Source organism: Miscanthus floridulus, chromosome 3, assembly GCF_019320115.1.
Source record: "Miscanthus floridulus cultivar M001 chromosome 3, ASM1932011v1, whole genome shotgun sequence".
In the NCBI taxonomy this organism is placed as follows: Eukaryota; Viridiplantae; Streptophyta; class Magnoliopsida; order Poales; family Poaceae; genus Miscanthus; species Miscanthus floridulus.
The window spans coordinates 100,969,037-101,024,391 of record NC_089582.1 but is presented as its reverse complement, the minus strand read 5'-3'; the positions used below and the strand labels follow the sequence as shown (position 1 = coordinate 101,024,391).

Below are 55,355 nucleotides of genomic sequence, written 5' to 3'. Positions count from 1 at the left end.
TTCCTGTCACATTCCTAAGCAATCTTTATTCTTGATTACATCAGCCATAGTTTCACATTCATGTGCACACTATGCAACAGTACATTTGATTATTGTTGCCACTTGATTCTTCTTACTGGCATTGCCTCATGCCTGCCTGGTTACCTATTCCTGTATGCTAATTACCAAATTATTCTTCTACAGATTTTCAGATGCCGCGTGATTTCCTTCCAATGGAACATCAACAAGCAAGGCAAACTACAAATTGTCTCCATGTCTTAACAACATGGGAAATGGGGATACCACCCACTCGATAGCGGTCTGAGAGCACATATAGATCTTGTTTTGACCGATGCAAAGGTACATGCCAATTTTCTTCTGTACTTTCCCTTTGTCGATATATGTAAACTAACTATCAATGTATTCTTATATATGTATATTCAATAGTATTCAATGGTCTCAGCTGCTCAATTTTATGCCAAAATATTTCATAGATTCTACTATTGTTTAATATGCCTGCCTCTCAAGTTGACATAACCGGATTGAAGCTATATGAAACCTCAACAACTAGATAATAGATTATACTTCTAACATTTCCCTGCTAGAGAGACGCACTTTTAGATTTGCAGTGCATAGTTACTTACTTTTAGAGGTTTGCTTCACCGCTTTTATTTCTAGATATATGAGTTCACATATACAAAACTAGCAATGTCCATTTGGCAGCTTGCAGCTCCGGTTGCTATTCCTTAAAAAAGGTCGGGCATGACTGATTGCTGTAGGACTCATGGTTAATCGTAACTTTCTAGCTCCGCTCTTAATTTGTCTTCAATATATAATAATGAATGGAAATGGTGCATAGTTCCTTAATTGTTGCTCTATTTTTAGAGTTTTTTTTCTCTGCTTCCGTTTCTACATATAACTTTTTTCTTAGATAAATGCATACATAAAACTTACAGTATCATTTTATAGCTTGCAACTTCAATTGTCGTTGCTATAAAAAAAACCAGCAGCTTTGTGTTCCAACCTCTGAAGTGCAGGGTGCAGTTCCAACATAGCAAGCAAAGCAGCTTCCCCAATTCTCCAATGATGTACAGGAAAGCAGCCTGCCAATTACGTACAACACACTGCATTGGTTTACAGCTTTTATCGGACATGCTTTGTTGGCAGTTCCATCAGAATTTTTACTTTCCAAGACACGTACAAATATTAGCTAACATTTCTAAGGCCATGTTGTCCACAAAAAATGACCAAACCCTGTGGATTTATCGTTCCTGCTATATGGATATCACATATTTTATTCAATCTTATTATTTCATATATGCACAAACTGCAAAGATGTGCCAGCATCAAACCTTTGCTGTCGCGTCCACTAGTTTTTATATAAGAGCGAAGCATGCACCAAGGAAAAAGGACGGCCAGGTTATTTGGGCCTTAGTTTAGTTGCTCCCCTAAAGTTTAGTTCATATCCCATCGGATATTTAAAACACATGCATAGAGTATAAAATATAGAAAAAATAACTAATTGCACAGATTGTGATTAATTTACGAGACGAATTTTTTAAGCCTAATTAGTCCATGATTTGACAACGCGGTGCTACAGTAAAGCTACGGTAAATATGTGTTGATAGATTAATTAGGCTTAATAAATTCGTCTCGTGGAGTACGAAGGACTTCTGTAATTTATTTTATTATTACTATCCTAACACTCCCATATGACACCCCGATGTGACGTTCCTAAATTTTAGTCCCTGGATTTAAACATCACCTTGATTATTTTTCTTAACAAAGTTTTGGGACATCTGGTAGTACTGCGAGCGAGGGCCAATTAACCAAAAGGCATGTGAAAAAAGGGTAAACTTTTGTTTAAGAACAAGCGAGCGGAAGCTATGCCGTTCAGAGGAGAGGAGCACGCAGTCAGGCACTAATAGTCAAATCTTGCCGACAGAGACGGCCTTTATGCTTGACGAGAAATACGGCATGCCTCTTTTGATGCCATGCTATTTTGTTCCTCACCGCCCGTTGTGACTTGTGACGTCTTTTATATATAGACTTTGATCAAAGTGGCTGTGCATTTGTGCTAAATAATGAATGATGCCCCGATCGTTCAGTCAATAGCCAAATCCCTATTATGAAACTTGGCGAATCGCATAAAAGAAATCTGATGATTGATCTTGATTTCGAATTAAGCACCTGCGCGCTGAGCACATATACTACATGAGCTAGTTATTTTAAGATATGTGATATGGGGAATGTTCGGCTGGTCTTATCAACCAGCTTATTCGCTGGCTTATAAGCCATGATATAGTATTTTTCTCTCTAAAAAAATCAGTCATACAAATCAGCACTAGCGGCTTTACAATCCGCCGAACAAGATCAGTCATATCTCTTCGTGAGCCAGTTATTTTAAGATCAGTCATATCTCTATTCTCTTTACTATTTATTTATAGGGCATAAGCAAGAGGAGCCACGATTCTTTTATTTGACATATATAAAATGGAATCCATCAAAATAATAATCTTTTAGGACCCTCAGAAAATATATACCAAGAACCACTTAGACTCCATCGGACCACTGGCTGTTAATAATTAGTTAGCTAATACTCACGTCTAATAAATGTATTAATTGCCAAATTAGTATCTAACTAATTATTAGCTGAACGCTACTTGGATCTACCAGCTAATTGATGGTTGGGGTATTGAATTGGAATTGTTTAAAATGCTCCTTTTGTCTCGTGTGTGGGGTGAGGAGCAAAGGATAGTGGAAAGGCAAAAGGGTTTTTTTGTCAATCTATTAGTTGTTATTATTTATTAGCTAAGGTGGTGTTTGGATCCCGTGACTAAAATTTAGAAGGTGTGTTGGGAGGATGTTGTATGAGGGTGTTCGGATACTAATAAAAAAATAAATTACATAATCTGTCAGTACTCCATGAGATAAAATTTTTAAGCCTAATTAATCCGTCATCAGCACATGTTACTGTAGCACCACATTATCAAATCATGAACTAATTAGGCTTAAAAGATTCGTCTCGTAAATTAGTCGTAAACTATGCAATTAGTTTCGTAATTAGTCTATATTTAATACTCCATGTATGTGTCAAACATTCAATGGGACAACGACTAAAATTTTGGAGGGGCAACCAAACACCACCTAAGTTTTTCTTGTTAGCAAGATAACCATTGGTTTTCAGCTAAAGGTAATAAGCCTGTTTGGATTGCTAGCTAACGTATCAAACAAGCCATAAAAAAAAGGCACAACAATCTCGCCGCAAAAATTCCTCTACAGATTTGCACAATACAATAATCTGTCTCACGGACTAACGAAACTTGCTGGCGAGATACCAATCACGATTATGAAACTTGGATGAATCCAGAGGAAGAAAAAAAGAAAAAAAAATCAACGGGGGAGTCAACGGAACTGCTAATTTGGGTTTGGTAACCACGCTATACACACGCAGTTTCCAGCTCAATAACCCATATCGAATCTATCTTTTGTAGGGTGCCAAAATAAGATTTGCCTCCTTGTTAGTCCATCCAAATAACAACATATTAAGCCGGTGGAATTAACGCGTGGGAAACGAATATATGGAATAAGTACATAAAACAAATGTTATGGTTATCCTGTACGACCAATTCAAAGCAGGGAATATAGGTCTCATTCGGCTTGCTGAATTTTAGCCGAAACTGACTGAAAATACTGTTCTGGCTGAATTGTTGTGAAAAAAAAATACTATTTTGATCAAAAAAAATAAAGCCGAAAAAATCGAATATGTGATAAGCCGAACGAGACCATACTCATGCTGTACCCACAGTCCCACGCGTACTTGCAACACTGATCACACAACTCAGGTCATATCCAGTAGTATATTTAGCTAATTTCAAACAAAATCAAGTTAAAAACCACCACGATTAAAAAATTGGTAGTATAATCTAAGATTATGGGACGTTATGCTTGTGAGACGTGACTACAGAAAGCACACTCTCTAGTCGTTCAGCGAATCAGCGTGCACTAACAATGCAATGCAACCAGGAGGAAAACTCCGTTTGTTTCAGCTCTCTCCTCAATCGACTTCCTCAGCGCGCGTCTCGGACTCTAGTGGGCCCGACCAGGTTAGGGTCTGGGCCAGCCCAGCCAGCTCGTTGGCCCGGCGGGCCCTGCCCTCACGCCCACTAGCCGCTATAAATAGCGTCGCTGGTCGCCCACCCTGTCTCCACCCATCCCAATCCCAAGAACAACAGAGCCGCACCTCTCCCTCCGCGCCTTCGATCCCTGCCCAACCCAGAGGAGGAGCAAGCCGCCGCGCCTCGGCGTCTCCTTCCCATTGCAACCAACAACCTCTGTTCCGCGCGAGCAGCAGCGCCTCGTCACCTCCTTCCCCCCCTCTCGCCTCTCGGCCGGTCCTTCCAAGGAACCCGCTGGTCTCGGCGCCGCCGGCGGTCGCGTTCTGGACGAACGTGAGTTTTCCTTCCTCCCGTCTTTTTCCTTGCGCTCTGTTTGCTCATCCTGCTGCCGTGCCTTGCGTTGTGCGAGGAGTGGCCGGCGGTTTTGTCTGTGGTAGATTGTAGTACGTTGGATTGGATCTTGGTGGGTTTTTTAGGGCGCTTTTGCTTTTCGTCGGGAGAGACGCATCAGCTCTGTTTTAGGCCCTAAGTTTGAGGTCGCCTTCCTCGCCCCGTTTGTTGGAGGTGCCGGAAAATTTACATTTTTCCCCGCAGGGGTAACGGGGCGGTAGATTGGATCTTGCCAGGGCCTAGGGGGCTTCGTGCCTGCAAAACCGTTTTTTTTTTTTTTTTTTTTTGTGGTTGTTGTAAAAAAAAAGTCAATACTGCGCAGTGAATCCAAGTTATGTTTCTTCCCGTTGTCGTATGTATTGTCGTTGTTTATCATATTCAATTCAAACCCTCGGATTGCAATGCCCAAGAAGCTAATATTTCTTGTTTCTGGGGAACGTGCCGGCTTTCTTGTAATCTTCAAGAAGGTCCACCTGCACTCTGTTATGCTAATCTTCTATGCCCTTGTCTTCTTTTGTAAGACACAAGATCCGTACGACATTGGCAAGAGATAAGGTTCAGATTATACGAGCCATTAGACTTTTTTTTTTTTTGTGTAGCCTTCTTTGAGAGACTTTTGGAACGGGCACTTGCTTACAAATTAGCTTCTTTCAAATGGTCCGTTGTTCTTCTGGGCACATAATAAGGTTCAGATTATACGAGCCATTAGACTTTTTTTTTGTGTGGCCTTCTTTGAGAGACTTTTGGAACGGGCACTTCTTTTAAATTAACCGTTGATGTTCTTCTGGGCTATGTTGCCACAATGATGCTACGTGTACTTTATGTATATACGTAACCCACGGTTTTCCAGAAGAAAATTACATGATTATAACAGACTGGAACAAACAATTTTCTTAATGGGCTTTGATTATATCAGTTGGGAATCTGGGATGGAGTTAAGCTTGTCTTTGTTGATTGATTAATAATACCTGAAGAAATGTATGGAATTGCCACTGCAGTTTTGTATGCTATTCAACATTTTTTACTCATTAGCTCTTTCCTCTTTAATTAAAAAATTGCTTATCAAATAAACTATTGTGTACTCTCGATTCTCAAAAATTTGTCCACATCTATATCTGCTACCTTAGAATTTGGATCCTGATAATTGCTAATCGTCTATGCTGTTCTGCTGCCTAAGAAGGAAACTTACTCTGTTTTGATCGACAGTTTTAAGAAGAGGGGACATTTGTGGATGCTCTAATGGAGTCTAAAGGTGGCAAAAAGTCTAGTAGTAGTAATTTCATGTACGAAGCTCCCCTTGGTTACAAGATTGAGGACGTTCGCCCAGCCGGAGGAATCAAGAAGTTCCAGTCTGCTGCTTATTCCAACGTAAGAACTAAAAACAAACAGTACAGGCAATGCTGTTCTGAATTTATTGCTCATTGATGCATTTCATGCTTTGGTTTCTGATACTTATTATTTGATTGATCGTTTGTTTTGCAGTGCGCCCGCAAGCCATCCTGATATCTCCTCACATGCAATTCACAGTAGAGTAGGACTTTAATTCAGTTTTCCAGTTGTTTCCGTAGTTCTCCCTTGGCTGGCTGCATCCTCTGCTTGTGAGATTCCAAATTGTCTTCACCGTCCTCTCCCTTCCTCTCCCATCCTTTCTTCCTTGCAACACATCATCCAATGGCGATGTCTTCAGCAGATTCTTGGGGCTCTTCTCCTGCCTCCCCTATTGGGTTTGAGGGCTACGAGAAGCGCCTTGAGATAACGTTCTCTGATGCACCTGTCTTTGAGGACCCTTGTGGTCGTGGCCTGCGCGCCCTCTCTCGCGAGCAGATCGACTCGTTCCTGGATCTTGCACGGTGCACCATAGTGTCACAGCTCTCCAACAAGAACTTCGACTCGTACGTTCTGTCCGAGTCGAGCCTCTTTGTGTATCCCCACAAGGTTGTCCTCAAGACCTGTGGAACGACAAAGCTGCTGCTCTCTATTCCTCGCATCCTTGAGCTTGCTGCAGGGCTGTCACTGCCTGTTCTTTCAGTGAAGTATTCTCGTGGGACTTTCATCTTCCCTGGTGCGCAGCCAGCTCCGCACCGCAGCTTCTCGGAGGAGGTATCTGTGCTGAACGGTTTCTTTGGTAACCTCAAGTCTGGCGGCAATGCCTACATGATCGGTGACACGTTCAAACCCAACAAGAAGTGGCATGTCTACTATGCCACAGAGGAACCTGAGCATCCCATGGTGACACTTGAGATGTGCATGACAGGGCTGGATGCTAAGAAAGCTGCAGTGTTCTTCAAGAACTCTGCTGATGGCAGCTGCACATCAGCTAAAGAGATGACAAAGCTCTCAGGGATTTCTGAGATCATCCCTGAGATGGAGATCTGTGACTTTGAGTTTGACCCCTGTGGGTACTCGATGAATGGCGTCTTTGGACCTGCTGCCTCCACCATTCATGTGACACCTGAGGAAGGTTTCAGCTATGCAAGCTATGAAGCGATGAACTTCAACCCTAGCTCCCTGGTTTACAGTGATGTGATCGAGAGGGTCCTGGCAGGCTTCTCTCCTTCGGAGTTCTCAGTTGCCGTTACCATCTTTGGTGGCCGTGGCTTTGCCAAATCATGGGCAAAGGGTGCAGACGTCGATTCCTACATGTGTGATGATCTTGTGGAGCAAGAGCTTCCTGGTGGCGGTCTGCTGATGTACCAGAGCTTTACAGCTGTTGCCTCTGGCACTGTGTCACCGAGGTCGACCTTGGAGATGGATGGCTGGAGCAGCGATGAAATGGAGACAGCTGCGAAGAGCGATGAGATGTGTATTGGCTGCTGGGATGTAGCGAAGAAGGTGGTGAAGAAAGATGTGGACGCCTGAGTGAAGCTTGAGGTTTCTGAGAGCTCTGTTGGCCCTGTTCTTGTTTCAGTTAAGTGGATGGCTGGGCTACCGGCAATTTGTTTCCTTTATATTTTCCAGCTCAATAAGTGCTCTAGATGGTTTGCTGCGTCTGCCATAGTGAGCTGCATATTATTGTTTCGTCATTATGTTTCTGCTGCCGATGCCCTTGTTGGGAGAATGATCTTGTAATGCTGCATACTATTGTTTCATCATTTTGTTTCTGCCGCCGATGCCCTTGTGGGGAGAATGAATCTTGTAATAAAATTGCCTATTTCCACAATATGTTGGGGTTTTTTCGTTTAATCATCTGTTTGTTACTCCTGCTGTTGTGATTAGTACACGTAGCACATTTTATACTTTTTTTTTATTTCTTCCGTCCTCGATCCCTAGCTCCAGTAGTTAGGATGATCGAGGCCAACGAAGAGTAGCTAAGAAGAGAGAAGCACGAGGATGGAGATGATGATATAGCTGCAGTATGAACATCAGTAGTGTTATTTAATAAGTTCTATAGTCTTAGTATGAACAAGTTTTGTCAATGTTTTGATCCACTCTTGTTGGACAGATTTGTAACTGTGTCAATTTACTTTAGAAGTTGAAGAAGATTGTCATTGTTCAGAAATTCCTGCTGGATTGCTACTTCTAACATTGCTGTGTGTGTGTGTGTGTGTGTGTGTGTGTCTCTCTCTCTCTCTCTCTCTCTCTCTCTCTCTATATATATATATATATATATATATATATATATATATATATATATATATATATATACACCGATTATGCTGTAAGAGTTGGGAGGGTCGGCGTCAGCAATGCATTTCTGAGTCTTAACACTACAAAGCTATCAGAATTTGATTGCTTCCAAAATTATTTGTTCTACTACGCTGCAAAGCTCTTAACGCAGGAGAGCTACTCTTATTATTAAGATACAAGTTTTTTCGCGAATGCACCTGAGCGCGCGACCACATGTATTAAGACAGAAGTGAATTTTACATCTAAATTGCTCGGGATCTTCAAATAAACTCCGTAGCTTCAAAGCTTTGGTGTCAATCCACTGTCTGGTTCTTGACGAATGACCTGTGGCAGTAGCTCTACTGTCATGCAAGAATCCTGGGTCAAGGAGATGACAAAGAAATACTAGAATCCTGGATCAAGCTATCGGAGTTTGCTTCTGAACTCCCAAATCATTGGTCCCACACTGCATCTGCAAATAGAAATTGCTTTGCTTGCCTGCAAGAATCCTGGATCATGGAGACGACAAGACATACTAAATGGCTAGTGATTCACACGCAACTAAGGCCCGCCGCCACCCTTTTTCCAGGGACAAAACTGGACCATTGAGCCTCTCTTTTTTGGCTGGCTGGCTGCTAAAAATGGAACAAGGACCATTAGACTTGGATGTCATGTTATCTTAAGGCCTCAGAGTCATAGAGATGTCAGCTTTTCTTTGCAAATAGATGTTGTGTGCGCCCCACAAATCTTGAGCATCCTGCTATGGCTCGGTTCGGCTTACCCCATATTTGACTTGTTTGGCTTCTTTTTTTAGCTGAAACAATGTTTTTCTTTCACAACAATTCAGCCATAACAGTGTTTTTCAGCCAAAATTCTGCCAGCAAAAGAGGCCGCATCTCATTTTTTTAGATGGAGTACTGCTATATCTTTATGATCAACAAATATTGGGAATACAAGAAGGTAGTGACATGCATTGTTCTTTGCAGTGTTTTGAATCGTTTATTACAACAAAAAGAGAAAATATCTTGTTGAGAAAAAGAAATTCTGTTACAAGATATATTTTTTTGTTTATGTATGATCCGCAACAAAAGAAAAGTAATCTAGCACCAACTGTTCATGTCTGATCGATAACCTGCAACTATTCATACGCTGCTCTATCATTTCCCCCCCTTCGTGCACAGGGTATTTGTTTGAGCTCAATTTTTTCATGCTTCGGTTTTGTTGTACAGTGTGACACCAGATACATTCTCCAATAACACTGCTACACAAAACTTAACCGCCTCGGGCCTTAACAGAGACGGTTGGCTCGGTTAATCGATTAATCGAAGCGGTTGAGCTAAGTCGGTTAATAATTTCACGAAATAAAAAAAATCCACTGATCCTGGTAGCCCACCGAGTCCGGTACCACGAGCCGTCGTTGCCCGGGGTAGGATCCACGCCCCCGTAGCCGCCGGTGGCCGGATCCTCGGTAGTGTCCTCGGTAGTGGCTGGATCCGCGTCCCCACCGCTGCTGGAGACTGGATCTGTGCCTCCGGCGGTCGGATCCGTCGCCGGTGGACGGTTGGAGGGCGGATCTGGTGGCCGACGAATGGGAGAAAGGGAGGGGTTGCCGTCCTCAGAGGAGAGGGAGGGGTCGCCGTGCTCAGAGGAGAGGGAGGGGTCGCCGTGTCGTGCTCGGAGGAAAGGCGCGGCCGCCGAGATCCGCCGCCCCAGATCCGTCGGGGGGTGCGGTCGCCCTAGATCCACCGGGGGGCATGGCCGCCGCCAGGGGGTCGCCTCGCGCGCCCGCCGTCGTAGCCGCCAGCACCGGTCCACCGTCGCCGGTAGAACCTGCGCGTGAGCCCGCCGCCGTAGTCGCCGCACAAGCTCTGACATTGTGTTGAATATCATCCCCTTCCTAAGGGTTTCTGTCTTATGGTTATACAATGAATTCCTACACATCTGGAGACCGGTATCACAAACTGTCATATCCGTCATACTGACATCCCTATAGTTCGGAACGCCCCTGAAAGGTACGTTCTTGGACGTTAGTTGCTCAAGCTCAGTCGCTGTGTAAGGTGGTGGTGGAACATATTGCTGCGCTTCGCTAATTCTGGCCCATGAATCATAGGGGATATCATCTGCAGCCAAATCTATGACTAGTCTACCCTGAGCATGGACACCTTGCAAAACCTCAGTTGGTACTGGTAATGGCATAGTATGTACCGGTACTGGCATGGCATCAGCCATTGTTGCCATAGCATCTGTACCTCCTTGGTCATCATCAGAATCGTCTGAATTACTACTAACTACATCACCGATCCTGTCCTCCTCCTCCTGCTCCTCCTTTTCCCGTTCGAACTCATTCACATCGAAGTCATTGCTTATGCAGCCTACTGCAATTGAATGAAACTGCTCCTACGTCAACTGACCGTCCAAATCCATGTTATCCTGAGTTGCTTCCCCTTTGACCCCTAATTCTTTTTCATTGCCTCCAAAACCATCAATGGACGGGCCGTCCTGAACACCATGCATCATGTACCCATTCTCCACCACCACCTCAGCCATGGATACATTGGAACCTTGGAGAACCCTAGTGTAGCGGGACCAGTGAGCAGGGTCGCGCAAGGGCATGAGGACATAGTGTGCCCTAGTCTTCCCAGTATCAAACCTCCCCTTTAGTGTGAAATCACCGCCAAACTTTATATTCAAACGGACACAAAGGTCGTTGAAGCTAGGAGGTTCATCAAACCATTCCAATTCTTCTTTCATATCCTCAAACATACCATCCTCTCTCCTAACACTTCCTCCGTACAAAACTCTAACACAACAATCCATCTGCAGAAGCATTTCAAGAAACTTCATTAAGTCATCGAAATCATCGTATGTAATGTCCATACTAACATTAATATATTTTCTAACTATAACTATACTAACTAATCAAATATTAACATCTATACAAGGCATACTATAACTGTACTAACTAAACTACCTAACTTTACTACCTATACTAACTAATTATATTACGTATACTAACTAAACTAACTAACTTTACTAACTATACTTTAATAATTTTACTAACTTTATTAACTGTGCTAACTATATTAGTGGAGTACCTCGTTGCAGCGCGCAAGACGGGGCCAGGAGGCGCGGGCGCAGGGCAGCCGCCGTGCGTGACCGGAGGTTCTGGCCGGAGGGGGAGGCGCGCCGGCGTGCGGGCGCGGTGGCCGCACCCGGTGGCCGGCGGCCTGGCTGCCTGGCTGGCGTGGGCGGGCGGACGTGGCTGGCTTGCTGGCGCGGGCGGGCTAGCTGGCGTGGGCGGACGCAACCGCGGCAGACGGCGTGCACGGCGGCGGGCAGGCGCGGGCGAAGGCGGGCGTGGCGGCCAGGCTGCCTTGCTACGCTGCTCGGAGAACGGCGACTGCTCGGGCACGCGGGCCGCGACGGAGGTTATACCCGGCTCTGCCGCGCCAAGATCGGTTAGCACTTCTGGTCGCCGCCACGTCAGCCCTCTGCCGCGCCACCATGCATGGCGCGGTACATGCATTTGGCCGCGCCAGGGCAATAGGCGCGGTCAAAAGTGTTAGTTTAAAAAAGCCGAGAGTGTTAGATTTAAAATTAATTTCGAAAAAGTGTTAAAATTAAAAAAAAATCACCATTTACAGCCCCATACCGTCTCCTAAACTTCCTTTTTCTAGCAGTGATACTACCCTAGCTCATAAAGTCATATGTGATGGGACAGCTACTAATTCATAATTTTTTCGAGAATTATACCGTACAACATAGATGCTCATAATGCATGTACACTCACATCTATTATCGCAAATCATCTTAAGTTTTTAAGAAATTAATGATAGGTTTTACGGATCTTGGCCAATTTTCTAAAGATGATGAGCTAGGTTCCAGAAAAGTCCTGTCCGGATTCAACAAATGTTGAGCTCGGTTGAACATTCACCGGGTAGAGAGTCATATTAGCGTTTAGGCACTTTGTTTCAAAAAAATATTTGCGTTTAGGCAGATGCTACATTAGTTGTCCGCAAAATTCTTTACACAAGCTGCTAGTATGTGCGATCCTTCCTTGACGAATTGAAGAAACATGAGGACATTAGTGGCTGTTTCCGTCTAAGCAGGGAATGTCATGCAGAATATGACTTCGATAATGACGTAACCTGTTGCTGTTGATGCCAAGACTACTTATCGTCATGGCAAGAACACATGGCTACTACTGCTAGGCTACTAGCAATAGAGTATTAAGTGTCAACAAAGTTGTCTACAAAGGCTCCGTTTGGCGGTCTCTACTCCAGGAGCTCAGCTCAAACAGTTTTTCATAGAAAAATGATTCTCTGCTGATTCCATAAAGTGATTATATGAAATGAACTAAGAGGCTAAAAGCTGAAAAAATAGTTTTTTCTGATTCTGTGAAATGATTCTCCATCATGATTTCAAGAGTTTATGCTAAAAAATCAAAGAGAATCACTCTCAGTCACATAATTAATTCTCTCGTAGAATCAGCTTCCAGTTCATTGAATCTAGACGTACATGCCTGCTGCAGCTTGCTTTGCTCTCTGGAATCTGGATGCGCTGAGTGCTGACCAATGCAACTTACCTATGGATTCATTTCATTTAACAATAGAAGAAGCGATTTTTTGCAGAATAAGAACTGGTTCGAATTTTAGGATCTTCCAACATAGTATGCTCGAGAGGAATATATGCCTATTTCCCCTGTAGCTAGTTGGGAAACTCGTCTGTCGTCTCTATGCATGCGTGGCTACTTTGAATGGAACGTATGTAAGCAAGATTTAGTTGGGAAGATGATGGATTTGATGCGATGCAATGCAATTACTTTGAAGGTAAGCATGGCACGAGATGCTTGCTGACATCTGATCGGGCAGAATCAAGTTTGAGTAGTTCCTGGCTGCTGGGTACGGAGTACGTAGCAACGATAGGTCCTTTTGGCAATTGGCACTGCGATACTGCCAGTTGTACGCATGCAGAGGATGTGAAAGACGTGTCATATAGGAGTAGGTCTGAAAAGTTTGCCCTTGCTCTGCCTGCAGCGTATGTATGTGACGGCATGCTGAGACCTACAATGAAGTGTAGACATGGATATGCACGATGCATCCATATCACACGGTCCATGGTGGCGGTGGTGGCGGATCGGGCCACAGTGACCTCCACCGATGCCGCGAAGAGGGAAGAACAAACCAAGAACGATGTGCGAAGGTAAGTTGGTTCGCGCCATGATCTTACCGGTGATGCCTGCTTCTCGTTCTTGAGAGCAACGTGACTGATAACGTGATGAAGTGTGAATGTAAATAAACAAGATTGGAAGAACTGCCTTTTCATTGATCTGTTGAAAGGATTATATACATGTGACACAACGGTTTGGTAAAACTGACGTCCAAAGGACAGGTCCCTTTGGTGACATGGTTAACTGCTAATCCTATCACTAACAGCTCGTACGGACGCCAAACGGACGGACGGATGAGACCACGAGACGCCTGTTGGTGAATAGGTGCCTTTTCACAACACTATCAACGCATTCTAGCGCTATGGCGTGTGATCATTCTTTTAGGCCAACATGGCTCGTGTCCAAACACGTCTTCTCCGCCCGATCTGACGATGGTCCTCCTCCATTCGCCACTGATTCCTTGGGCAGGTATGGATTCTTGGAACGCTGCATGGGCACCTAGATTCACAAGGACCAGCGGACCGGACCACCACTTTTCTCCGATGAGGGGAAATTCACGAGGACCACCGGCACACGTGTGGATGACCTTTTTACCTGCAAGCTAGTAGTACTAGCTACGGCTGGTCTGGTCAGTTTGCTAGTGCTTGTGCGCTCGTCCACCGCAACCGGCACCAAGGGGCTGGGTCTCATTGCTTTCGCTCGACATAGGCAGCAGAGCACGCCGGGCCTGGCCTGGCCTGGACCGGACCAGCTGCTGTCTGCTGCAGACCTCGTTCGTGAGAAATTTGGAGGAATCTGGATGAATTTACGAGAGGAATCAGCTGTAAACAGTGTTTTCAGCTGTGAACAGTATTTTTTTTTAAAGTACCAGCCGAACGTACCCGGGTCTCGTTACACGGCCAGGACTTAGCGGCATGCACTGGCACTGCGTGCCTGCCCTGCTCCCAGTGAGCGCGTAGTCACGCTCGTGCTGGACAGTGTTGCCGGTAATAAATTTTCATTGACGCATACTTCAACGCACACATTACTTCCGTTACAACAATTTTTCAGAGTTGGGTACACCTTCCTTTGATCTGACCGTACCACTAAAAATCCTTTGACAGCAGCTGCGTCCAAAGGGATACAGTGACAGGTAAGTCCATCCAGTCATTAGGACGACGCATAACCTAAGACCCCAGAAGCATCAAAAGCGCATACCTCTGCTGTTTCTAAACACACACAACACGACCAAAACACTAACAAAACCTGTCGGTAAGCTTCAGCATACTATTGGAAAATCATATGCTGAATCGGTGAGTGAGACCCTACATGTGTATGACAGAGAGAGAGAAAAAACCTTCTTTGTGAAAGCCTGTCGCCGTCTTTTGTCTAGCCGAAGCGCCTTAATTCGGCACAACTCCATTTGCGTCAGCCGGCACAGTTAAAGGTGTTAGATTGATCTCTTGACCAGTAGGCCCAACGGCCTATTGGGCCTTGGTCTCGCGCCCTGATCGGGGGCGCCCAACCCTACATGGTTGGTGGGCCCCCGTCGCACTGCGCTATATAGAGAGGTGGGGGCCGACGGCTCAATGTACGAGGTTCACCGTGAGCCGCAAACCCACCGACAAAACCCTAGTCCGATCTCGAAGAGGACGCGCAGCCAGCGACGGGAAGCCGCCACCGTCATCATCGTTTCCACTGCGTCGCCTCTCTTCACCGACCGTCGCTGCCCGTGCGCAGCCTACATCGACGAACCTGATGGAAGCTACTGGATCCTCCACCCCTGCGGTCTCAGGTTCGGTACCCTTCCCTTTCTCTCCCTGTCTCTCTGTAGACCGTTCTACATGTCCTAGGATCTACTGTTTTACATGTTGTACCAAATAGAACAGTCAAAGTCTAGATCGATGATCCTACAGTCATAACATTGGTACCGGAGCCACGGTTTAGGTATAGATATGGCTAGGGTTTTGATCTAGAACGGATAAATCGGTTTGAAAAGCAAAAGATGAAGAGATCCAGTGCGGATCTAGAACGTAGAAGGGGCTTCGGCCGACAGTGGGTTCGGATGAACCCTAACCCTAACTGGGTTAAAGGAAAATTGAGGGCCCGTTTTCATGACAAAATCGAACCCTAAAAGCCGAAATCGTTTCGGGAAAAGCAAAACAGAGGCCATCCCAAACCCCAACCCTAACCCTAATCGTCAAATCGGGTCAAAACCGAACAAATCAAAAGAATCAAAAGAAAGGGGAGAAAGGTAAGAGGGTGGCCTACCTCGCCGTTGCGCGGCACTACAGTCACGCCGGCGCGCGGGGAAGAAAAGGGCCGGCCGGGGGTGATCTACTCGCCGGAACGGCCACTAGGGCGCCGCGGCCAGGCCGCTCGACGGCGGCGCGCTCACCCGCTGGGGAGCGCGCACGCCGGCGAGGGGGCCGGAGACGGCGCCGGGGCTTGCTGATCTCTCTCGCCGTCGGAGCTCCTCGCTCGGTGTCTGCTGCGGCGAGACTGAGTGGAGAGGAGAGAGCAGTGAGGGGCGGAGAGAGAGAGCGAAGCCGAATGGAGCTAGGGTTCACGGGCGCCGCGGCGGTCGCCGTTTTTGATCCTCCGATGCGCGCGCACAGCCGTCGGATGGAGAGGAACGGCTGAGATGGAGTGGGCCAAGTCGCAGCCCAGGCGGGCGCGCGGACGCGCGGGACATTGCCGGCCCAGGCCCAGGTTGCGGCCTGGGTGTGGCCTGTGCGCGCGAAAAGAAGATGGGCCGCGGCTGGCTGGGCCGATTTCGCTGGCGCGCGCGCGCGCATGGGCAGGCCGTGGGCCGCGCGTGTGCTGGCTGGGCCGAAATGGTAAAATGAATAGAAAAGTCACAGTTTTTTGTTTTTCTTATTTTCCAGAAAACAGTTTGATCAATTTGAATTGATTTTTTATGATAATTTTCTGTACAAAATTTATCCAACGATATTTTTTGTTCAGTAAATAGTAAATTTGCTTCTGAAAAATAGGAAAAAGATTATTAAATGTTAAAGTTTCCGCTGCGTATTTAAAAATGTGATTTTCATTATTAAATTCGAACCAACGAGAGAATTTAATTTTGAAAAATGGATATGTTTTAAATTGATTATAATATTGTTGTTATTCTGACCAACGTTGATTAATGGCAATATTATAATATTTTGTTATACATTAATTCTATTTCTGCCCAACGGTGATGTAGAATTAGTGTAGAAAATAATTGTATGTTTTAATTTTGACCAACGTTAAACTAAGGCATGCAATTATTGTCGTTATTTCTGTTCTCACCCTATTTGAATTATGTTTTCAGGAGGATACAACTTGATGAGTTGTATCAAAGAAATCCCCACTCTAAAAGGTGATAACTATATTGAGTGGAAGAAAAAGATAGACCTGGCCTTTATCCTCGCTGAGGTGGACTGGGTTGTCACCACACCGTGCCCTAAAGAACCTGTGGCACCGGTGAGGGAGACAGATGAGACTGATGCTGCATGGCAGAACAGAGAGCGGGATTTTGCTCCCGTAAAGATGTCCTATGACCTTGAGCATAGGAAATGGGTCACTGCCAACAAGAAGTGTCTGGCAGTGATAAAGAACACAATTGAGCCTGCTATTGTGGGCTCAATTCCAGACTGTGACACGGTCACAGAGTACCTAGACAGAATAAAGAGTCAGTTCACCGGCTCTTCAAAGACATATGCAACCCAGCTGATCAAGCAGCTGGTCACAGAAAGGTACTCTGGTGGCGGCAGTGGCATTAGAGAGCACATACTGAGAATGAGCAATCTGGCATCTAAGCTCAAACCAATGGATTTGGCACTCAAGGATGAGTTTCTTATTCATTTGATTTTTGCTTCTTTGCCCAAAGAATTTGACACATTTGTTGTTAACTACAACATACAGCCTGAAAAATGGGATTTGGAAAAGCTCATAGCCATGTGTGTGCAGGAGGAGGAAAGAATAAAAGTTTCACAAGGTGGTTCTGTGAACTACCTAAAAGATAAGAAAAAGAACTATAATAACAGTTCTTCCTCCAAATCATCTGGAAAAGGTCCCATGCAACAGTCTCAGAACCAGCAATTCCCAGTGGCTAAAGACCAGTGTCTCCACTGCAAGAAGACAGGACATTATAAAAAGAATTGTCCTGATTTCTTAAAGATGATTATGAAGAATAAAGGTGAGAACATTATTACGTTCGTAAATGAATCCTTGTATGTAAAGTTTTCAAAATCTACTTGGTGGATTGATTCAGGTGCAACTATTCATGTTGCTAATTCATTACAGGGATTCCGTTCGATGAGAACTTTGCAAAGAAGCGAAAGTTTCATTAAAGTCGCAAATGGAGAACAAGCAGATGTTGAGGCCGTTGGTGATCTTCCATTAGAGCTTGCTGATGGCTTCATAATTATTCTTAGAGATGTTCTTTATGTACCTTCTTTGCAAAGAAATTTGATTAGTGTTTCAAAGTTGGACCATGATGGTTATGATTGCCACTTTGGAAATGGCAAATGTCAGATATTGTTTAATAATAAATGTATTGGTCTTGCCTTCCGACAAGACGAGCTTTATTTGTTATCACTTCGTGAAAATGTTAATTCCGTATGTGATGTGAATGAAAATGTATCCTCATCGAACAATGGAAACAGAAAACGAAAGAGAGCTCAAGATGCGTTGTCGAAATTATGGCACTGTCGTTTAGGCCATATTTCGAGGGGGAGAATAGAAAGACTAGTTAAGAATGATATTCTTCCTCCATTAGAGCTCTCAGAGTTAGAACAATGTAGAGATTGCATAAAAGGAAAGTATGTAAAGAAAATTAAGAAAGATGCCAAACGAAGCACAGGAATTCTACAGATTATTCACACAGACATATGTGGTCCTTTTCCTGTGAAAAGTGTGGATGGTTATGATTCATTCATAACATTCACAGACGATTACTCTCGGTTTGGCTACATTTATCCAATTAAAGAAAGAACAGAAGCGTTGGATAAATTTAAAATATTTAAAGTAGAAGTTGAAAATCAGCATGATTTAAAGATTAAGATAGTCAGGTCTGACCGTGGAGGAGAGTACTACGGTCGACATACCCCATATGGACAAGTTCCTGGACCTTTTGCAAGGTTCTTACAGGAGAATGGTATAGTCGCCCAGTATTCAACACCGGGCGAACCTCAGCAGAATGGAGTAGCTGAAAGGCGTAACCGTACCCTGATGGATATGGTGCGTAGTATGATAAGTTACTCCACTTTACCCACGAGTCTGTGGATGGAGGCGTTAAAAACCGCCATTCATATTCTCAATAGAGTACCAAGTAAGTCGGTGCCCAAAACACCGTATGAGTTATGGACAGGAAGAGTACCCTCGCTTAACCACTTGCGTGTGTGGGGGAGCCCTGCTGAGGCTAAAGTTTTTAACCCAAACATTGGGAAGCTAGATCCCAAAACAGTGAGTTGTCATTTCATTGGCTACCCAGAAAAGTCAAAAGGTTTTCGTTTCTACTGTCCTAACAGACATACAAAGTTTGTGGAAACGAGACACGCTGTCTTCCTAGAGGATGAAATGATAAGGGGAAGCATGGTAGCTCGAGAAATTGACCTTGAAGAGAAGCGGGTGTTTGCACCCACTCCGATCATTCATGAGCCATTTTTCTCACTACCTGCTGTTGCTGCACCAACAGGACAAGACACTGTGGTGCCAGCACCTGTTGTTATCCCGCCTGTGGCAACAATGAATGATGATGAGGAACCTGTGGCTCAGGATCCTATAGAACCTATTGCCACACATGAGGGGGAGCAACAACAGCCTCAAACAGAAAATGTGCCAATTGAGGAGGCCCCTAGAAGGTCTCAAAGAGTTAGAAAATCAGCTATTCCTGCTGATTATGAAGTGTACAACACTGAAGAATTTCAAATGGAGGATGATCCCACCTCATTTGAAGAAGCCATGAAAAGTGACCATTCATCAAAGTGGCTTGAGGCCATGGAAGATGAGATGAGATCAATGAATGCAAATAAAGTTTGGGATTTGGAGATAATTCCTAAAGGAGCCAAAACAGTAGGCTGTAAATGGGTCTACAAAACAAAACTTGACTCTCAAGGGAATATAGAGAGATATAAAGCCCGACTTGTGGCAAAAGGCTTTACACAAAGAGAAGGGATTGATTACAATGAGACCTTTTCTCCAGTCTCATGTAAGGATTCCTTCAGAATCATAATGGCATTAGCGGCACATTACGATTTGGAATTACACCAGATGGATGTAAAGACGGCATTTCTCAACGGAGACTTAGAGGAAAATGTTTACATGGCACAACCGAAAGGTTTTGTCATAGAAGGAAAAGAACGTTTGGGATGCCGCCTAAAGAAATCTATTTATGGATTAAAACAAGCTTCAAGACAGTGGTACTTGAAGTTTGATCAGACAATAAAGAATTTTGGGTTTAAAGATAATGTTGAGGACAATTGTGTCTACGCAAAGTTTAAGAATGGGAAGTTTATCTTCCTTGTCCTGTATGTGGATGATATCTTACTTGCTAGTAGTGATGTCAGTCTACTACTGAAAACAAAGAAGTTTTTGTCCTCAAAGTTTGATATGAAAGATCTTGGTGAAGCTTCGTTCGTTCTAGGGATCGAGATTCACCGAGATAGAAGTAAAGGGGTATTAGGACTGTCACAAAAGGCATACATAGAAAAAGTCTTAAAGAAATTTAGTATGCACAAATGTAGTCCCTCACCTGCTCCTATAGTCAAGGGCGACAGATATGGGGATTTTCAATGCCCCAGGAACCAATATGAGATCGATCAAATGAAAGTGGTTCCATATGCTTCAGCTGTCGGAAGCTTGCAATATGCTCAAGTGTGTACGCGCCCTGACTTGGCATTTGTTACCGGGTTACTTGGCAGATTCCAGAGCAATCCTGGAATAGAACATTGGAAATTGGTAAAGAAAGTCTTGCGTTATTTGCAAGGAACGAAAGGCCTCATGATGACGTATAGAAGATCTGATTCACTCCATATAGTGGGATATTCAGATTCTGATTATGCGGGAGATAATAGAAAATCCACGTCTGGATATGTGTTTACTCTCGCAGGGGGAGCTATTTCATGGAAAAGCTCAAAGCAAACCGTCACTACATCGTCCACAATGTATGCCGAGTTTGTAGCATGTTATGAGGCAACGGGGCAGGTGAACTGGCTAAAGAAGTTCATACCCGGTTTAAAGGTGGTTGACGACATCAATAGACCACTGAAATTATACTGCGATAATAATCCAGCAGTACAGTATGCTCACAACAATAGGTCAAGTGGTGCTGCCAAACACATTGACATAAAGTATTATGTTGTGAAGGATAAAGTCCGGGATCAAATGATAAGTCTTGAGCATATAAGTACCGAAAAGATGCTCGCGGATCCGCTTACAAAAGGCTTACCACCCAACGTGTTCAGAGAACATGTAGCCGGCATGGGTTTAAGGGAAAGCCTATAATTCCTGGACTATAAAGGGCCCAAAAGTTAAAGTAACTATTTCAGATCAGAGACGTGCATTGTAGCTGTCAAATCTATCGGCGATTGACCGAGACGATGAAACATGCTCTATGCATCATCTGTGAAGAAATGAGTAAGGTTTAAAGGATTGAAGTTTAAAGTTTAAAGATAAAAGTAATAGTGAGATCAAGGGGGAGAATGTTAGATTGATCTCTTGACCAGTAGGCCCAACGGCCTATTGGGCCTTGGTCTCGCGCCCTGATCGGGGGCGCCCAACCCTACATGGTTGGTGGGCCCCCGTCGCACTGCGCTATATAGAGAGGTGGGGGCCGACGGCTCAATGTACGAGGTTCACCGTGAGCCGCAAACCCACCGACAAAACCCTAGTCCGATCTCGAAGAGGACGCGCAGCCAGCGACGGGAAGCCGCCACCGTCATCATCGTTTCCACTGCGTCGCCTCTCTTCACCGACCGTCGCTGCCCGTGCGCAGCCTACATCGACGAACCTGATGGAAGCTACTGGATCCTCCACCCCTGCGGTCTCAGGTTCGGTACCCTTCCCTTTCTCTCCCTGTCTCTCTGTAGACCGTTCTACATGTCCTAGGATCTACTGTTTTACATGTTGTACCAAATAGAACAGTCAAAGTCTAGATCGATGATCCTACAGTCATAACAAAAGGTGGCCCCTGGACGCTTGGTGTCAGACATTTGGTGGAAGCACAGCACTCGGATATGTCAATGCCAGCGACCTCCATCGCGTTACGAACCCACTGTGGAACGTCCCCCTTTGGGAACTGCATAGCATCGTTCGAGGTTCAAGCAGTAAGACATCACGTCACATGAAATATCATAATAAGACAGTCAAGTTTCTATAGTTTCAGCTAGTAATCTGGGCTATTTTTTCAATTCAAACATTAAACTGCACGCATAATTCATGTCTGTTTCTGAGAAAGAGACTGAAAGAATGTGTATGACACGATAAGAAAAGCAGCACAAACCTGCACCCTCAAGAATCCTCGCACGAATCTACAGGATGGCACAAAAATCACGTTATTTCCCCATGCAAATTTTCAGAAGTAGTTCAGACAAATTTGGGTTTGATAAGAACATACTCTGGAAATCGTCCTTCAAGAATAGACATGTGGAGGTCTCTACTTAACTGAAATTGATAGGTAAACAATCAGGGACACTGCTTGTAAGACAAAAAAAGTTAAAAAATGGAATAACATAGCAAAAACAAGAATTAGCATACCCGCATCATAAATGATAAATTATGATATGACAGCAGTTGAGAGCCCATAGCATCTTTTGTGACTAGGCAATGTAAGTAGGCACGCGTATATTTTTTGCAGACCTGGCAAGATGACCAATATCGTGGAACACCAGCAAAGAAGATTGTCAGATTAGTTGACCACTTTGTTCCCGGAGAAGTTGAAGCCTTACCATGCATGAACAGGTAGGATCAATTGGTCGTTCATCAGTTGCCATTGCATTATGTTTCAACTTCAGGACACCCTGACGATAAAAGATATATGAAAAGTTGACAATGTACTGAAGTTCAGGAGGAAAATGCAAATAGTAGATGCTCAGAATGAGACCATAGTTTAAAGCTGACACAGAACAGAAAAGGATATCAATGACAAAAAAAAAAATGTTCCTATGTGATATGACCGAACAGGCACACAATCAATGTCGAATCAAATATATTTGCCAAATGGGCTATACCTCAGGCACAAGTGCAGTCCCAAAACGAGCAGTCCGTGTTGGATAAACACAGTCATACATGTCTGCACCCAAAGCACTGCATACTACAATATCAAGTGGATAACCAACACCCTGCATATTACCATAACAGTGAAGTTAACCAAATAATTGAATTAACATGATTGTTTCCCCTACCAACTCGTTAAGTTGTGGGCCTTGGTATCTCTATTTGCAAAGAGAGATACCTACACCAAGGAATATGATCTTTTATGCAACCAGAAAATAAATTAAGCAATTCAAACTTGATTATACCATAACATATCGTGGTTTATTTTCAGGCAATCCAGCGGTACATTGGGCAACAACACGCCAAAATGAATCCTTGTCTTCGCCACCAGCAAGACCACCAATTGCATATCTAGCAACAAAAAGATAAAAAAAAGTGAGCCATTATAATAGATGCAAATAAAACAAATAATACATCTAAAACAAGGACGCTTCTGAAAGTATGTCATAGGTACTGCCAATAATAGGGATGCCAAAAATAAAAAATTAGTGAGTGCAGTATAATTCTAAGAAAAGATGTTACTAGGAGCAAATGTCATGGGAATGAATTGTGTTCGTTAAACTCAGCTGTGAAAATTTAGTTCATGACATACCCAGGAAGATTCCGCTCAACCAAGCCCCTCACGCAGATATCTCTGGAATTAGGGAAAAGGTATTGCTCGGTAAGTTCTAAATCTAATTGATGACCTGAAAAAAGAGAGGATAAATGTAATACATATAATAAGCTAGATGAACTCACCTAAGAACTGGATCCAATCCTCCTTGCACAATCCCAAATAAGTTCTGGACATCAGGTTTCTTGTGAGCTACATTTGAACATTGAACGGAACACACACGCACTTTAATAAACCATGCATAGCACTGGATAATACATTACTATCTGTTTTTCAAATGTTCTTTTGGTAACATAATTAAATTTATCTCATATTAAGGCAATAAGTGAAATGATTCAAGTTCTACTTGACCCTCACTTCATGCTGGATAACTCAATTGTTTGGTTAGCCAGATTAATGATCTTACCAGCTATGCACCTGTCAATCCAACGAAGGGTACGATACATAGCTTCTTCTATCCTTGGGCCAGTAATTGTGGTCTTTACAACATCATCAAGTGCCATGATTATATCAGCTCCAATATTGTTCTGCATTCATTTTCAATAATTATGAAGGTGTGGAAATGGCAAGATATACAAATAAAATTTTGTGATAAAAAAACCTAATTCTGAAGGGCGGGCCTGGTGCAAGCGGTAGAGTCTTACCGCCTGTGACCGGAAGGTCCCGGATTCGAGTCGCAGTCTCCTCGCATTGCACAGGCGAGGGTAAGGCTTGCCACTGACACCCATCCCCAGACCCCGCACAGAGCGGGGGCTCTCTGCCCTGGGTACGCCCTTTTTATAAAAAACCTAATTCTATAAGTTGAATGCTGCCTAGAAAAGGTCGCACCTGAATATGGATAGATTCCTCAGGTGTCAAGAGCATGGGCTTCCCGTCAACAGGTGACTACAGATTGGGCATGAAAGAGCAATAAAATTAGAGAGGTACAAAGAGAAAAAAAAAGAGTTAACTTCAGCATTAAAATTCAACTAGAGGAAGGATCAAATAAGTAAATGCATGAACAAATCCCTTCCATAAATAAGGCAAAACTGTTGGTCCTTGGGCTCCCTACACAGGTAAGCAACTAGCTTACCAGCACACCCACACACTCACTTTGGCTATAGTTAGAAGAAAGGGTGAGCACAGCACACACACACAGCCGAGCAGCAGCTTTGCTGCTCTGAATGTTGCTTCAGCTGAACTGAATGTTTCCATTGCCTTGTTGTAGTACATATACAAGCTACAAGTACCATACAAGGTACAAAGTACAACTACTACTATGTCTAGGACATGGCTGATTTCAGCCCACTACTTGGTATGGCTGAGGTATGCCAATACCAACTAATGTACTAACTAGTACTAGATATGGCCTATTGCCTTACTGCTACAGCAATTAGGACAGCAGAGACTTGACTGAATGCCAACTCTGCTGTGCAGCAAAAACAAAGAGAGATCAGCAGCAGATTATGTCTCACAAAAACCACAAAACATGGCATAGAAACCAAATTCTATATCTTGACATGCATCAACTAACTATGCATATTACCAATGATCCAACATGAAAAGATTATTTCTTAATATTCTAGAGTGAAGTTCATTTTGCAACAACCCCCCCCCCCCTGGAACTCCAAAACAAGACATCGCCCACCCCCAACTTCCAAAACCAGACAAATATTTTACCATAGAATATTTGGTTACAAATATGGAATTTTGTCAACACAGATCGTACTAGAGAACTAAGAAACACAATTTAATGTGACTTTAATAAAGAACAAAAGCATCACATCACAAGTGGCCACAAAAATGTACCTGGAATGTAACTCCTTCCTCAGTAATATCAGCCAAATGCAGCAACGAAACCTAAAAGAAAATCTCCAAACAAGTCAGAAATACAACAGCAGAACTACAGTTCAGAAGGACAAAATATCTTTAGAAAAAAGATAATCATATTATATATGCAAGATGAATGCTGATGCTCAATTGGTCTATCACAACAATAATTGTGTTAAGAAAACAAAGATTTGGAGCAACCATTTGGAAACCACCAGAGTCAGTCAGCGATGCCCTTTTCCAATTCATAAATTTGTGCAGGCCACCCAAGTCATCAATAAGTTGAGACCCTGGACGTAGTTCAAGATGGTAGGTGTTTCCAAGTATGATCTGGCAACCTATATCCTCTAACTGGTCAGTGGTCAGCCCTTTTATTGTACCTAAATGAAAAGAGGAAAAAAAACATTGAGATACCTGAAATGTTTACACAATTGTACAAAGTTGAAGAACAGGCTGCACAGCCAAAATCTCTTAAGCATAGTAAACTATCTGAATGAGAAGGAAAATACTTTGGCAGCTATGATCGTTCATAGACTAGAAAAGAAGAGCGAGAAAAGGCTGCAAACTGCTCCAGGAAAAAGAATGAAGTACAGAAAATCTTCATTAACTGGGAATACTAAATCACGGTCAAAGCCTTTTATTCTTTCAAGTAAAGGAATACATAAGAGTCAATAAAGACAGGGATACTACAATGTTGAACAGCATGGGACATGCATGCAAAATGTGATGACTAACTTCAAGTTGAAATTAGTAGTAAAAAGTACATAAACCAAAACTATTTATTTCAGATCTCTTATAGCACAAATATGCATAATGCATATAGTACAAGTAAAAATGGAAGACCAAACTTGCATATGAAAAAAAGGGAACAAACCTTGAGTTCCAACAGGCATAAAAAGTGGTGTTTGACAAGTAAAGTGGGGAAGAGTTAAGCGAGCTGCACGGGCGCGATTGAATCTTCCTAATATCTGCAAAGCAAACAGAAATACTTTAACATTGTATTATCAATTAGAAGGGCTTAGTTCAACCAGGTTCAATCAAACATCCCACAGAATTTTATCCACCGAAGATGGTGAGCTAGACAAGAGACAAGAGATGGTGGGTCCCATAAACAGCATTGTGCTCTGAGCCAAGCTATCTCTTCTTCCCTCGCTAGCTCCTTTGCTTTAGCTGTTTTCTCTCCCCTCCACATAGGCAAGAATCCAACGTCAGCTAGCTTAGAGCTAGATTGTTGGGGACGGGCAGTGACGCCAGCTCATCTGTACCATGCCACTCTGAAAGCATGAGCCATTGGCATTTACATGTGGCACACTTCTCTAACTTTTTACTGTTACCCTTTTCCTTTTACATGGACCACTATGACTTCACCTCAGTGAGATAATAAAGTACTGAAGTGTAAGAATACTGAAAGATTCTAACTATAAATTATTCCCATTGTGCAGTAGTATGTGCATCAATCAACTATATAAAGAGGAAAAAAAACAATTCTGGTTCTCTGAAAAGAAAAGCCAGAGAAGATGTCTGAATAACACGTGTCTAGCCTAGGATGGTATTGGTCAACTCCGTCATGCAACCTTCTATTACAGAGCATTATTAGCTTATAATTGCGAATCTGTAGTAGCAGAAGCTAGTACGAATAAGAAATAACTACCCATTCCTATTAGAATCAGATATTCCACCCAACGGCCTATCAACCCTGTTCGCTTCATATCAGCCATGTTTATCAGCTATGATGCAGTAGTATTTTTCTCTCTCGACAAAACAGCATCAGCCAGCTTATAAGCCACCGAAACGATAAAGCGAACAGGGGCCGCTTTATTAGCAACGTAAAGCTCCGACGAACTTCGACCAAGCAGCTTGGGGGGAAGCCGCAACAATGGAACGGCAAAGGTTATCTTCTCATCTATCTAAGCGAATCGAACACACACTCAGAACAAAACACACAGACAGAAGCATCGACTCACCTCGAAACGAAGCGCCATGGAGAAACAGAGCTTCAGCCACCAAATCGGAACCTGGACTGATACTCGGCAAATCTGAAAATAAACCAGACACGAAATGAAGCGTCAATCCGACAGAGAACAGATTGAATTTGAAGGCTCACAGAATCGCTGAACGAGAAGAGAAGGGGGGAAAACAAAAAAAAAAAACGGCTTGCTCACCAGCTAAAGAAGAGAGGAACTCCTGGTAGATGGGGAAGCGAGGTGGAGAGAGAGGCTTTGTCAGTTTTGGCGGGTACGGCGGGTGTTCGGCGCGGACGGTAGGGGAGGCGAAGGGGAGGGGGTTTAGGGTTTAGACTGGTTCGCGCCCACTTGGACGTTTGGACTCCGTTGGGCTGGACCGAGCTGTGTGAGAGGCTGAGGCAGGCCGAGGCCACTTTTGGGCCTCGGCAGAGGGAGAGCGAGAAGGATTGTGGAGAGTGAAGCGTGAGGAAGGGGCCGTTTGGTACCGCTCCTAGCTCCGGGAGCTATTTTACGACTCCTGCCGTCAAACGGTTGTGAGGACAGCAGTTTCACGAAAGAAGTCTCGTAAATTGCGCTGAGACAGAGCGAAGATGGGAGATGGAACTGAAAAAGCAAGCTTCCCTCGGCTCCCTGTCAGATGAGTGGGCCCTAGGCGAGTTTGCCCTCGGCGTGAGGGCGAGCACGCGGGCATGGCTGTCCGGAGGCGTGCGAAGGCAAGGGCAGGCCGAGAGATGTGGGGAGGCGGAGGTGGCGTGGGGAGGCCAGGGCCGCCGGGGCCACGCGGGGTCACCGAGGGAGGCCGCTCGAAAGCCGCTGGTCGTGGGGCCGCTAGGCGCAAGCCACCGAGGTTGTTGTGTCTGCCGGGCATGGGGGCGGAGGTGCGAGCGGCTGGGAGATGCTGTCGGGCGTGGGGGTAGAGGATGTCGAGGCCGTGGGGGCGTGGGGGTGGAGGATGTCGGCAGCCCGTGGCCCGGCGCAGCCTCAGGTGCCTCGTGCGAGGTCCCGGAGGTAGAAGAGGAGACGCGAGGTCGTATACTTATAAACGAACATTTTTCTCAGACTGTTTTCATGTTTATCCATACTTTTCTATCACTTCATCATAAGAACGTCTTTAATGCCCTGTATATGGCCAAAAAGTTAAACTGTATCCAAAATGGCAGGCACAATGATCCCTATATTCTTGAGCTTGACTTTGAGCCATTCAATGTCCCAGTCCCACGCCCAAATCAGTCATCATCTATTGGAATTTTTTTTTAATAGGGGGGGGGGGGGGGAGAGAGAGAATCCCCCACCTGATTCAAAATATAATGTGGCTCCAAAAGCCAAATGCCATCTATTGGAAATGGTGTGCAGTTTCTCAACCGGCACTTGTCTTCGATCATGTTCCGCAACAGGGATTGCCTGGAGCCCCTGTTGGATTTCCTCCGTGGCCACCGGCACAAGGGGCATTTGAGATTTTCTCTAGACATAAAACTTTTTGGACGAAAGTTGGTCTGATGTTATGTATGGTCTTGAACTGTTGATACTGAAGCTGTACATGTGTGGTTATAGCCTTATAGAGTTATAGGTTACGATGCTAAGGCTATGTTTGGTTTGTACAGACGCTCCTAAAATTTCCGTCACATCGAATGTTTAGACACATGCACGGAGTATTAAATATAGACTAATTACACAACTTGCGACTAATTTGCGAGACGAATCTTTTAAGCCTAATTAGTCCATGATTTGACAACGTGGTGCTACAGTAAACATGTGCTAATGTCAGATTAATTAGGCTTAAAAAACGTCTCGCAAATTAGCATCCATCTATGTAATTGATTTTATAATTAATCTATATTTAATGCTCTTTATTGGCCTCGTTCGATGGTCTGAAACTTGGCTGAAAAACGTTGTTCCGGCTGGTTGTTGTGAGAGAAAAACACTGTTCGGCTGAATGGATGAACAGTGCCGCATGAGGGGAACCAGCCGGCTGGTGGTTTCCTCCAGACCAGCGAACACCACCATTAGTATCTAAATATTCGATGTGACATAAATTTTAGGAGCGACTAAAGAACCAAACACCCCCTAAATGATAGAGTACAGAGCTTGGGGAGGCTTCAGTCTGCTGACCAAAGCTGAAGAGTGCTTGTCAAAGCTCGCAGCTGATACACCATACTCACAATCTGCTTATAAGTTCTGATACTCTGATCTACAACATTGGGCTTATTGCTACTTCCTGTGGTAGTGTAAGGTAATAGTTTGGCATTTCTTTTGTTGCGTTACTTTGGGGCTTGAGTTTCTGAATAAAGTATAAACCCTGCATTTCCTAGATGTGCACTGTTTTAGCTTTGCAGTTTGCAATTTAATTTCTCAAAGTTGATTAAAAAGGCTCTAGAATGAGTATGAAGAATACTTTGAAGAAGGTATTTAGTTGCCCTTTTTGTAAGCATTTTATGCTGGTCATATTGGCATGCCATTAATCTGGCTTTTCATAATCAATACACTAGAAAAATATATAGTTAGCTTTAACACATATATATTGTTTTTTCTTCTTTTAGTTACATTCATATTCCAAGAATGGGGCCTGGAGAAAGGTTGGGGTGATACAGCAGAACAGGTTTTGGAAATGATTCATCTCCTTCTAGACATTATTCAAGCGCCAGACCCATCTACCCTAGAGACATTCTTGGGGAGGATCCCCATGATTTTTTATCGTTGTTGTGGTATCCCCTCATGGATACTTCGGTCAATCTAATGTATTAGGCTTGCCAGACACAGAAGGACAGGTAATTAGGCCATGGGCTGAGATGTTCAGTCTTGAAACCAGCCATTTTCCTGATCATACACGTATCACAAGTCATGAGTTTACTTTGTTGCTGTCCAAATTGTCTATATACTGGACGAATTAGAAAATGATATGGTTCTTCGTTTAAAGAAACAAGGGCTTGATGTTTCCCCAAAGATTCTCATTGTGAGTGCATTTTTATTTTAATTCTTTAATTTTTAGCATCTGTTAGGATAGTATATTCTTTCGTGCTCTTGTATGCTGCTTCAGTTTTAACTCCTTACAGGAAACAGAAGAGCTTTTAATTACAGGTTTTGTTGTAGTACTTACTTTTTTTATTTTATGATACATGCTAAGTGATTTATTAGTGTTATTTTTGCATTATGGGTTCTACCTTCAGTCTCTGGACCAACAAGAGGAAGCATTATCCAAGAGGCCGAGGATACTTACTTTGTCAGCTGTATAAGAGAACCAAATAGCAGAGTGCTCTACTTGCTAGCATTCACATACATCGATTTCTATTTTTTTTTTCGCTGCCAAAATTATTTTGTCTAATTTGAAATAATATTTTTTTTGGTGTTTTCATCATAGCTGTTGATTTAAGGCCTAATATTGTTCTGAGTTACTTGTTAGTTAGTCTTAGAAATCATGTGCCGGTGCTAAATTGTTGAGTCAGGTTATTTATGCAAGAGTTGTGTTGTCTGCATATGTATATATATGTCATTTAAGCAAAAAGACAATATTATACTAATTTGTTTGTCTATTGATTTTGACTCGCTTTTTTCCTTATTTTTATTGAGCGGAAAATTTTTAGGCTCCTAGCCCACTATTATTATTTTTTATTTTTTTTTTACTTTATTCAAAATATGAGATTTCCGTAGGGCATCTGCTAGTGGAGCGGAGAAAGAGATTGCTAGTGTGGTGGGAGAGAGAGAGAGGATGAACACAATGGCACCTGGCACGTTGATTATTTAATAAAATTTGTTATTTAATAATCAACTAGCTTGTGGTGTGATTAGTTAATTCGATTCGATTTATATTTTTAGTCGATAAAAAATAAAGCCATTCTAAGAACACCATTTTAAAATAACACCATATATAAATAAAATGGTAAATTTGGTAGTAACGATATCAAATTTTTAACAAGAATTGGTTGGGGTGCACCAGGCCCTGCCAGCAGTGCAACGGCTGGGCGATGCGCGAGGGCCCCAGTGGCAAGCCACTGTGGTGGACCCTCCCCACAAAAAATAAATTTAATATCGAAGTGGGCACATGACCCACGTATCAGATATTAAACTGATAAGAACAGATACTACACTTGATCTTAGCCAAAAGGCCGAGAAAGGTATGCTTTGGTCTGCTGCCCTGGGTCTCCTTGTATAGCCGAGTCCCCGCCTCCGTGCTGCTTGGCTGGGCGAGGTGGGACTAAAGGGGATGAAGCTGCACACACTGCGTGGTGCTTGCGAGTTGCGGGCGTGAGACTGCTGCGTCGGTCTAGTGCTATATGTTAATGGGTTGCGGCCCAGCGGACGTTGCCGCCTTCTCTACTTATTAGCTAGGCCCACTAGTATGTATAAAATGTAGGTGCCTGGAATATTATATAAGGAGGCTGAAGTGAGAGCTCCGTTGGAGCGCATTGAAAGATGAATGTTGTAATTTGAATGATGAGCTTTCATAGTGTCATTTAAGGGGATAGGAGGCCAAAATTTATGAGTTCGTTTGGAGTTGCTCTAAAACAAATGGTGAGGCTAGGAATTTCTAACTGTCTAATCTAATTAAACGAACGGTTTTCGGTTATTTAGGAGTGGCGTAGCAAAGTTCACATTTCTTTGCATCCTCCGCCATGGCGACATTGGCAGAGACAAAATATGTTCTCTTCTTTGTTTTTTCTTTGTATAGGACGACAAATGAGGAATGTTCTTGGCACCCCGATATGGCCAAAGCAAGGAGTGTACTCAGAGACAAAGCCAAAGAATCCTTTTATTTTGGCCCTAATACTGAATCCTTAAAGCGTGTAAGTCCAACGGGCCCGTCTGCCGTAACAGCAGCTACTGACAAAAGGACGGTAGTCACAAAGATCTCCTCCCTGGACCCTGGGCACCGTTCGTCGTCGCCAAGGCAGGCCGAACTTCGCGAGCGGTGAGCGCACGGCGTCCCGTTGCATGATAGCACACACAGCACATCGGTTTCAACGAAGAAGAAGAAGAAGCAGCCAAAAACGAAATCACCGTGGGAACTGCACGGCTGCTGCCGGCCTGCGGCCTGCCTGATCCCGGCGGTGCCGCCGGCCGAACCGCGCTCGTCCGACGGCTAGCTAGCCAACACATCGTCGTCATCGTCAAGAACGAGTGGCTACTGCACCGAGCTGCTGCTGCCGCTGCCCCAGGGTGGCATACTGGCATGTGCCAGCAAGACGCCGGGCAAAAGTGCCCCGGACCGGGCCAGTGAAGCAGTGACGTTGCTGTGAGTGACTATTCCATTTCCAGCCACATGTCTCTCAGTGCCAGCCAGCAGGCAGTGTAAAGGACGTCCTCAAATTGCAGCCGCGTAGTACTTGTTGCTGCAAATATTCAGAGATCGAATGCTGCGGCAGGGTTTCAGAGACCAGCCTACTAACTGACAGGATTGCTCAGGAGTCGGGGGTCAGGACCAATGGACCATCCATGTGAACCAATGCTAGATTACAGATAAGTGATGAGAACATGCTGCACTGCACTTTGTTTCAGGAGAAAAAGAAATTCTCAGGTATGTTTATAAATATATTATGTATATGGTTGCTGTTTTTCTTTGTCAGGATTCAGGTACGAAACAAATGAAACAATCCCTTGCTCGCGCGCGCGCACACACACACGCTCTACCTCAGGTTACCAAGGTGAGAAAAAAAAATACAATCTTAACCGTTCAGTAAATCTAACCGTTCAGTAAATCTCACTAGTGACCACTGTAAATAAATAAATCTCTCAACAGACTAGGCGCCGTCTGTCTGTTCTACTGCCTGCCTCTCTTCTTGTTTGTGTGTCACAACCTCACCATTTCTTGGTTGCTTCTCATGTTGTGAGAGCCCCATTCTCCTATCGACAAAAAAAAACAGACGAAATAAATAAAAAGTGATTAACGTGTGATGGCGTGTGATGATGAGCTACAAGTCCAGCTCGAAGTGGAACGCCGGCGACGCGTACGCGGCGAGGTCGCCAAAGAAGAGGGCCTCCACGTCGACGCCCGCGGTGTCCTCGCAGCCGAAGAACGTCTGTATGTCCTCGGGGAACCCGCGCTGATGCGGCGAGGCGTCCCTGGCCGCCGCCTGCACTGGCGGCTTCGGCGGCGATGGCGATGGCGACCGCCGCGGCGTGTGCGGCGGCGACGAGGACGACGACGTGGTGGTGGTGGTGCCGCTCTCGGCCGCCGACGTCCTCTGGATCATCTCCTTGAACTTGGGCGACTGCAGCAGCAGGCTGAGCGCCGACGTCGTGGGCGTGTGGCCCAGCGACGTCCTGGGCGGCAGCGGGAACGGCTCGGCGCCCTGGCCGTGGTGGTCGTGCTGGAACGCGGCGGCGGCGCCGTCGGTGGCGGTGTCCGCCGGCGGCAGCAGCAGCTGCTGCGCCAGGCCGCCCAGCATCGGGTGCGGGTTGTGCGCCGCCGCCGCGGCCATCCCGCCGGCGGCGCCCGGGCGGAGCCACTTGATGTAGCGGCTGAGGTCGAAGTTGGTGACGGCGTTGAGGCCCCGGTACTCGATCGCCGCCATGTCGTACGCCATCGCCGCCTCCTCCTGCGTCGCTGCCGTCGCGCACAACGAAAGGTCCACGCAACAGGTGATCGATCAGCACCAAAAGACGCGATTTTTCGCAGGGATTTGAAATCTACATATATTTTTTCATACGAACTGAACAATCTTATATGAAATTCTGGTAAACTTGGTATAAAATTCCCTCGTTCCAACCAAAAAGTGAGTGCCCTGAACACGACGTGTCCGAGGGTTTGTGTAGAGGATTCGGCGCCGTGCAACTGCATTCGTGTGCTTGTGGCAGCGACAGACAGTTGAAGCACACACCCATCGTGTCCACCCTTCCTCTACCGGAGGCGGATGAGAGTGTACTGCGTCTCCTCTTTATTCTTTATGAGTATTTAATTGCGCTAATCCCCCGTTGTAATGGATGTAGGCTCCGACAGGTGCAGACCAGCAGCAGTGCAGGGGGGCCGTTGGAAGTTGGGCCTTGTTTGATCGTAAATTTTTGTAATCTGGACATTGTAGCACGTTTCGTTTGTATTTGACAAACTTTATCTGATTATGGACTAACTAGGCTCAAAAGATTCGTCTCATGATTTTACAACCAAACTATGTAATTAGTTATTTTTTTTACCTACATTTAATGTTCATGCATGCGTTCAAAAATTGATGTGATGGAGAGAGAGTGAAAAAACTTGGAATTTGGAGGTGATCTAAACAAAGCCTTGCTGCGGCTGCTGCTGGCCCTGGCCGGGTCGACCTGACCTCACTGTCACTGAGGTCACTGCATCTAAGGCCTGGTTTAGTTCCAAAAAATTTTCACCCCAAACTATCACATCGAATCTTATGGCATATACATGGAGTATTAAATATAGACGGAAATAAAAATTAATTGCACAGTTTGGTTGGAAATCGCGAGACAAATGTTTTAAGACTAATTAGTCCATGATTAGCCATAAGTGCTACAGTACTAACATGCGCTAATGATGGATTAATTAGGCTTAATAAATTCGTCTCGTAGTTTCCAGACGAGCTATGTAATTAGTTTTTTTTATTAGTATCCGAAAACCCCTTCCAACATTCCCGAAACATCCGATATGACATAAAAAATTTTTCATTTCGCGAGCTAAAGACAGCCTAACTCCCCCAACTAACCGGAATTCAAGTTGCTGCCTGCCAGTGACCCAATTGGCCAAATGGCAATCGCCTCCTGCATCAGCCACTGCCGCTCGCCCTAACTGCTTCCATCTCCATCTACTAGTAGACCATTCCCAAGCTTCGTGATCATGGACTAAGTAGTTATTAGTGGAGTACTACACCGTACTAGTATTTCATATTTAAATCGCCGGGACAAGGTCACAGTTTCTTCTGAAGAGGGTATCTCTATGCTTTTTTTAATAGAGCAAAACCAGCCTGCCAGCCAGTGACCCAATTGGCCAAATGGCAATCGCCTGTTCGCTTACTCGTAAACGATCGTAAATTTTCAGCCGGGAACAGTGTTTTTCTCTCACACCAAACCAGCCAGTAGTAAATAATCCACGATACGATACGGCCTCCCAAACAGGCTGTAAGAGCTAGTAAATGGCTAACTGAGCCATTACAGTCAGTCAGTGGATGCAAGAATTAGTTGGGAATGAAATCATGTGGTCAGTCAATCCGTACCCAGTCGATATGTCATATGTGAGGGCGCATTCGTCACAAGGGGGAAGGGGCCACTCATACTGTACGAGTGTAGCCCTGCACGCGAACGACTTGCACTTTATCACTACTTAGGCCTCGTTTAGATTGTAAATTTTTGCAATCTGGACACTGTAGCACGTTTTGTTTGTATTTGACAAACTTTGTCCGATCATAGACTAACTAGGCTCAAAAGATTCGTATCGTGATTTACAACCAAACTGTGCAATTAGTTTTTTTTACCTACATTTAATGCTCCATGCATGCGTCCAAAATTTGATGTGATGGAGAGAGAGTGAAAAAACTTAGAATTTAGAGGTGATCTAAACAAGGCCTTACTCAGATTTGGCTTTCAGAGTTCAGACATACTCCACGTACGGAAGCACAATTTGTAGCACAAACTAATGTAGTTCTCCTACTGTTTTTATAATAATAATAAGGCTATCATGGATTCGCGGTTAACTTTTGCTGTATTTTCAGGAAGAGAAATTACTATTAGTATTTTTACAAGGCACAGAACTTACCGTAAGTCCCGAGGTAGAGATACTTGTTTCCGAACACGCGACCGATCCTCGCCTCCCATCTCCCGTTGTGGTGATGTCTGCAAAGATTGACATGTACATACAGTAAATAAACAAGAGTTCATGCTATCTAAACTAATCTTTCTCCAGTCCAGCCACATAATAGTTTAGGTCTCCTCTTCACAAAAGTCAAAAGATGTTGAAAGGCATAAATAAGATGCTGCATACCTCGCGACACCTCGGTATTTGGAGACGCCTCTGGAGAACCCACTGCTTTTCCTGTGGATAAATTTCATGGACCTGATTATTTGGTTAAGAATGGGTGTGACTCTGTCTTGTTCAAAAATTTCCATGGAATTATAATATTTCATTTAATAAAAAAATGTCGCCACTGAGTTTTTTGGGGGTGAAATTAAAGAGTTACCTCCTCAAGGATCCAATATACTCTTCCCTGGACTGCCCCTCCATTCCTTTCATTTCTCCTTCATATGCAGACGCCTACAAAATAATAAGTATTCAGAAATTAAGTAAGCCCGTAAGGGGGGAAAAATCAACTCCCTCCTCATGCAGGTGCAACATGTGCGTGGAGTGCAAAAGGGGAAAAAAGGATACACATGTTTTGAGTCTGGAGCTGCAAAAAGAATCTGTGCTGCAAACTCTGAAACTCTCTGCACTCTGCAGAGCTACCAAATTCTAAAAGTCTGCAGAAACAAACACAACGTAGGTTTTTGCAGGAATTGACTGATATTCTAGACGCACTGCACGCCCATGGCCGAATTGGAAATTTTCAGCAGGAAATGTCAGAATCGGTGAGCGAGGAAGTTTACCGCGTGTGTGTGGTGGGGTGGATGAATGACAGAATGAATGGATGAGTGAATTTTGGCGGTACCGGGAAGTTGAGGATGGTGTCGGGGCCCCAGTACTTCAATGCCGCCAAGTCATACGCCCGCGCCGCTGCCTCCTCGTCGTCGTACGCGCCTGCATGGGTGCCAGGGAGGGAGACCATGATGAGCAACACGCCACGCCATTGATACATACAGTAAGTACCAGCGAATTTTTCTTTTTCTTTTTCTGATATATATATATAGAGAGAGAGAGGGAGAGGAGAGTGGAGTGGGAGCTCCTCCTCCTCTCTCATGCATGTCATGCCAAGGCCGTGACTCGAGAGCCTCACTCACCGAGGTAAACTGCATGCACCAACAACAAAAGAGAGCAGCAAGAACAAGATGGTCAGCGTCATATCGATCCTCTTCTGAATCAATCACTTACTAGTATAATCAAATAGTCATGCGGGGCAATTAACTAAGGTTCTTACTGGCAAGGGTCAGTTAAAACCATGTTAAAAATATTACTAGTACATGCTGCTGCTACTACTATGCTCTACACATCAGCTTTTTAATATGCCTTCTTGCGAGTAGGATCGGACAGAGCATCGTGATCCTCTGCCCGGGGACTCCCAGCAGAGAGAAAGAGAGAGGATTAGCTATACTGACCTTGCTTGCCCTTCTTGTTCTGGGACTCGTTCCAGCTGTTCTTGTCCCACAGGTGAGCCTCGAACCTCCCCGTCCACCGGTGCCTGCAGCACGCACGCACGCCAGCGATTCAATTCGCCGGAGAATTGAATTAACGAGAAGCAGCAGGCCGACCGAGTGAGCTCGCTCTGATCAGTGACCGACGCGCGCGTTTCGGCAGCTAGCTGCTGCTGGCTGGCCATGGCTATACAATACAAACCGTGTGACGCCGCGGTAGACGGAGCTGCGCTGCGTGGGGGACTCCCGGGGCACGCTCTTCCGCGTGCGCTTCGGCTTCGCGCGCGGCGTGACGACGTCTCCGGCGCCGTTGCTGCCGGTGTTGTTGTTGTTGGCGGCGGCGCTGTTCTTGCGAGGCTTCGCCATTATATTGCGCGTGCGTAGAGAGAGAGAGAGAGAAAGAGATGGAGGGGAAGGGAGAGGTGGGTGGCCAACTATGGTGGCCTCCGGAGGTGGCCGTTTTAAAAGATGCGCAGGGGGAGAGACTGCGCTGGGAGCGGATTGGTGATGGGGCGGCAAAATTAGTTGATGTTTGGAGAGCAGGGCAGATGCCAAATGAACAGAGGAGGAAGCAAGAGAGACGGGAGAGACAGGCCGGCCTTTCTCTCTCTCTTTTCTCTCTCTCAAAATTCTTTGCTCTGCTCCATCTCATTGGCCGGCGAAGAACGGCCTCTTATTGTCCCCTAGCGAGCTGCCGAGAATTTTTTTTATTTTAACATTTTTTTAAACTAATTTTAAATCTAATATTTTTTTAAACTAACACTTTTGGCCGCGCCTATTGCCATGGCGCGTCACATTTAACACTTTTTTGTAAACTAATTTTAAATCTAATATTTTTTTTTCAAAACTAACACTTTTGGCCGCGCCTATTGCCATGGCGTGGCGAAACGCCTGTGTCGCGCCATGCATGGTGGCGCGGCGGGAGGCTGACGTGGCGACGACCGGGGCTACTGACCGGTGACGTGGCAGGGTCTGTCGCGCCACCTACCACGGCGCGGCAGTGACGCGCCATATCCCACGGCGCGGTAGGACCTGGACGCAGACAGAAGATTGGCTGCTGTCGGTGAGGATCGGTAGCGACGCGACCATGGACCCTGGCTTCACGTCGCAGCTGAACGACACCTGCAGCTCCGACCCCAACGCATTCGCCTTCCTCGACCCCTCGCCGGTGGGCTCCGAGCAGGTGCTCTGGGCTAGTCCAACATGAGGTCGCGCAGCACGGTCGACTACTGCGCATCCAACCAGGGTGCCTTCTTCGGCGATTTCGTGGCGGCGATGACCAAGTTCGGGAGGATCGGGGTCAAGACTCCGGCCACCGATGGCGAGATACGCCGGGACTGTTGGTTCCCGAACTAGTTGCTAGTTAATCTCGTCGACAGTGCTGCCGCGACGCATTGAAACGAATATGAAGCAAATAAATGAAGTCCGTGCGCAAGTTGACAAGTTGCCACATAACATTTTTATTGGTTCGACATAACATAACCAACTAAGCCTGCAAGTTTCGGACGACAATATTCATTCGACCTAACAAACTAAGACCCAGGAGTGTAAGGATCCATCGGACGTCTCTGTCTCTTCGGATTTGTTGCCAACACATTGGGAGTGTAGCCAACGTCGGTGTGGTCGCATTGCCGGTGCGTACAGCTCGTACCCTATAAGTATATGATATGCACGATTACTTATAATCTTTATGATAGTTAGTTCATGGAGCCTACGTATTTAAAGAAATTATATTTGTTACTACCTGTGAGGCTCCTTGGGTACCAAGCGGGGCACCACCTAGCTGAGACATGCCGATCTCGTCCTGCGTCCAATCGTCCCACTGGTGGTGCTGTCTGCGGAAGCCCGGGGGTCGTCGTCGTCCTCGGTTGCAGGGTCCTTCTAGTAGGGTCATTCTTATTAAATTATTAAAATAGCTTGTCTGTATCTGCTAGAGCAGCTCATTGTAATTTTAACCTAGGGATGAGTAGCCCAGTGTCGGTGCAGAAAGTGACCAACTAGTGAATATTTGTAGTTTTGCTGTACGTTGTGATCGGAGGTGGCCTAGCACTTAATGACACAGGATTTATACTGGTTCGGACAACATGCCCTACGTCTAGTCGGGGTCGGTCGGTGACTTTATTCCTAAGCCTAGGTGCTCGAAGTTTGTAGTGGGGTTACAAACGAGAGGGAGAAATATGGGGTGTACAAGAGGTCCGATCGGCTCCGACCGGAAGGGCCGAGAGTGACAGGAACTTCGCTATGAGCTAGGTGTTCGAGCGTGCGCTTGAGGAGTTGTGAGCTATTGATCTAGTGAGTCTAAACTTGAAGAAGTCGACCTCCTTTCTTGGAGGGAGCGCATCCCCTTTTATAGATAAAGGGGATGGCTTTACAGGTGAGAGGGAGAGAGTTCGGATGTTTCTAAGCCTTGTTGCCCACGCTGATGAAGACTGGATAATGGTAGGCGCCCCCAACACTGTTGATGTCGCTATAGAATGTCGGATGCGCACGAAAGGTCGTGCTATCTTCTTTAGGAAGGATGGACGCCGGTACCTACAAATACTATTTGATGCCTAGTGGCATGTGAGGAGTCATGCTATGTTTACCTAGTACGGCAAATCCTATTGCCCATACCGCGATCGATGTCTAGAGGCACGTGGGGGGCTTACCATATGGGAGTTTTAGCGGCCCCTACAAAACTGTAGGGGGAGATGGTGGCTACAGAGTACTATTTCATACAGGGTATGGCCTCTAGTATAGTAGTTTTGACTTGTGAGCCTTGCCTTGCCTTTATCCGCACGTCTTTTGGTTCCTACCGAACGGGGCGCCCCGGTCGGATGGCTCTAGTCGGCTCTGAGTGCGCCGGTCGAAGAAGAGCGGTGAGTAGGGTTCCCACGAGCCCCGGTCGCGGGGTCAAAGTAGGAAGCAGCGTTTTGGGCCAGACCTTCTGATTGGAGAGACCGCTCGAAGACAGCTGGCGCCCGAGTGCTCTGGTCGGAGAGGTGAGCCGAAGAAGTTGATGAGCGGGCGCTTGTTCTTTTGGGTAGACCTTCCGGTCGGCGACTGGACTGCCCTTCCGGTCGGTGACCGGACTGCCCTTCCGGCCCGTTGTGTTTTAGACTCTTGGGCCGGCCTATAAACTATATGTTGTTTTCCTGGGCCAAGCCCGAGCGTGGAAGCCAGTCCTCGAGGGACCCCGTGTTTATAAACCCGACAGGAGCCCCCAAGCCCCCGAGCGATTTGAGCCGAATTGTCCGGGGGATTTTTTGTCTTGCTGGCGGGTGCATGCGAGCGCACCCGCGGGTGTAGCCCCTGAGCCCCCGGGTGGTTCGGGCGGAACCGGCTAGGGTTTTTTGTGTTTTGTCAGTGGGTGCGCGCGAGCGTACCTGTGGGTGTGCATGTTTTTAGTTTTGAGACGAAATTTTGTTTAACCATGGCATCGTTGTGCAGCCAAGGTGTTTTTAAGCGCGGGGATTGGATCGAGACAGAACTTACTGATCCCGGCGTCAGTGCGCGCCGAGGATCGGGCAAGGAAGTTTGGTTTGAGACAAACCCTGGCGTCGGTGCACGTCGTGAATGGAGATAGCTTAGTTTGGATGCGATAGAGCTTACTGATCTTTAGCGTCGATGCGCGCTGTGGGATCGGGTGAGGCAGAGTCGTGAGTAGACCCAGGCGTTGGTGCGCACCGTGGATCGCGAGAGTTAGCTTTAGTTAGTTTCAGTTAGTGAAGCCATTACGTGAATTTGGAGTCACGGTCCCAAGAGCCGTAGCCAGATGTCGCCGATCCTATCGACGTGAGTTTGGAGTCATGGTCCCAAGAGCCGTAGCCGGATGTCGCCGATCCTGTCGACGCGAGTTCGGAGTCACGGTCCCAAGAGCCATAGCCGGATGTCGCCGATCCTATCGATGCGAGTTCATAGTCGCGGTCCCAAGAGCCGTAGCCGGATGTCGCCGATCCTGTCGACGTGAGTTTGGAGTCACGGTCCCTTGGCATTTGAGCCCCCGAGCCTTGTCGAGCCTTCGTGGGGGTTGGTGTGAGTTGTTTTGCGCTACCCCATCTGGTTCCTCACAACTAGAGGGGCTGAGTTTCGTCGCCTGTCCTGATCGCTTGAGCTCAAAGACTAGCTCGGTGAGCTCGCTAACGGGTGTGATCGAGGTGAATCCGGGTCCGTCGTTCGTGATGGGGTCGGTATAGCCCTCTTATGGCATTCCACTACTCCTTTACCTACAACCCGGTAGATGCCTAGGTCGTTCCGGAGACCGACCCAGGTGGCCTAATGGCCTCCCTTCGATGGAGATTCTATGGGCTTGGCGAGAGGTTCAGGATCGAACGAGAAGGTTGAGATGACCCGGTTTGCCAGATCGGGCGAAGGCCACACGGTGCTCATCTATAGTTTTCTCCCCTAGCTCTATTGTTTGCTCATGTCAAATGAGGCAAACGTCGCTTCGTGGCGCAACACGAAGCGTTCTGGTGCATTTCGCTGCACGTGCGATGCTTAGTTCCTGAGCCCCCGGGCGGTTCATTCCCTAACCGTCCGAGGGGTTCAGGCGTATGAGATGAATGCATGTATGGATGTATGAATGATTTGTAAAGAAATAGAGGGGGTTTTGGTAATGTTTACCTTGACAACTGGAGTGACGGGGCTCGGAGAGCTTCAGTCGGAAATGTTCGACCAGGACCCGTGCTCGTTGTTTGAGACAGAGTTGGCATGGCCTGCATGAGGCATCCCTTTGCTCCTTACCTGTCACCTGGTGTCCCTCCTAGGTGATTCGATCGACTCAGGGAGGTCCGGTGGTCTCTTCTGGTAGAGATTCCTCGCTCTCTCTTCCTTCTTCTTTCTCACCGAGAGTGCCTGTATGCTGCGGCGGTTCCTAAGTGAGGAAGAGTGAGCGAGGGGGAGGACTTATGGATCCTTTTATGAACCCAGAGCATGATGTCAGACTGGAGGTGACGCTGGATCTGGTCCTTCGAGATGGAGCCATGTATAGACTCTCTGGTGGATCTTTACCAGGTGAGCCTCGTCGAAGGGGAGGTTACTCACGACTGTGCTGGTGGAGGGTTCCATGCCTACAGCTGCTCAAGTTAGCCAGTTCATAAAGTTTGATGATATTTCTCCCAGCCATGGCGACCTTACCTCGGTAGCGGTGCCCCCACTCAGGAGCCGCCTTGACTACATAAGAAGGTCAGGAGCTCCATGTTCTTCTACTGAGCATCTATAGGTGTGACGCCCTTGAGGTACCTGTTGCGTTTTGCCAAAGTTTTGAAAGAGCGAAACCGAGTGATTTCGGGCGTTCAGGCGAAGTTGTCTAGTGGCCGCAGTAGTTTTTGTAATAGTAGAAAATGTAATAGTTAAGTTCGTGGGGGGGAACTCCTGTGTAAAACGTTTGTGTGTGTTTTAATGACTGCAATCGGTTTTTGTTTTTGTGATGGAGTTGCTCCATTCGAGGAAGCTTGTTCCCTTTCGTTCCTTAGTTCTCCCTTAGCATAATTTTGTTTTAAATTTCTTTCTCTCTCATTCCTGCTCGTTTGTTCCGTAGGCTACAATTTTGCGAGCCCGGGGCATGGCCCACGAGGCTCGACCGGTCGTAGCCATAGGAAAAGGTAGGGTGCGATCAGTTAGAATATTCTAAAGCAAAGTTACGTAAGGTAAATCAAAGGAACGAACTGCCCTTTTGTTCGGGTAGGAAGGAGTTTCTCCATATGAAAGTAAAGAGAAAGAGAGGTAATACTCAATATTTATACATTTATGGAGCCCCCGAGCGACCCGTGTTGAAAGTGTTCGGGCGAGGGCGCTCTTACAGGAGCATGTACTTTAACCGAAAGTGTTTAGACCCATTTTAAGGAAAAACAACGTAGCTGTTCAATGTTCCAAGTGTTGTTGAAAACATTGCCGTTGTTGTCATCCAGTCGGTAGGTGCCCGGTCAGATTACTTCAGTTACCGTATAGGGTCCTTCCTAGGGTGGAGAGAGCTTGTGTTTTTCCTTCATCGATTGGGTCCTTCGGAGCACGAGATGACTGTCTTCGAGAATCCTTCCTCTGATCTTCCTTTCATGGTACCTATGGAGGGTTTGTTGATAGCGAGCAGAGCAGATGATGGTTGTCTCATGGGCCTCTTCGAGCAGGTTGACTGTGTCTTATTGAGCCATAGAGGCTCGATCGTGGTCGAAAGCTTTTACTCTTGGTGCGCCGTGGTCGAGGTCGGAGGGCAACACGGCTTCTGCTCCGTAGGCCAGGAAGAAAGGTGTGAATCCCATGGATTGGTTTGGGGTCGTTCTTAGGCTCTAGAGGATCACTGGGACCTCTGCAACCCATCGCCTGACATGTTTGTTGAGTCGGTCAAAGATGCATGACTTGAGTCCTTGGAGGACCATGCCATTGGCGCGTTTGACCTGACCGTTAGTTCATGGATGTCCGACCGAAGCCCAATTGATTCTGATGCCATTTCCATTGCTGAAGTCTAGGAACTTCTTCCCGATGAAGTTAGTCCTGTGGTTAGTGATAATACAGTTAGGAACGCCGAATCGATAGATGATGTCGAGGAAGAATTTGACCACCTCTTCCGAGCGGAGATTGGTGATGGGCTTGGCCTCTATCCATTTGCTAAACTTGTCGACTGCTATGAGTAGGTGAGTAAAACCACCTGGGCCTTTCTTGAGGGGTCCTACCATGTTGAGGCCCCAGACTACGAATGGCCAAGTGATTGGGATGGTTTGGAGCTCTTGCGTCGGTAAATAGGTTTGCCGAGCGTAGAACTGGCATCCTTCACACCTGCGGATGACCTCCTCTACATCTCGTAGCATGGTGGGCTAGTAAAAACCTTGGTGAAAGGTTTTTTTGACCAGGGACCTTAGGGCCACATGATGCCCATAGATCCTGGCATGGACCTCGAGGAGGATCTGTTTTCCCCGGCTGGCGGGAACGCACTTCATGAGCACTCCTGACGGACTTCGTTTGTAGAGTTCATTACCAAGCATGATGAAGGTCTTGACACATCGAGCAATTTGTCGGGCTTCAATTCTTTTAGGTGGGAGAACCTCCTCAAGGAGGTAGGCCAGTAGTGGTACTCGCCAATCGGTTTGATCGAGTGCCAATACGGCGACGTCCACGGGTGACGTCGTTATAGAGGTACTGGGATCAGAGCCCCCAAGCATCGGCTAGCCATCGGGGTGTGTCTAGGTCAGACCTTCTAGGATGCGGGCGGATAGCTCGTGGATGTCATTGATGAAGACTCCGCTCGGGGACGGATCCCGCCTGGCGGCCAGTTTTGCGAGGAAATCGGCGGCGTCGTTGTCCCTTCGAGGGACGTGATGCAGTTCAAATCCCTAGAATTTGTCCTTGAGTTTACGCACCTCTTGGTAGTATGCTATCATGAGGGGACTTTTGCAGGAAGACTCCTTCATGACCTGATCAACGATTAGTTTCGAGTCGCCACGGACATAGGGTCGCGTAGCACCGAGCTCGATGGTGATGCGTAGTCCATTGATAAGGGCCTCATATTCCGCGGCGTTGTTCGAAGCTAAAAAGTGGAGGCAGATGGTGTAGCGGAGCCTACTCCCATCTGGGGAGATTAGAACCACTCCAGCTCTTGAGCTGGGCGCCATTATAGACCAGTCGAAGTACATTGTCCAGTACTCGTGGGAGACGTCCGGGGCCGGTAGCTAGACCTCCGTCCATTCGGTGACAAAATCCGCGAGAGCCTAAGACTTTATCGTGGTGCGGGGGGTATACCTAATGTCATGGCCCATGAGTTCAAGGGCCCACTTAGAGATTCATCCCACGGCGTTGCGGTTGCGGATGATGTCTCCGAGTGGGTATGAAGTGACGACTGTGACTTCGTGGTCGGTGAAGTAGTGTAGGAGCTTCCTAGTGGCCATTAGCACGGTGTATAGGAGTTTCTGCACCTGGGGGTACTAGACCTTGGGGTCAGTAAGTACTTCTCTAATGAAGTATATGGGTCACTGTACCTTGAGCTGGTGTCTCGGTTCCTCCCTTTCGACAACCAGGGCGGCACTCACCACATGGTTACTTGCCGCGACGTAAAGGAGGAGGGGTTCTCCCCATTCAGGAGCGACGAGGATTGGGGTTGACGTCAAGGATGTTTTGAGGCTTTTGAGAGCCTGCTGGGCTTCCTCAGTCTAGACGAAGGTGTCCATCTTTTTGAGGAGCTTATAAAGTGGCAGCCCCTGTTCACCGAGCTGGGAGATGAAGCGACTAAGGGCCGCCAGGTAGCCGGTGAGCCTTTGTATGCCTTTTACGTTGCGTATGGGGCCCATGTTGGAGATGGCTATGATCTTTTTGGGGTTGGCCTCGATGCCGTGCTCGGATACGATGTATCTAAGCAGCTTTCCCCTTGGTACCCCGAAAACACATTTTTTGGGATTTAGCTTGATGTTGAACCTTCAGAGGTTCATGAACGTTGCGGCCAAATTTGTGATCATGTCGCAAGCTCAAGCCATTTTGACCACTATGTCATCAACATAGACGGCGATTATTGGTTTCGACCATTTAGCCTGATTAGGCAGGTCGATTTGGTCGGCAAAGCATTGCTGTATGCACCTTTGGTAGGTGGCGCCAGCGTTCTTCAGATCGAAAGGCATGGTCACGTAGCAATACAAACCATACAGGGTGATAAATGAGGTCGCGAGCTAATCAGAATCTTTCATCGCAATCTGGTGATAGCCTGAGTAGACATCTAGAAAGGAGAGGATCTCGCAACCTGAGGTGGAGTCAATTATCTAGTCTATGCATGGTAAAGGAAAGTGATCCTTTGGACATGCTTTATTAAGTCCAGTGTAATCGACGCATATTCTCCACTTCTCGGTCTTCTTTTTGACAAGGACGAGATTGGCAAGCCAGTTGAAGTGGAAAACCTCCCTGATGAATCCGGCTGCTAGGAGCTTGGCGATCTTCTTGTCTATGGCCCTGCGCCTCTCGTTGTTGAAACGACGCAGGTGTTGCTTGGTAGGCCTTGAGCCCAGGATAAGGCGTAGCGCATGCTCAGTGACTTCCCGTGGTATCCCCGGCATGTTAGAAGGCTACCATGCAAAGACATCATGATTATTGCGTAGGAAGTCGATGAGCTCGTATTCTTATTGGGCCAGGAGCTGGGTCCCGATTCGCACCATCTTGGCTAGGTCGGTGGGGTCGACACCCACCGCCTTGGTTTCCTCGAGCGAGCGGAAGGCCATCAAGGAGGTTGGTTTGTTGTAGTCTAGGACTGTTGGGGCTAATGACTCCCTAAGCTATAGGAGCTCGAATGAGTTGACGACCGTGGTGGCGAGCTCGTAGTGCTTGTGGTCGCACTCGAAGGCGTGTGAGAAGGCACTACTCACTGTGATGATGCCGTTTGGTCCCGACATCTTCAGCTTGAGGTAGGTGTAGTTGGGGATCACCATGAATCTTGCATAGCATTGCCGCCCCAAGATGGCATGGTAGGACCCCAGAAAGTCTACCACTTCGAAGGGGAGGACCTCTGAGCGGAAGTTGGCCTGGCTGCCGAACGTGACGGGCAGATCGATCTATTCAAGTAGGTATGCATGTGCTCCTAGGATTACCACGTGGAAGGGGGAGCCTGCCAGGTGGAGCTCTGATCGAGGGATGCACATGGCATCGAGGGTGTCAACGTATAGGATGTTGAGGCCGCTGCCCCCGTCCATCAGCACCTTGGTGAGGTGCTTCTTACAGACAATGGGGTCAACGACAAGCGGGTAGCATCCTAGTCTTGCGATGTAGGAGGGATGGTCCCTCTGATCAAAGGTGATCGAGGATTCCAACCAACTAAGAAAGGAGGGGATGGCTGTTTTGGTGGCGCACGCCTCCCTGTAGCATACCTTATGCTGGTGTTTGAACCAGATGGCATCGGACCCACCGAAGATCATGATGCACTCCTTAGGTTTAGGGAAACCATCCCCGTCCTTGCCTGCCACGCCACCCCTCTTGGCTATCGGCTCCTTGCCGTCTCCCTCCTTTGGCACATCGGCCTATAGAAGGAAATGTTTGAGGAGCTCGCACTCCTTGTAGAGGTGTTTGATGGGGTAGGCATGATTGGGGCATGGACCATCCATGAGTTTGTTGAAGTGGTTAGGCAGTCCCTGTTGGGGCTGCCTAGGTATGCAATCAGCCGTGGCAACCAACGTGGTGTCATCCGACCGACGCTGATCCTTCCTGTTCTTCTTTCCCCTCTGATTGGAGGGGCCTTTGTCTGGATCCACGTGCTTGGGTTTGTCTTTGTCCCAGCCTCCACTGAAGACCGCTCTGACCACCTCCTCGCTAGAGGCATGGTTGGTGGCGACGTCGATCAGATCATGGGTGGTACGGGGTTTTAGGCAGCCAAGCTTGTGGATCATGGACTCACAGTTTGTCTCGAAGAGGAAAACGCTAATGACGTCTGCGTTGACAACATTAGGGAGGGAGTTGCATCGTTGGGAAAACCTACGGATGTAATCCTGCAGGGACTTGCTGGGCTCCTACTCGCAGCTCTTGAGGTCCCAGGAGTTTCTTGGATGGACGTACGTCCCCTAGAAATTCCCAATGAAGACCCTCTTGAGGTCTGCCTAGTCACGGATGTTGTCACGTGGAAGGAATTTGAGCCATGCCCGAACATGTTCCCCCACGCAAATGGGAAGATATTGGATGATGAAATAGTCATCATCCACTCCTCCGGCTTGATAGGCGAGCCAGAAGTCTTTGAGCCAAATGCTTGGGTTTGTCTCCCTGGTGTATTTGGTGATGTTGGTGGGAGGCCAGAAACATTGTGGGAACGATGCTCTCCGAATGCGTCGGCTGAAGGCCCGTGTGAAAGCTCTAGTTTGGTTTTGGTGAATTGATGAAACCCTAAGTGCTAACCTAGTTTATCAAGTGATCATGAGATAGGTAGCACACTCCAAGTTGTGAAGCAAACAAAGATCATAGCATGATGAAGATGATGCCATGGTGATGATGAAGTGCTTGGACTTGGAAAGATGAAAGAGAAAAACAAAAATCTCAAGGCAAAGGTATAAACCATATGAGCTATTTTGTTTTGGTGATCAAGACACTTAAGGAGTGTGATCACATTTAGTATTGATAGCCGTTCTAATAAGAGGGGTGAAACTCGTATCAAAATGCGGTTATCAAAGTGCCACTAGATGCTCTAACTCATTGCATATGCATTTAGGATCTAGTGGAGAATAAATACCCTTGAAAATGATTGTGAAAATATGCTAACACATGTGCACAAGGTGATACACTTGGTGGTTGGCACATTTGAGCAAGGGTGAAGAAGTTAGAGGTAAAATGGAGTTGGTCGCAAAGATGCTGGCATCAGTCAACTGACCGAACGCTGGGTCACTTAGCGACCGGACGCTGAAGGGTTGCGTCCGGTCGTGTTGTCGGTCAGCACAGTAAGAAGTCACAGTGTGATCGGACGCTGGCAGGGTCTGGTTGAGCATGACTGGACGTGTCCGGTCGGCAAACGTTGGTTTTGGAACCTTAATGTAAATGACCGGACGCTGGGCGTTCAGCGTCCGATCAACTCAGGCGCAATGTCCGGTCAAGACTGATGACTGTTGAAGTCGGGACACGTGGCTGACTATGAGCGACCGGATGCTGGGAGCTCAGCATCTGGTCAACTGACTGGAGCGTCCGGTCATCCCACGTTATGCCCAGTGAAGGGGTATAACGGCTCTATTTTATGGGGACTTCTATTTAAGCCCCACGGCCGGCTGTAGCTCTTAATTTTGGCCATTTTCATTGACATAGCAACCTTGTGAGCTTAGCCAAAGCCCTCCCACTCATCTCCATCATTGATTCATCATCTTTATGAGATTGGGAGAGAATCCAAGTGCATTGCTTGAGTGTTAGCATCTAGAGGCACTTGGTGTTCGTGTTTTGCTATGGATTTTGCTTGTTACTCTTGATGGTTGCTGCCACCTAGACAGCTTGGAGCAGCGAGGATTGTTGAGCGGAGGGTGGTGATTGTCTCCAGCTCTGATCTTTCCCCGGTGGAGAGCCAAAAGGTACTCTAGTGGATTGCTCGTGGCTTGTGTGATCCTCATCTTGTGTTGGTTGTGCGGCACCCTATTGAGGGTTTAGCGTGTGAAGCCAATTAGCGCGTGAACCTCCAAGTGAGTGAATTGCCACAACGAGGACTAGCTTGCCAGCAAGCAAGTGAACCTTGGTAAAAAATCATTGTGTTCATCATTGATTCCAAGGTGATTGGTCTTTATTATTATTCATCCTTGTGATTGATTGGTTTCTTCATCTACACGGCGGTATAACCTTCTTGATCACTCTCTTTACATTACCGCAAACTAGTTGTCAAGCTCTTTAATGTAGCTAGTTGTGAGAGCTTGCTTGCTTGGTTGGTGTGGCTCTTTAGTTAGTCTTTGAGAGCACACTAACATAGGGTAGTATCATAGCTATTGTGTGAATAGATACTATCTAAACTAGAATTGTGGTAGGTGGCTTGCATTTTGAGTAGGCTAGCGCAACACTTGCTTCGCCTCATAATTGTCTAACCATTCTGTTAAGTGTTGTTGTAGAAATTTTTATTAGGCTATTCACCCCCCTCTTGCCATTAGGACCTTTCAACTGGTATTAGAGCCGAGGTCGCCGTGATTTGAGGCTTAACAACCTTTGGTGTAAAAATGGCTCAAATCAACAACACCAAGAAGCCACCCTAATTTGATGGCTCAAATTATCCTTATTGGAAGGCTAAGATGACAACATATATCAAGTCAATCAATAGAAAGATTTGAAAGGTGGTAGAAACAAAAATTGAGATTGAAGATGAAGATGCTCCCCCCACCGCCGAAGAAATACTTCTCCAAAACAATGACATTGCTCTTAGTGCCATCCATGATGCTTTGGATGAGAGAACCTTTAAGCAAATCAAGAACATTGAGAGAGCTCATGAGGCTTGGAAGAAATTGGAGGAATCATTTGAGGGCACTCAAGCCATGAAGGGTGCAAAGGCATATATTCTCAAAGAGAAGTTTGCAAGCTTCAAGATAAAGGAGGATGAAAGTGTGCCAGACATGTTCCATCGGATGGAGGTGATTGTCAATGATCTTGAAGCACTTGGTGAGAAGATAGAGGACAAGGATTTCTCTAATAAGTTCTTGAGATGTTTACCCGCAAGATTTGGCATGTTGGTCACCTTGCTAGTAAGGACCGGGTTGGATACAATGACATCAAACCAAATCTTGGGAGATATTATGACCGATGATGCTTATAGAGATGATGATGAGAAGGAAGAAAAGAGGGAGAAGAAAGATGAGAAGAAGGATGACAAGAAGAAGAGCGTGGCATTCAAGGCCACATCATCCAAGGGCAAAGCCAAGCAAGAAACATCAAGTGAAGAAGATGATTCATGGGATGATGATGATGATGAGAAGATGGCTCTCTTTGTCAAGAGATTTGGCAAGTTCATGGTGAAGAAGGGCTATCGTGCTAGGAGAAAGAAGTCTTCATCCAAGAACAAAGAAGAGTCAAGAAGGTGCTTGAAGTGTGGAAGCAAAGATCATCTTGTTGCTCAATGTCCATACAATAGCAACAATGATGATGACAACAAGAAGAACAAGAAGAAGGACAAGAAGGAAAAGAAAGAGAAGAAGGACAAGATGGCCTTCAAAAAAAAGAAGGGTGGTTCATATGTAGTCACTTGGGATAGTGATGCTTCCTCAAGTGTTGATGATGATGATGATAGTGATTATGTCAAGACCACTAAGAAGAAAGTTCTTGCAAGCATTGCTATCAATGAGAAGCCTTCTCTCTTCGAATCTTCATCATGCTTCATGGCTAAGGCCACTAAGGTACAATCTTGTGATGATGAAAGTGATGAAGAACATGATGATAAAAATGAACATGAAAATGATAGTGATAGTGATGATGATGAGCCTACTAAAGATGAATTGTTTGACATGTTAGAAGATGCTAAAGAACATTTTGACATTAAGAGAAGAGAATGCAAGAGCTTGAATAAGGAGGTAAAAGCCCTTAAGCAAGCCCTTAGAGGCTAGAGGAAGCCCATGAGAAACTAGGCAAGGCTCACAAGAAGCTTGAAAAAGCTCATTCTTCTTTGCTTAATGAACAAAATAAGAAGAAGCATGTTGAACCTTGCAATGTAGGTTTAACTTGTGATATAATTGATGAATCACTATCTATGCCTATCATTGTTGCTCCCACTAACCCTTCTTGTAGCACTTCCACTTCTACCTCATCTAGTAGTGATGGTCTCACTTGTGATGCCTCACTAGTAGTTGAGAATGAGAATCTCAAGAAGGAGGTCAATAAGCTCACTCACACCTTAGCTAAGGCTTATGGTAGTGAGGACCGCTTGCTTATGTGCTTGAGTAGCCAAAGAGCTTCTCTCTACAAAGAGAGATTGGGCTATACCCCCAAGAAAGGCAAAGCGGCCTTTGTTCCTCACAAGACTAGTTTTGTGAAGAACAATGGTCGGTTTTGCATTAGTTGCAAGCAAGTGGGTCATAAAGAGCATGAATGCACCAACAAGAGTAAAAATGCTAATGTATCCTCCCTTAAGCTTGATTCATGTTATATGCTTACTAAGGGTACAAATGGTGTGAAGGCTAAGTTCATTGGTAAACCATGGATGGGCTCAAAGAAGAAAGCCATTTGGGTACCAAAGAGCTTGTGACTAACCTTCAAGGACCCAAGCAAGTTTGGGTACCTAAAAAGAATTGATCTTCTTTTGTAGGTCAATTACAAAGCCGGAGGAAGGCATTAGGTTCTTGATAGTGGATGCACTCAACACATGACCGGTGATGCAAGAATGTTCAACTCAATCAACATCAATGGCAATGATGGTTATGATAGTATCACATTTGGTGACAATGGCAAAGGCAAGGTCAAAGGGCTTGGTAAGATTGCTATATCCAATGACATGAGCATATCCAATGTGTTGCTAGTAGAGAGCTTGAATTTCAACTTGCTATCAGTGTCTCAATTGTATGATCTTGGATTCAAATTCATATTTGGGGTAGATGATGTAGAGATCATAAGTGTAGATGGCTCTAACTTGATCTTCAAAGGCTTTAGATATGAGAATCTATACTTGGTTGATTTCAATGCTAGTGAAGCTAGATTATCTACATGCTTGTTCACTAAGTCTGGCATAGGTTGGTTATGGCATAGAAGGCTTGGTCATGTTGGAATGAAATAATTGAATAGATTGGTTAAGCATGACTTAGTTAAAGGCTTGAAAAATGTTGTGTTTCAAAATGATAAGCTTTATAGCTCTTGTCAAGCCGGCAAACAAGTTGGAAACACCCATCCTAAGAAAAGCATGATGAGCACTAGTAAAGCATTTGAGTTATTGCACATGGACTTGTTTGGACCAACACAATACACTAACATTGGTGGTAATAAATATAGCTTTGTGATAGTGGATGACTACACTAGATACACATGGGTATTCTTTTTAGTGGACAAAAGTGATGTATTTGCAACATTCAAATCATTTGTCAAGGGTATTCACAATGAGTTTGAAATAACCATCAAGAGAGTTAGAAGTGACAATGGTAGTGAGTTCAAGAACACTAGAATTGATGAGTTGTGTGATGAATTTGGAATTAGACATCAATTCTCGGCCAAGTACACACCTTAATCAAATGGCCTTGTTTAGAGAAAGAATAGAACACTCATTGATATGGCAAGGTCTATGCTTAGTGAGTACAATGTGAGTCAATCTTTTTGGGCCGAAGCTATCAACATGGCTTGCTATTGTAGCAACCGCCTCTATTGTCACCCATTGAAAGAGAAGACACCATATGAGCTCTTGAATGGTAGAAAGACCAACATTGCATATTTTCGGGTCTTTGATTGCAAATGCTATATCTTGAAGAAAGGCACTAGATTGGGCAAGTTTGACAAGAAATGTGATGAATGATTCCTACTTGGTTACTCTACTACAAGCAAAGCATATAGAGTTTGGAATTTGGATAGTGGTACTCTTGAGGAAGTTCATGATGTTGAATTTGATGAAACCAAGGGTTCACAAGTAGAGAATGAGAACTTGGAAGATGTTAGAGGCATTCAACTTTCAAATGCCATGAAGAACATGGATATTGGTGAATTGAGGCCAAGGCAAGTGAATGATGATGAAGATGATCAAGTGCAAGTGTTCTCTAACTCAAATGTGCAAGATGATACAAATCAAGTTAGTGCAAATGGCTCACATGACAATGAACAAGATCAAGTGGCTAGTACATCATCTCAACCCAATGATCAAGCAAGTGCAAGCAATCAAGTTCTAATCCTCTAACCAACCAATATTGCAAGAGATCATCCTTTGGACACTATTATTGATGATATTTCAAAAGGTGTACAAACAAGATCAAGATTGGCATTATTTTGTGAACACTTCTTATTTGTGTCATCCATTGAACCAAAGAAAATAGATGAAGCATTGAAGGATGTTGATTGGGTGAATGCTATGCATGAAGAATTGAATAACTTCACAAGAAATCAAGTATGGGAATTAGTAGAAAGACCAAAGGGACACAATGTGATTGAAACCAAATGGGTCTTTAGAAACAAGCAGGATCAAGATGGGATAGTAATAAGGAACAAAGCAAGATTGGTAGCACAAGGCTATACACAAGTTAAAGGTCTTGACTTTGGAGAAACATATGCCCCGGTTGCTAGATTGGAAGCAATAAGAATCTTGCTAGCCTATGCTTGTGCCCACAACATCAAGCTCTATCAAATGGATGTTAAGAGTGCATTTCTCAATGGCTACATCAATGAAGAAATATATATTGAGCAACCTCCTAGTTTTGAAGATGACAAGAAGCCCAACCATGTGTACAAGTTAAAGAAAGCATTGTATGGCTTGAAGCAAGCACCTAGAGCATGGTATGAGAGATTGAGGGATTTCCTACTCTCTAAAAGGTTCACAATGGGCAAGGTTGACACCACTCTTTTTATCAAGAAGATTGGAAAAGATCATTTGTATTGCAAATCTATGTAGATGACATCATATTTGGATCAACCAATCAAGACTTTTGTGATGAGTTTGGAAAGATGATGGCTAATGAGTTTGAGATGTCCATGATTAGAGAGTTAAGTTACTTCCTTGGTCTTCAAATCAAGCAATTGAAGAATGGTACATTTGTAAGTCAAGGCAAGTATATCAAGGACATGATCAAGAAGTTTGGCATGAGTGATAGCAAAGTCATTAGCACACCAATGGGAACCAATGGCAATTTGGATAGTGATGCAAGTGGAAATATGGTGGATCAAAAGTTGTATCGGTCTATGATTGGAAGCTTACTCTATGTGACCGCATCAAGTCTGGATATCATGTTTAGTGTATGCATGTGTGCAAGATTTCAAGCCTCACCAAGAGAAAGTCATTTAAAGGCTACAAAGAGAATATTAAGGTACTTGAAGCATACACCAAATGTTGGTTTGTGGTATCCCAAAGGAGCAAAGTTTGAGCTAGTTGGTTACTCTGACTCGGATTATGCGGGATGCAAGGTTGAAAGGAAGAGCACCTCGGGCATATGTCAATTGTTGGGAAGATCACTTGTTTCATGGTCATCAAAGAAGCAAAATAGTGTTGCATTATCAACCGCCGAAGCCGAATACATATCCGCCGGTAGTTGTTGTGCACAAATACTTTGGATGAAGGCCGCTTTGAGTGATTTTGGAATCAAGTTCAAGAAGGTGCCATTGCTATGTGACAATGAGAGTGCAATCAAGTTGACCAACAATCCTGTTCAACATGCAAGAACAAAGCACATTGATGTCCACCACCATTTCATAAGAGACCACCAACAAAAAGGAGACATTTGCATTGAGAGTGTAGGCACTGAAGATCAACTTACTGATATATTCACCAAGCCATTGGATGAGAAAAGGTTTTGCAAGCTAAGGAATGAGTTGAGCATATTGGATTTCTCAAATATGTGTTGATGCACCCCCACTCATATGATATGCCTCTCCTTCGAGCAATCTAAGGTAAAAGTTGATTGGCATGACATACATCTTTGCTAAGGACATGATTAGTTCATCTAGTCACATTTTCAATTTTATTAGGACCTTTCAAGTGGTTCTATTTTATTAGGCTCATTCATGAAAATCAAATGAATTTGATGATTATATGGTACCACTATTGCTTCTATGTTTGACTTGATCTAGTGGTAACATATGACATGTTTGTGAGCTTGTAAACCTAGTGTTTAATCTAGAACATGAGCTATAAGTGTTTAACTCAACATGGTACAAGATAACCCTTATTTGGAGGTGTGAAGAAGTTTGTCTTT

The 55,355-nt window shown here is 45.4% G+C and overlaps 2 protein-coding genes, 1 non-coding gene and 1 pseudogene across 9 annotated transcripts; 2 read left to right on the top strand and 2 right to left on the bottom strand.

Annotated features, from left to right (window-relative positions):
- The first annotated feature begins 5,990 nt into the window (after nt 1-5,990).
- Nucleotides 5,991-7,647, top strand: LOC136541964 (S-adenosylmethionine decarboxylase proenzyme-like). Its single transcript, XM_066534166.1, has one exon. The coding sequence runs from the start codon at nt 6,159-6,161 to the stop codon at nt 7,344-7,346; it is 1,188 nt and encodes a 395-aa protein (XP_066390263.1). The 5' UTR covers nt 5,991-6,158; the 3' UTR covers nt 7,347-7,647.
- A 13,732-nt stretch (nt 7,648-21,379) lies between these two features.
- LOC136541963 (uncharacterized) lies at nt 21,380-37,716 on the bottom strand. 7 transcript variants are annotated; one of them, XM_066534159.1, is made up of 16 exons: nt 35,579-35,648; nt 26,890-26,961; nt 25,800-25,893; nt 25,127-25,305; nt 24,905-24,955; nt 23,945-24,001; nt 23,523-23,643; nt 23,242-23,308; nt 23,096-23,137; nt 22,749-22,854; nt 22,458-22,568; nt 22,176-22,247; nt 21,985-22,086; nt 21,845-21,891; nt 21,731-21,758; nt 21,380-21,526 (listed from the first exon to the last, which is right to left on the bottom strand). In XM_066534159.1, exons 2-16 carry the CDS (start codon nt 26,905-26,907, stop codon nt 21,380-21,382), a joined length of 1,242 nt encoding a protein of 413 aa, XP_066390256.1. In that variant the 5' UTR covers nt 26,908-26,961; nt 35,579-35,648. The 7 variants fall into 7 exon arrangements, with proteins under 7 accessions (XP_066390256.1, XP_066390255.1, XP_066390259.1 ...); XM_066534158.1 differs by lacking the exon at nt 35,579-35,648 and adding an exon at nt 27,088-27,205; XM_066534162.1 differs by lacking the exons at nt 23,945-24,001; nt 35,579-35,648 and adding an exon at nt 27,088-27,205.
- LOC136542904 (sucrose synthase 2-like) lies at nt 27,487-30,119 on the top strand (annotated as a pseudogene).
- On the bottom strand, nt 30,807-31,002 carry LOC136547810 (U2 spliceosomal RNA). The gene has a single exon (XR_010781760.1). It is a non-coding gene; the product is annotated as a U2 spliceosomal RNA (small nuclear RNA).
- Nucleotides 37,717-55,355: the final 17,639 nt, after the last annotated feature.

Excerpts from the sequence above, each read along its gene's own strand:
- LOC136541964 (XM_066534166.1), top strand. The coding sequence starts at position 6,159 with ATGGCGATGTCTTCAGCAGATTCTTGGGGCTCTTCTCCTGCCTCCCCT.
- LOC136541963 (XM_066534159.1), bottom strand. Across the intron at positions 22,248-22,457 it reads GGACTGCACTTGTGCCTGAG|GGTGTCCTGAAGTTGAAACA; the intron begins GTATAGCCCATT and ends TTTTATCGTCAG. Across the intron at positions 21,527-21,730 it reads GAGGATTCTTGAGGGTGCAG|TTCCCAAAGGGGGACGTTCC; the intron begins GTTTGTGCTGCT and ends GATGCTATGCAG.